The sequence below is a fragment of the Hibiscus syriacus genome, unplaced genomic scaffold (genome assembly GCF_006381635.1).
Source record: "Hibiscus syriacus cultivar Baekdansim isolate YM2019G1 unplaced genomic scaffold, ASM638163v2 tig00112407_pilon, whole genome shotgun sequence".
NCBI lineage: Eukaryota > Viridiplantae > Streptophyta > Magnoliopsida > Malvales > Malvaceae > Hibiscus > Hibiscus syriacus.
Window position 1 is genome coordinate 480,661 of NW_024063324.1, and position 72,089 is coordinate 552,749.

The 72,089-nt window shown below is 33.3% G+C and overlaps 2 pseudogenes; one reads left to right on the plus strand and one right to left on the minus strand.

Annotated features, from left to right (window-relative positions):
* Positions 1–13,175: 13,175 nt before the first annotated feature.
* On the plus strand, positions 13,176–14,386 carry LOC120179167 (annotated as a pseudogene).
* Positions 14,387–15,383: 997 nt separating this feature from the next.
* On the minus strand, positions 15,384–42,811 carry LOC120179169 (annotated as a pseudogene).
* Positions 42,812–72,089: the final 29,278 nt, after the last annotated feature.

Here is a 72,089-nt window from a genome sequence, read left to right on the forward strand (position 1 = left end):
ATTAAAATTAAAATTAAAATTAAAATTAAAATTAAAATTAAAATTAAAATTAAAATTAAAATTAAAATTAAATTAAATTAAAATTAAAATTAAAATTAAAATTAAAATTAAAATTAAAATTAAAATTAAAATTAAAATTAAAATTAAAATTAAAATTAAAATTAAAATTAAAATTAAAATTAAAATTAAAATTAAAATTAAAATTAAAATTAAAATTAAATTAAAATTAAAATTAAAATTAAAATTAAAATTAAAATTAAAATTAAAATTAAAATTAAAATTAAAATTAAAATTAAAATTAAAATTAAAATTAAAATTAAAATTAAAATTAAAATTAAAATTAAAATTAAAATTAAAATGAAAAAGTGGCTCAAATGCATTTTAATATTGGGACATCCGGTAAATAAACACTCTCAAAAGGCTAGTAGTTCGTGAAGGACTTCACATCTGCAAACAACTACATCGCCTTGAGATCTCCCAGACAAAGGATCACCTTGAGATGTCGAATTAACTGATTCATGAACACTTGTGCTAGAATTCATTATGACATATTCTTTTTGCTTCCAGAATCTCTGTTCAATTCTTTCGATTGCCATGACTTTGTGTAAAACTCATATTTCATTAATGAATTTCATGATTATCATCTCAATCTTTGAATCATTTGTTTCTGTGTTTCATGAACAACCTAGCATAATCCAAATTCCAAATGAGTAATTTATCAGTATTAATTTTTAATTAACCTATAAAATAGTGGGAATCAAATACAGTCCATCAGGTCGATATTTACACTCATTGAAGTAAGATATTAACAAAAGGAAGAGACAATAGATTACAGTGGCCCGAATAGCTTAGTAAATGATGAAAATACGACAACATTATTCATTCTAAGGCATATCTCCGGCCGCTCCCTGGTAGAGACTCATAGACTTTTGAGATCAGTTTTTCAATCAGATAAGGAGTCCGTGAAGACAAAGACTCGACAAGGATAAAATAGGGAAAATAAAGGCTTACGAGACCTTAGAACCCAAAAACACAAAAATCACATCATGCATATTCAACCATTTATTGAATAGGAGCATACACATTCATTTTACATCAAGTTTTGAATGTTTTACAGGAATCCAACGAGTCAACAAATATTCATTTCCAGACTTCAACAAAGAATCAGTCTATGTTTTTCATGGATCTCAACAAAATTCGAGGACCTTTGGGTCAGTACCTTCGGGTACTCCAAACATAAATCACTGACACATGATAATCTTTTGTAGGTTTTAAAAATATTCAAAGAGAAGATAAACCAATCAACATTTCCAATGGAGAGTTCATAATGAGAAGAACTCATCCGACAGAGGGAGAATAAGTTCATAATGAGAAGAACTTGTTCGACTATGTCTCAATTCACAATATTTCGAATCAGTAACGCCTCACTTGAGGGATTAACATTTCAATGGAGAGTTCATAATGAGAAGAACGTATCCGACAGAGGGAGAAGAAGTTCATAATGAGAAGAACTTGTTCGAGTTATTTCTTAATTCATGGCATTTCAAATCACCAATACCTCGATTGAGGGATTAACATTTCTAATGGAGAGTTCATAATGAGAAGAGCTCATCTGGCAGAGGGAGAAGAAGTTCATATTGAGAAGAACTTGTTCAACCTATTTCTTAATTCACAACATTTTGAATCAACAACACCTCGCTTGAGGGATTAATACTTCCAATAGAGAGTTCATAATGAGAAAAGCTCAACCGACAGAGGGAGAATAAGTTTATAATGAGAATAACTTTTTCGACCCATTGCTTGATTCACGATATTTCGAATCAACAACACCTCACTTAAGGGATTAACATTTCTAATGAAGAATTCATAATGAGAAAAACTCATCCAACAGAGGGAGAATCAGTTCATAATGAGAAGAACTTGTTCGATCTATTTCTCGATTCATGTCATTTTAAATCAACAAAACCTCGTTTGAGGGATTAACATTTACAATGGAGAGTTCATAATGATAAGAACGCACCCGAAAAAGGAAGAAGAAGCTCATAATGAGAAGAACTTGTTCGACCTATTGCTCGATTCACGACACTTCAAATCAGCAATGCCTCACTTGAGGGATAAACATTTTCAGTAAGCAGATCATGATGCGAAGAACCCGTAGCTTGAAGAGAAGAGATTGAGCCAAAAATGACACTTTATTATCTTTTCTTCATTCCAGTTTCACAGCAATGAGCAAAAAGGGGAAACTAAAATCGCCATTTATTCTTTTTCTAATTTTACAATCGGGCCTCAAGCCCAAACCACCCCTAAAATAAAACTCAAACCCTTTACAAAAGATAATTGGGCCTTAAACCCCATACCCAAAACCTGACCAGAACATAAAACCCAACTAGAACCCAACACTTGACCCAAATACCTAAAGACCAAACCCGAACCAGGCCCAAACTAGACCTGACCCAGGTCTAACCCTAGACCTAGGGTAGCCGCCCAATCCCCCTAACCAGTGGCCACCTTCCTCTGTCCCAATGTCAACAAAGCCACCCACGCACGCTGGAAGCCCCAACACTCCACGCAACCCTGCATCATAAACAACCAAGAAGAAAGAAAAAGCAATCATTTGTATTTCCATTGTAAATGGGTATAAAACCCAAGCATTAAAGACTGAAAAAGGGTCTGAAAAAATATATTGTAACTTTGGTTCTTTCAAAGTAATAAACTGCATTCATGGTTACTATTTTCCTTTTTTTAATTTTGAGTAGCTTTTTTTTGTGTTTTTCTCTGTTATTAGTTTCAAACCTCTGCAAATAAAAAAGGTTTTTTTAGTTTTTGAATGAAAAAATGTTTTCTTAGTTTCGTTTTAAAGAAATGGGTAACAAAGTAGTGAAAGCTCTTTTTATTTTCGAATAACAGTTAAAAAATAAAATCTTTTTAGGTTAATAACCACAACCAACCATTTTACAGTAAAAGCACTAAAATAAAAAGAAAATAATAGATCAGAGTATTACCTGAGTCAGAGAGGTGTCGTCGGAGTCTAGGGAAGCCGAGGAGTTTAGGTCAGTTTTAGGTAGTTTAGGGGTATTTTCCGTGGGTTTAAGCCCTAAGCTAGGTCCTAGGTGGGTAGATCTACTCTTTTGGAGTGTTTTTGGGTGTTCTGGGTTTTTCGATCGCCATATACGGCGACTGGACGACGACCGGTAATAGGATGACCGAGGGAAAGAGGATAGTATTTTAGGTTTTTTTGTTTTGGTATTAAAATGAAATAAGAAAAAGAAAATTGATATATAGGATAAATTTAGGGTGTAATCACTCTTAGGTCCCCCTAGGTTTAGCGTCTTTTTTCAGTTTGGTCACCTGTAGGGACCAAAACTGCTATTTTCCCTTTCCTTACATGCCTTTAATTTTTGGGTTATTCATGTTTTTTTCTCTCTAACTTGAGCGTGCTTTTGCATTATGGTCACCTGTAGGATTTAAAATTATAATTTTCCCTTTTCTTGTATGTTTTTATTTTTATTTTTTTGGTTATTCTCTTTTTGGTCTTGTAAGTTATGCGTGTTTTACACTTTTGTCATGTGTAGTGACCTTTTTTAGTTTAACATGTTATTTTAGGCTTAAATTAAGTGGATAATTAGTTTTAGGTCCCTGCAGTTTCTGCGTGTTTTTGCATTTTAGTCCCTAAACTATTTTTTTATTTTGTTTAGATTTAGCCATTTAATTTCAATTTGGTTTAATTTAGCCCATATTATATGTCTAATTCATTCTTTTTAACTTAGTAATTTGATATTCATTCAATTTGGTCCTTGTATTTATTTTTATTTTTATTTTTATTTTTATTTTTATTTTTATGTTGTGTTGTGTTTCCTGTTTTTTATTTATTTTAATTAGGTTTATTAAACGTTTCGATACTTCATAGTTTTAAGTTTTAGATTTCGCTCTTAGATTAGGTTAACACTCAAATCGGACTTAGAAATTAGGACGACGCCCTTATTTTTAATTAGGGAACAATTTGAGTATTGTTTTTGCAAAAGATGATCGATTATTCGAATCGATTGTTTGACCTTTTTAAATTTATTAATCATCAATATTTTCTAAGAAAACACTTTAGGCTTAGTTCCTTTTAATAGGTTAATTTAGATAATACTTAGAATTTTAGTTTATTAATTAGTCTACAAACTTTAGAAATTATTGATTTAGGTCCTTAAACTTCTAGTCTCTTAGTACCCAATAGTTTAGATCTTTGACCTTTTAGTCCCTGAACTTCGATTAGACCTTTAAGATTGACATAATCAAATAGGTTAAATAGAGCCTCCACTTTTAGCTAGATTTCAATATAGTCCTCTTAATTTAGGTAATAATTCGAGTCAGCTCTCGCTTAAATGCTCAAGGGACAATCTCAGTTATTCGATTCAATAATTAGTTTAAAAATCAAATATGGTTAATATTAGAACCTACACTTCTAGGTTTGTGCCTTTAGGTTCTTTAATTTTCATATTCCGACACTTTAAGCTAGAAAAAGCCTTAATTTACCCTTAGCTTAATTAGGATGAATAAAAACTTGTTTGATTGTATTTTATTTTTAAATTTAAGGTAATTTTCATTTATTAGGGAATTAATGGTATATATCCCGTAAGTATGCTTAGGGGGTGACTAAGGGTAATTCCCGAAATAGGTCAACATTATTTTCAAAACAATATCATGATTTGTAAAATATCGAGGCAATATTCAGTTATTAGGCACAATAATTGATCTCCCTCATTTATGCTAGGGGAAGAATGTTATCGGCCTTAATAAATGAATACCCTTTTTAACTTTGCATACGTAATGATTTTTTATTTAAATAAAGTTCGAACTCAAAATTTTTGATTCTAAATATAGGGTAATCAAATAGGTACCCATTTTTGGGCACTTGTGGGGATGCTAATCCATCCCCACATGTAACTGACTCTCGAACCTGATTTATGGATTTTCGCATACCTTAAAACTTGGTATTTTGATAAAAATAAAATAAAATGATTTATTAAAATCAAATGGTTTTTATGGTGTCCCAATCTCACCTTAAATGATTGGTGGTGACTCCTCACATTTTAAAATTCTTTTCAAAGAAAACCCCCAAGTCGGTACTAGTCTCACCCCACCCGGGCAAAAAGCAATTTGACACAATCCTATTGGATTTGGGATGAAGTCAAGAGAGTTTCATGCTAATAATGAGGTCCCTGATCTAAATGATTTAGCTAAGATGGAAAACAACACTCATCAAGTTCATCTTAACTAGTGTTGGGATTAATATTTGAAGGAGAGGATAAAACTTAGGGAAATGGCTGAGTCATTTTATGGGATTGACGCCAAAGAGTTGAGTATGGTCCCCGACATAGTCCTTTCACCAAAGTTCCAAGATCCTAACTTCGAGAAGTATGATGAGACCACTTACCCTTCATCCCACCTCACCATGTTTTGCAGGAGAATGGCTAGTCACATAGAGAATGAGAAGCTATTGATCCACTTTTTTAAGACAGACAGATTCGTTTCTAAGTGGCATAACCATCTTAATCATGCTCAAATTCTTTATTGGAAGGATTTAGCTCATGCCTTCTTAAGCCAATAAAAACACATGACTGATATGACCCCTGATCGAATAACGTTGCAAAATATGGAAATAAAGTACAATGAGAGATTCCGACAATATACATAACAATGAGAGACATTGCATCCCAAGTGCATCCACCAATGACTGAAATAGAGTTTACCATAACGTTCCTTAATACCTTAAAGTCCCCATGTATCGATCAAATGATAGGATCTGCCACTAAGAGTTTCTCTAACATCTTCATGTATGAATAAATGATCGAAAGAGCTATCAAGCATGGTAAGATAGGGGGCATTAGCAGTGCTGATATTGAGATAAGAGTTGAGGTCAACATAATGGGATCTTATTAAGCTAATTATGAGACCAAAGGTCGTAAGGTGAATCGAGAAAAAACTCATATTGATTTGATTTCAATTACATACGAACAATTGCTCCCAACACTATTTATGATGAACCTAGTGACTCTAGCACAATACAAGCCTAAGGAACCACCGTTTCTTGAAGACTATGATGTTAATATAGTGTGTAACTACCACATAGGAAGTTTAGGGTATACTACTGAGAATTATGGGGCATTGAGGCGTGAGGTTCAAAATTTGATCGATTATGGGGCATGGATCTTCGAAGAGTGATATGTCATTCTGATGCGAGTAAAGAAAAATTCATTACATCTACCATGAAGCTTTGTTGCACTTGCAAGAAAAAGCATTTTATCTTGTTTGAACTTGTATTTCATTCTTTATTTAAAAAAGTTTATAAGTCATTTGACGCTCGAACATATTAAATAAAATGTTATCTTTTAAGGTTATGAACAATGAGTAAAGTTCAATCTTGAAATTCTCTAGATATCAACTGAGTTAAAAGCTCTTTAAATAATTAAGGTTATAAATCTATAGCAAGTGACATGATTAAACCTGGTAAAACAAGGACCCTTGATCTTACTTTAAAAGGTACAACAGAACACCATATCCTTCTCTTGCAGGGACCAAGATAGCCTTCTCCTATCATAAAGAGATAATCAAATGGCTTGGTATTCAAGTATGTATATGAGCGGAAAAAATGGGGCACCTTGCATATGAGGTTGTAAAGCTGATTGGTTTTTACTTCTGTTGACGATGTTCGATGATGACCATAGTCATTTCATATGGAATGGTAGAGTAGATGAATTTAGTTTAGCTCAGTTGTTTGGAAATTGAGCTTTAAGGATGAAATTTTATGACTTTCACTAACACCCAGACTATAACATATTCTTCTTGACGAGCTTAGAAATCTTAAAATAAAAAGGGAAATAATGAAAGACAATTTTTACTTTGTTGGGGGACTCATCTGAAAGTATTAAGTTATTAATCTTTGGAGGTAATGCTTGAAGCAACTGTGGAGGTAATGTATGAGCTTTATGAGTGAGTTCCATTTGAGTTGTCAAGTCGAAGACTTTTTGACAATTGAATCCTCTAATTAGGGGCATTTCGCTAAAGTAATGTGCTTCTCAAAAGCCCTAACTTTATGAATAGGTTACATTTAGATCATGACATTAGTCTCTATGTGTCGAGATGAATCTCCCAGCAAAATCAAAGTGAACAAAAGAACACCAAACTTAACGAATTATAATTTAAAGAAAGACGATAAGGCCTAAAGTAAATGTGAATTAAGAAGAGTTTCAATTAAGTGGACTAAGGGAGTTGAGAAACCCTTTTTATAGTCAACTTCACACAATCACTCAAGAATTTTCTTTAGACCGATATTTCCGCACTACCTCTACTGAAAAAGTCTATGAAGCTTGAAAGAATGAAAGATTTCAAAGAACTAAAATAAAAGTGTTCTAAAAGGTCTAGTAATTGAATATGCTAGTTGCAACATTTTGTCCACATTCAATTAAATTCCAAGCCATAAATGAGCGACATGTACAACGTTCCCAATGATAGAGAAAAGAACAAGGACTCTACGATTGAAACCTTAGAAAAATATAAAGTAGACCTAAAACTAACCCATCAATCCCAATACTTATTAAAAGATTATAACTTTGAAAATTTAAAGAGTAGATGATTTTGTTAAATATTAAGTGAAATCATGTTTTGTTATTTGCTTCAATTGTCAGCCGAAGAAGGTGCATTATTTTTTTTCTTCACTAAACTTTTCAAATGAAGGAAAATATCTTTCGAACAAGATAACTTCCTTGGAATGGTATCGTAGTAACCTAGAAAAGGTCGCTCAGAACTAGAAACGAGGGAAAAGAAATTGAATGTTGAAGGCCAATATTGTTAGAGGAATAAGGAAAAACTTGTTACGAGATGAAGACTCATCAGAGACAAATACTCAACAAAGAATCAAAGTTTCACATGAAAGTGGAGCTCACAATACTAAAATGACATCATGCATACATATTTAGTCATTTGTAAAAATATGAGCATACACATTCAATTTTCATAAAGTCTTGAATGTTTGACAGGAATTCAAGAAGTCAATAAAGATTTCATTTCATGCAAAAGAAGAGGATCTCAGCAAAAAATCAGTCTAGCTCGTCACCGTCGAAAGAAGTGGATCTTAGAAAAGAATTAAAGACCTTCAGGTACTTTAAATACATATCAATGACACATGATGATAGACCAAACATCTCCAATTTCAAAGTTCATAATGAGAAGAACTCATTCGATGAGGGAGAAGAAGTTCCTAATGAGAATAACTTGTTTAACCTTGGTTCGTCCATCACATAATGAGTTAGATTAACATTTCTAATAAAAGGGTTCATAATGAGAAGAGCTCGTCCAGTGAAAGAAAACAAGTTCATAAAGAGAAAAACTTGTTGATAAGGAAGAAAAATTTGTTCGACCTTTATTCGATTTCATCACATAAGGAGTTGGATCAACATCACCACTTCACTTGATTCCATCACATAATGAGTTGGATCAGCATCTTCTCGCTCGAGATAGTTTCCCTTGAAAATCAAACTTCAATATCATTTCACTTGAGGTTTAAATCCATCATATAAGGAATTGGATCAATATCAACTTTCAGCTCGATTTAATTACATAAGGAGTTGTATCAGTATCAACTTGCTCGAGATAGTTTCCCTTGTAACTCAAACTTCAGATCATTTCACTTGAGGTTTGAATCCATCACATAAGGAGTTAGATCAGTATCACTTTGCTCGATTCCATCATATAAATAGTTGGATCAACATCATCTCGCTCGAGATAGTTTCCCTTGAAACTCAAACTTTAGTATCAGTTCACTTGAGGTTTAAATCCATCACATAAGGAATTGGATCAGTATCACCTTTTGGCTCGATTCAATCATAGAAGGAGCTAGATCAGTATCACCTTTTGGCTCGATTCAATCACAGAAGGAGCTGGATCAGCATTCCAAGAAAAGACATTCATAATAAGAATAACTTGTTCAATCTTTGCTCGATCCCATCACAGAAGGGGTTGGATCAAATTTTTTTTGAAGGATTCATAATGAGAAGAACTTGTAGCTCAAGAGGCTCAATGATCATGAAAAAATGGCGCTTTAAGTCTGCTCCATTATAGTTTCACTGTAACGAGCAAAAAAGGCAACCTATAGTCACCATTTTTTGTATGATTATTATAATTAATATTATTATCATGTAAATAAAATACAAAGATGCCCAAATACATGCCCAAACATTTTTCAACATACTCCGAACAGTGCAAAATATCAAACCAAGTCAGTAGCCAACGCTGCTACCGACAACCACCAAACACCCAATCGGTGAGTGCACCCCACCTGGAGCCTTCTTAGCCGCGTGAGCCGCCACCATCGTCAACAACATACTCCGAACAGTGTAAAATTTCAACCAAGTCAATCCTAATCTAATAAAATCAAGAACCCATTTAAAAATCATTTAGATCCCAATTTTTTTGGGATTTAACCTACCCTACCCCATAGATCTCATCATTCAGCAACCAAAACATACCATAAATCAAAGGGAAGCATTCGGTGAGAAAAGAAAAAAAAGAAGAAACAGAGAAGAAAAACCAAGAGAGAAAAACCAAAAAAATCGAGTCATCTACGAACCAAAAGAAAAAATACCTTTGAGAGAAGATCTGGCCATTGATTGCTTCACCGGAATAGAGAACCTTGTCATCAAAGGTAAACTTTTAGAGGCTTGGGATAATTTTTGGATAAAAGTTATTTTTAGGGTTAGGTTTTAGGTACTTGGTAGGGGAGGTTTCGATTGGGAAGACCATTTTGTTTGTCTTGTATCCCGTGGCCACCGATTCACGGTGGTCGGGACTTTGGGTCGCCTCATACGGCGAAGAGGCTAAGGAGAATCCTCCCCTGAGGGTTTTGGGGGATTACTGTGAGAGAGAAGAAATAAAATGAGTTTTAGGGTTTCTTTAACCTTATAAAGATGATTTTATATCATCTTCAGAACGGTGTCGTTTTGGAGCTAGGGTTTCATGTGTTTAGCGCATGGGTTAATCGCGTATGAGGGGTCCCTGCTTTGTAACATTTGTGTTTTGGTCACGTAATGAAAATTTAAACTTTCCTTTTCAGGTTGTCTATTTATATTATATTTCATTTTAGTTCCATATGTCTGTTATCCTATTTGTTCAAATATTTAGAGATTTGATTGATGATTTTGTGTAGTATTCGTTTTAGTCCCTCATATTGTTCAATATTTAAAATTGGGTAATTCATGCTTTAAGTCCTATTTTTAGCCCTGTATTAATTTTGATCAGTATCTGTGAATTAGTGTTTAAAGTTTGGGGTATATTACTTGTTTAATCCTTATTGATTTGTCTCATTTATGATTTAATCCCTATTGATTATTAATTTGTTTTTTTTTGTCACTTTCTTATTCACAATGTATATATATGGATATGTTTATGTATATGTATATATTAGTATTCATCTATTCACGCATATTTTATATACAAATTTTTATGTCTCAAATGATTTTCTTATTATTTTATTATACCATAGAAGTAAAGATTACATTATATTACCATATGTATGTTTCTGGTTGATGTTTGTATTTATGTATGTATTTTATTCTTTTAGAATCAATGTTATGAAGGATGGTGAAATACTTATTTTACTCGTTAATATTTTATATGTTATTCGAATATTTTCAAGAACCTTTATTTGTAGAATGAACGTGGAAAGCATCACTTGGTCGAAGTGATGCGATCCGATATAACATTTTAATGAAATGAAAACTTGAAATAAATCTAGTTTATTTTACTAATTAAATTAATTTTTTATCAAATAATGCAATGCATTTTTCTTTAAATGGCAATTTATGTTATTTTGTGCAAATGTCGATTTTTAGTTTATATTCGATATGCATTTTTATCAAGGAGGGAATATACTTTACAGATAAGAAATAGGTAAGATAGCTTTCCCGATGAAGGATTGTTAATCTCGAGATTTCTCAAGTTAAAGAATTTTCTCTAACTAATCAATTTGGAAAAAATTAATCAATGTTCAATAAATGGATCATATTTTAACTCTATCTTCGATCTATGATTCCACTATTACGACAACGTGTAAGCGATTAAGTACCAATTTTTGGGCACTATGGGGTGCTAATCCTTCTCCACGTGTAATCGACTCCCGGACCCGTTAAATCGATTTTTTGGTAAACGTAGACCAATTTTTATCTTAGAAAACGATTTTTCTTAAAATTATTTTAAAAGACGTTTTTAGGTATTCGACCTACCTAACCCAAAGGTCGATGATGACTCTTTTCAATTTAGTACAAATTAATTCAAAACCGCCAATTTTTCAAATAATAGTCATAATTGTTTTTTAATAATATTTAATTGTTTTTCAAAAAAATGGTTATGACAATACATTACTCTTTTTTTCTGTAATCAAGTGAATAATGGCGAATGCACCTATATTTTAGGGTAGACATGGAATTCGAGTTTCTTTCGATTAGTTATTTATTTGTATTCATCTCATAAAAATTATGTTATTAATATATATGCGTTAACCTTAAAAAAAAAGTATTTGTAGGTCCTTCAATGGAAGAGAATGTGCAGAAAACGAGGAAAAGGGGGAGGATTAGGTTTCCGAAAACATATAGTCAACAAAGCGTTGCTAAGTAAGAAAACGTGGAAACTCATCAATGAGTCTAGTCCACTGCTTCACAAACCCTAGTAGCCAAGTATTGTCGGGAAGAGAATGTAATGAACGTGAATTACAAAAGATCAGATTCATGGATACGGAAATTAGGGTTACATCAAGGCAGGGATATTTGCAAGACAAAGCATCTCCCTTGGCTATTAATTTTATTTTTCCTGTGGAAATAAAGACGAAGTCTCTCCCTTGGGTTACCAATTGTGGAATCAAGGTTCAAAAGAAAAGATAAATAAATAAAAAATATAAAATTAGATCGTTGATTTCTTACGATATTCTTGTTTTTTGTTAAAGGTAATATAGTTGAATTTTCTTAGGTTACTAAAAAGAAGCAAAGCGACATGAAAATGGGTATATAGTCGGTAAAAGAACAAAGAAAGGAGGCGACTGGGTTTCTTTTCTACTCCCGCTATTGGCGCTATTATAATGCAAGTTGTTGTTGATGTTTCATGGCTGTATGCATGCATGCATGGTGCATGGTTCATGCATGGGTTAAGATAGGAACAACTGGTGTTTGATGTTGATGCATATTCATGGCAAGGTTTTTCAAAAATTAAAAGACTGAGTGAAGAGCAACCAAAATGCATGGCATTGGAAGAGAGATAGAATTGACCAAATTGGCTTCGTTTTGGCATCTTCTGCTTTTGTCCAACCAAAAAGAAAGAAACAAGAGAGCGAGTGAAAGAAACGCTCACAAAAATAGATAAATATTTTATAATTTGAATTATTAAAATAAATAATTTCACAAACATTGTAAGATTATGATAAGTGATATATATATATATATATATATATATATATATATATATATATTTTAATATAATTTTTTATTATTTTATAATATTAATTTAATCCAAATCATTAACATTATTTAAAACTTTGTTAGCCCATGTGAAATTTTAAAAAAAATACATTCAGTAACTGACCCCAAATTCCTATAATTTTAATTATCAAAATAGTTATTTTTTATTAAGAGTTTTAGGTTTTCAATATTTTATAAAAAATCATATTAGTAAATTAATGAAAATTTTAACAAATTTAGTAATTAGACTAAAGTACATTATTAATAATAGTATAATATTTTTTTAATAGTTTAAAGTAATTACAAGATAATATTTATTTATAATCTTTCTTATTCATTGACAACACACACCTCGCAAACGCACTTGTTCGAACGCATGTCTTTTAAGGGAAATAACACTCTTCTTTATCACTAAAATCACAATAATAGTAGAATAACTAAACTATGTCAGATTAAAATATATAAATTAAATTTATTAAGTTAAATATATTATTAATAGGAGGAGGAGGATCAAACTATGTCAAACCAAAATACATGGATTAAATTATAAAGTTGAATATAATATAATGACTAAACTATAATTTGCAAGAAAAAGTGGTTGCTGTTGCCATCCTATTTACCACCCCGATTCTTGTTTATAAGAAAGGGAAGAAACCACTCATAAACCCACCTTTTGTTTTTCCTCTGTTATTCTCTAATTCCAACACTCGAATAGGAAAATTCTCTTTCTTTTGAGTGTATTTAATTCGATAGCATGGATACTCAAAGAGGTTCCCTTCTTAGCTGGGCTTATCTTAGTCAAGGAAGGGTAATTTAATGGCCATTTCTTGTTTCTTCTCTGGGTTTTCTCATTACTGCTTAATGTGTTTTCAGTGTTAATTGGGTGTTTAAAATTATGCAGACAGTGGAAGAGCTTAAGCATTCTCTTTTGTATACCACTATGGAGCTGGAACAAACGAGATTGGTAGTTCAGGAGGAGCTTAGAAAGAGAGATGATCAGTTAGTTGAACTCAAAGAGTTGTTGAGCAAGGCCATGAAAGAGAGGGATGAAGCTCACGAGAAATGCCAAACACTTTTCCTCGACAAACTACTGCTTCACCAACAGCAAGTTGCTGCTGGTGCTGCTGCTCCTCTGTCTGGAGTTTCCAGCATCGAAGACGAACCCAGGAGAGGGATTGAGTCCAACAATGGCTTCTCATCATCTGATTGTGAGGAAAGCATTGTTTCATCCCCTCTTGTCGACCAACCGCAAGCTGCCATGGAGCTAGTAGTGCCTGTAAAGCCATTGCCTGAAAAGGGAAAGCTTTTACAGGCAGTGATGAAAGCAGGTCCACTTTTGCAAACCCTTCTTTTAGCTGGACCATTGCCTCAATGGAGACACCCACCACCACCACTGACTCCTTTGGGATCCCACCTGTCACCATTCCTTCACCACCACAACGCTTTCACCACGACTCCTTGATCAGCACTAAAGGTTGCAACAACAACTGTGCTAAAGTTGACAGAAAAAGGAGTCTTGTTGATGGCTCTGATTCTCCTACAGAGACCAAGTGCCAGAGATTAGTCCTCCAATGACTGCTAAATGCTAAAACAAACATCGTAGTCTACATAATAGTAATATTATATTAAGTATTTTACCATACTTAAACTTATTGTCAGGGTAGGGTTACAGATCTAGAATTTTTGTGCAAAGGTTTGCTTTAGAGAAGCAACCATCCAATTTCCTAATCATCCATTGAGAGATTTTATTTGCTTGGCATTTTGCCAATGATTTTCGGTGAAGATATTTGTCCTTATGCACTCCCATTTTTTCTTCATATTTTTGTATTTGCTCCTTGATGTGAAAGGGGGGCTTGATTTTTCTCCAAGACTGCTGTGGAATGTAAAAATTACTGGTATGCCTTTATAGCTTTCATGTTCTTACTAGGGGTTTGTGCTTTGTAAGTGTGTTGAGAAATGAGAGATTTGTTTAGATTAAAGCAGAGATATTGGGTGTGGAGTTGTTGAAATGGGCAACAACCAACCAAGAAGGGTTGCTTTGCTTGTCGGATTAGTGGATCCCACGAATCATAATCATAATCTTCTACTGTATGATTATATTACTCTTTTATGTTTCCCTCTTTCCCTGTTTAATGCTGTTATTACCCAGTTTTCATTCTTCGGGATCAGGGAAATTGGATTCTTTTCATTCATGAAAAAGAACCCCCAATGAAACTAAACCTGTAAATTGGAATTTTCTCCTCAGTCGAATTGATTGCCAGCCATTTGAGATTGAAGTTATTGCAGGTTCCAATTTTGTTTTAATTTATGACAATTTGTCAATCAAGCATTTGCCTTCAAGGGCTAAACTTTTAAATGGTTAACATGCTCTTAGTTTGGATGGAAACCTTTGGTTCCAATCAAAATGCCTCTTTGCATTATGATGTTTTGTCAACGCAGAAGCAGTTACAAAGTCAAGTTCACATTGAAAATCGTTTAGGATTTCATTGGTTAAAGCCAACTGAATTTGAAACCAACTTGGTTCTACTCTTCTCAACCATTATACCCTTAACTATGACATGGAATTTGAGGCAACACTGTATTATCCTTTGGGATCAATCATTCTAATCTTTTTTAAAAGAAAAAACAGTTTCCAATCTGCAAACCTACTTCAACGTGTCTTCAATCCAACCATCCAAATCTGAATTAAATAAATTACCTTCTAAATATCCAAATTTAGTATGTCCAAGAAAATAAAACAAAAATGGACAGATGATCCGGATATCCAAATTTATTATCAACAAAATTATAGCAAATTTCAATAATAGTTGGAATATCTAAATCTGTAATATCCAATACACTAAAGGAAACAGACTGAATTTCCACTAATATAAAAATCTTACACTAGTAGGCATCCCTAACCAGACGCCTTTTACCAGTTACATCAATGTTCGGCAAAGCCTAAAATGATCAAGCCCAATGTGCAAGTAAAGAGATACAGATAATGACACCTTTTCATTTTCTTTCTTTTTTTTTCATTCCTTCAAGTATGAACATGGTTTAAGATTTGTGGGCTACCTCGCTGTTCCAAGCTATGTCATGATTAAGCGCGAGGAAACTGGAAATATTGTAGTATTCAAGCAGTAAAACAAACAGGAGCGGCCATGAAATTTTCAATTTTCAAGGCAAATTCTAACAGAAAACCAAAGTGTGTTGCATCCAAGTTCAGTTCATGCAAGACTTAGATTGAAAAATTAGGCAGAAAATTCGAAAAAAAAAACCTGTTTTTTCTTTTTTTCAGTGAATTGTCCACTCCACAGGGCATGTTATAATTGACTGAAGACTCAATCCTACCTCCAATGAGTGGCACCGCGTTATGACTGAGTCTTTGTTACTAGGTCCTCTATTTGCAGAGTCTAGAACAATATTTAGTTCAAGACCTCTACCTTGTTAGTTTCTGGTCAAGACTGATGCCTAAAGACTTCTATAATTCCCATCAAAAAGGGTAATCATTCCAGGCTAGACCAAAAACATAGCAGACATTATCTACTCAGAAGAACTAGTACGTTCCCAGATAAACATTTCCCCCCAAAAGTTCTAGATTAGAAAGGAAGACCAAGGCTCTAATACAATGAACATGATAAAACAAAAATCAAAAGCAATACTTATCAACAATTCCAACATGATTTTTCAATATAGGCAGCAAATTGCATTAAAAAGTATTGAAAGCCTTTAGATTTCAAGACAATTGGTAAAGGAATTAGCCTATCCAGCAAGAGGAACCTTCTTGGATGCAGAAGGGTATATGTATTTACATTGCAAGGTTTAGAAACAGGAGACTACGAGTCCCTTCACACACGAAATTATTGCATTCACCAACCTGGGGAGGAAAAATATTGAGACACTTATCAGAATTGCTCAATCATCCTCAACATCATCTTCATTAGTAGTTTGATTGTGTTTTTGAGCATTATACATCTCAGTGACCTGAAAATGTTCAAGAAAAGTAATTAAGCAGAAAGAGAATAAGTGAAGCATGCACATAGACACATATTGTTGCTCTGCCATAAATCATACGAACAAATTGACGAACTTCTTCGTTCTTCACCTGCTCAGATGATGTAGCTTCCTCTGGTGTCTTATCTTCTCGAACGCGAACTAAACGGGGAAACCGGAGAGATATACCCTTTTAGCAATAATAACAAGGAATTAGATGAGCTCATTTTCTATTAACCGAGAAAACATTGATAAAAAAACAGTTGCAAGATCCAAAATAATGTTACCCAGCCCTAGAATTCAGTAATCAAATAATACACATAGGACATTGAGAAATAAACTAAAATAAAAAAAATTAATAAAACTAAAAGGCTTCAACTTGTGACAACTTTTATCCCACCTTAGCAGGATCCACAATCCCAATTGCAGCAGAATAGACAGGGCTAATGGTCAAGTCTGCCGCTTTTACCTCCCAAACCTGCAAGAAGTTCAAGAAACATTTCTTTCTTTCTTTCTTTTTAAAAAGGAACTACTGAAATGAATAGAAATAGCCTAAAAGCTTATATAATCAGATTTATTGAATGCAAAAGGGGGTTTCGCAGACCTAGGTCGTTATGACAATAGATTTAGGAACAAAAAATTCAGAACACAATTCTTAATTCATTTAGGATCTAAAAACTGTTATAAATTTTGTAGGGCACAACAATAATCATCTCAACTGATTCAACAGAAACCATTTAATTTTTGATGTGAGACGAAAACTGTTGATAAATTCTGTGGAGGAACATTCAGAAACACAGGTTTCAACAAATAGTAGTAAGTTCACAATGCGAATTGAGAAAATCATTTACTAAAGTTCCACAAATTCAGTATATAATTATCAAATGGAAACAAGAATTGAATCATTGAACAACAAAATCACACACTACAAAATCCCTACAGGTCACAGACATAGGCAGACAGGATGAACGGAGAACATGGAGTAGATTGTGATAACAAATACTGCAAGCATGCACCATGCAAAAGAATACTGTAATTGAGAAAGTTCACCACTCTGATCTAGAAAACTGTTGATAATTCATTGTCACTGTTTATGACGTATGACATGCATAGGAATGGTACTTTGCCCTATCAGATTAGAGAATAAAGGCACACTTCCCATCAACCCTACTATGGGATAGACTTGAGAGTCATCCTAACTACAGCTGTGGCAAGCTGCAACTTCCCAACCAATTGACCAAACCATTCCTTACTTGATTTGACGCATCTTGCAAGCATATTCCTTCCACTAAATAACAATTTTGTCCACTACAGGAACATAGTCATCATGGAACATACAATTAGCAAATTCTTTAACACGAAAAGATACTCAAAGAAGTGCAACTTTACCTCTGAAGTCTCAAACCATACATCTGGCTTTATATTGCAACGATAGTATGACTGTAACCAACAAAAAATAAGAATTTGTATGTTTATCAAAAAGATAAATTTGCTCACAAATTCTTTTCTTACAACACAATATCAGGAGACAAACCTTTGATTCAGGAATCACTTTAGAACGGAGACTTGAAGAACGTTCTTCAAGCTGTGCTTCAGAAAATCCAGTACCTATTGAGCATTAAAGAGAGAAGATAGAAGGAAGGTGGGACTATGGATTATCAGCTGGAAAAACAATCAATATGTTACTAACCAATTTTACAGATGCTCTGGAACTCTTCATTTGTTTCATCGTAACATGCCAAGAGGAAGGCACCATAGATGCCTAAGGATAAACATGTTTGCACCGTCAACACAAAAGAATCAATTAAACAAATGGCATAAGAAAACTATATACAAGCTCCATTCATCGGATATGATATATAAACAAAAATGATTACCAGTCCGTTTCCCGCGGCCGTGGAAAGCCGCAATAGGTACTAGATCTAATGTGTCTCCGACACTGCATGGAACAGAGAAACATCAATAGTTGCATACGCACAAAATAATACCTGATCGTATTTGCACCAATAACCAATCATTTCTAACACCTTACATTTCCATGTAGTCTTTCTTCAATTTTAGCCAGTTGAGTGACCGCTTCGATGGCTCATATGTAGCATCTCTATCCAATGTTTTGATAGTTAAATCCTCACAACTGAAAAATAAGACTGATTAGCATCATAGAAACCCAAAGTACTTGATGGGAAAAAATAAGATGATTTTCCTGATTTTCTTTTACAATATTTGTCAGGGCTCATTCCAGCATCCAGCTAAAAGTTTCTGGAAGAATCAAACAAACACCTTGAAAAAACAGCAGCATCAAGGAATTTTTTAATCTCCTCAAGATCATTTGATGTTAAGGCTGTTGCAAACTGAAAAAATCCAGCCTCTTCCTCAAATGAATTATAAAGCATCTGCAAAGGACAAAGTAGAAGACCCTAGTGAATTGAATAGGGCACCTGATATGCAGTGGACGAGATAAACACTTCCTCAACATAAATAACACTCCCAATCAATTACTCAAACTCAACCATGCGGCCCAACTTTGTCTCCTTGTTGCATAACACGAATCTTAATAGTGAATTCCTGTTAACACTAATACAACTGAAATTTTGGCATTTGAGATAAATATGATGGTATAAACACTTTAGAAAAGATATATGTTGTTGTAGTGATACAAGCACTTCGTAAATCCTAACAAAAATTACATTTATTACCAAAAATTCCAGAACCATAAATGTTGTAGCATAACACATACCTCTTTACGAACTTTAAGTTGTTCATGAAGTAGTTTTTGCCCGTTAAGATATAAGACATCAAAAGAAAATATGCACACATCCACTTTGATTTCGCTCTCTACCACATTTTTCCGTGCTCTTGAACTAAGGATCTGCATATCAGAAAACATAACGTCAACAATGTCGCCTTGAGAAACCATGCATATCAGACTAGTACAGCAAACATCTTTCATAACATCCAAAAGGAATTAATCAACGGTTAACAGTGACAAAACATGGCAAGTTTTACAATACAAGACTAATACAAGCATTTGAGAAATATGATAATAGTGAAATGTCACTATGTCAGATAGTAAGACGGTGTGTTTTGATTTTTTTTAATAAAAGTTGGAGGTCTCATTAAAAAAACTCTCTTCGTATTCATCCACATACTAAGAAGTATGTTAACGAATATTGGAAGGAAGAAAAAAGTACCTCATAGTTTATTAAATAGAATACCCAATACATTTGACCAAGGATTCAAACTGCGGCCGCGGCCGCGTTTTCGGTCGCATTGCGTTTATCACGATCGCGGACGTAACGGATGCTATCGCGGTCACTGAGGGTATCACGGACGTGAAATTTTTTAATTCGCACAACTTATTACAAAATATAATAAATTATAATTATAATTATAAAAAATCAATTTTAATGACATTTAGAGTGTTTTCTAACACTTATGAACTTCTAAAAACTTTTATTAATACATGAGCATAATTTTTACCATCATTAATTATTTTTATTTATAAATTCTTATAAATATTATACAAGAAACATAAAATTAAAATTAGAATTTATAAATATAAAACAATTCATTACTTCTATTATCAATAATATAATACAAAATATAATAAACATTTACTAACAGTGAAAAAAAGTAAGTTTATTGCATAAATTAATATATAATAAAAATAATTTAAGTGTATAAAATTTAAATTCAACATTCAATCTCTTAAAATAAATCATAATCATTTAAAAAATTAACCCATAAAATTATCTATTATTATTCACTTACCATAAACAACATATTAAAATTTAAAACTCACAAAACTAAAATAAACCCAACAAAAAAAACCCATAACATGTAACCCAAATCTTATTAATTTATTGGGATTTCTTTTGGTCCAAACCCAAAAAATTAAAAGTGAAAAAATATTTAAATCTAAAATATAAATAAAATAAAAATTATTAAATCCCCAAGCCCCTTCTTCTTCTATCTCTGCGTGAGATAAGGAAGCAGAGATACACAGCAAAATCAGAAAATTGGACTCCCATGTTTATTTTTTGTTTGTGATTTTCATCAAAAAGCTTCATTTTTTTCTTGTACATGTGTTGTTGAAAGCTTCCCTTGTTATTTCTTTGTTGAAAAATCATCAATTAGAACATCATGTTCGCATGTTTCCCCTCTTTGTTGTCCAAAAAACAGGTATGGGTCTGGTCATTTTCCTTCTTTTCTTCTTCCTTCCAAGCTCTATTCTTCCCTCTAAAACCCAAAAAATCTATGGCTTTCAGCAGTTGATTTGGAATAACGGGAAATAACGGAAATAGCGCTCTGCTATCATCGTGATCGACCGTTACACGTTAAGTTGCGGCCGCAATCAGCCGCTATCAGTGTGATTTCGCTTCACCGCTATTTTGGACAATAACGTATCGGACAATGACGCTAACGCGAAATAGCGGCCGCTATCACGTTTGCGCTCCGCTATTTGAAACCTCGCATTTGACAACACGAAATACCCTCATATGGGGGTATACACCATTACAACAAACCAAAATCACCTAAAACTCTCACATCCTCAATCACAAAACCCCATCATCAATCACCCTATTTCTAAGTTACACCTCCAGCAAAAGGAAAAAAACAACATAAAAGGATATAACTCAAAAGAAAACCAACACATACAACCATTTGAACTAAATCTAAGCCCCAATTGAAGAAACAAGATCTAATGAGTATCGACTTCGTCAGGGACCCAAGACTTTGGTTTGAAGGAAGGCTCAATTTCATGCACCATGATTTTGAAGGAGTTACCACCGACTTTTAGCTCCAACGACTCACGAATTCTCACATGAGCCTTTGTGAGGATTTGAATTTTTGCCCGATCAAAAGATGATGGAGACTGACAGCTTTCGTCGATTGCTAATAATTTGCCCCACTTATCTGCAATGTTTTTGAAAGTATCCCAATTCCAAGCGTGAAAAGGAACCCCCTCGAAAATTAACCATACTCGACGACACTCTACCATCAGACTCTCTGACCAAGTTTTAACTCTGGAGAACCACTTTGCAAGAGTCTCTGATTTATCGTTCTTCACACTTCTCAATGAAGCAGAGTCTTCAAAAATCATTAGAACTACATTTCCAGTAGCTCTCATTAACGAGAAACCAACGAGGCCTTTGGCTTGCATTTGACTCGCAAGATTACCGATTTTGATAAAGTCCTTGCACCACCCCACTAGATAATTACTCAACAGGTGAAGTTTATCTTCGTCCACAACACCTTCAACTTCACAGTGATTATTCCTCAAAACTTCCATCCCAGACTTACGGTGAATATATGTCAAGGTCTTTCTCCAAAAAGACTGTTGAGGTTTCAATTTAGTCAAAGATATACTAATTTTGCTGTCGTCAATATGAGAACCATTCATTTCTAAGATCACTTTTCTTACTTCTTCGATTGTTGAAAAACGAATGAAACCAAAACGAGCCCCTTTTGAATTTCTTTTTTTTGGAATAAAAACATCAATAACCCGACCATGGGTGCAAAATAAAGATCTAAACCTCTTCCAATGGATCTTCTCTGGTAAGTTTTCGATAAATAACGTGTAGTATCCAATTCTATACCTATTACTGTTTTTTGGGTGGCCTTCCTTCCACCAATTATGAAACCCGATTCTCCTCCTTCTTACTACTTCAGTAGACTTGTCATCGGAACACCCCTTAGTGGTAAACTCCTTTGTTCCATCGTGGTCAACATATGTGGTAGATTGAGTTGGTGATGCCGCTACTTAAGATATCTTCCCAATCCCATATTTCCCTCCTTGTCAAGGAAGCAAACCATCAGGCCTAGATTCATTATCCGACATTTCTCTTTCCTCATTCGCTGACAAAGCCTCCAATTGGGATCTCAAATGCATTTCCTCACTCAATTTCGACTTCACCTGTCCCCGACTACCTCCACCGCTCAATGGCTGTTTTCGATTCCCACCAGACCTACCATTGACAGTTTCCTTCGCAACATCGTAGGAAACCGAAGCCCACTGAGGATTCTTTTGGTTACAATCGACGCAAGTTTTGTTATCCAATTGTGATTGGAGAACCCGTAGTCGCCTCCTAGCTGCCATCTTTTAGTCAGATCTCTCAGGGAGAGCCATTAACCGAAGTCTGTCCTCTCCGTTGGCTAATCCCAAAGGTGAGAAGGCATTGTATAACCCTAGGAGCAACCTACCTCGGATCCGAGACGATCCAGCGGCTACCGAAGGAGATCGATACATTCCAAGTCGAACTAATCTCGATCGATTTTGTGGAGAAGGGACCCAAGCTCAGGTCTGGATTACTGGAGCCGGAGCGAATCAACCAAGGTTGTTTATACCTCAAAAGCCACCAGCAATGGCGACCGATGTGAAGAAACTCGACGTAGATTCACTGTGATGTAGACTGTCCCACAAGAAACGAAGCCTATATCCTTGTTGCTGGCGTGGAGGCGAGCTGACCTTGAACTTTCGGTGGTTAACGACTATCGGAGGTGGTAACCGACACGGCGTCTGAAGACTGTATGTAGGCGTTGAGATCTTAATCTCTGATCACCAGGTGAAGAGTTTTCCATTTTCGTTTTTGGTGCCTACGAATTACGTGCAGACAAAAAATGAACTCCAGGATCCTCAAAGATTACATTAACAGTTTGATGTACAGCTTCCTTCGCGACCTCCCAAAAACCTTTGCATGCGTCTTTAAAATTTACCTGTAGAAATTTTGTTTTTTCAGTCAGGAAATGGACTGGGGACTCGTAGTCGGTTGTTATAACGTTGTCGATTCGTCGAGGAGAGATTCTTCAGACAACGGGAGATGCGAAGTTCTTCTAGATCTACGCCGATCTATTTCGAGTTTGAAAAAACCATCGTCAGATCCATGTTCGAGGTGAATAGAGAGATCGAATGGTAACTTTATCTTCCTTTTCCGATTCCGGCGAGCGACGATCGAAACTTATAAATGGTGAATGGCGCGACTACGAAGCGGGGGCCAACTGATGGGTTGTGAAAATAGTGATACCGGGAACGTGGATGAGATTTTCAAAACATGAACTTTTTTTTAAATCACCTGGATTCTCCGCTTCTCTCACTAGCCTTTTTTTGAAATTAAACACCAATTTCAAACCATAAAAAATTATGGTGTGTTTTGATTGTTGAAGGATCACCAACTAATATATAGTATTATAGTATTTTGGAGACAAATGAAGTGGTACACAAAATAAACCAGCATTACACAATAATTCTAAAGACATTACCTGAAAGGCTAAAATTTTCTTCTAAACTCAATCATAAGCAACAAGCTCACAATCCAAAACAAATGATTTTACAGAGGACTTCTTGAATCTACAGAAGAAAGCAAATTTTAGCAACTAAACCAACATTGCCGAAGCAGTAGCATGCTAGAATTGTGTACAAGCACCCAAATGAGTTTGAGGGGATATAATTGTATAATAGAAGTGCGGTTATCTCGATTGCCAAGCTCCTTGTCAGGATTCGTAACATCTAATGCCAATATTGAATCTTCACATATAAGCCAATGCCAGCCATAAAGTTTTAATTAGGTATTCTTTAGATAATTCCAGCAAATCATATCTTTTTACAAAAGAGAAGTAAAGAAACTTGCAATAGTAGATACCACCTTAACAATAGCAGGAAAATACCTATAACTTAAGTTATGACCATTAGTACAATTTTTTACTACCAATATATTTTGGACAGTCAAACCACTATGCAATAGCTGGGCTTTGATTAAATAGAAACTTTTTTAACATGCATTGCAAGGAACCTCTAGAAGATAAGTTTTGGCCAGTATGCTTTCTTTGGTGCAGGGGAGGCAAAGAAACCTGTAATCAACAAACATAAGAAATAAGTAGCACAAATCAACTGAACAAGTTACCATAATACTAATAGAGGTCTACCTAGAAATTGCAGAAACAACATCAGGAAACTTTCCAGTGTTCCGCTCAGCATTTTGACTATATATCTCAACTGAACCGTTCTCCATGTAGTGAATCTACAAAAGGCATGAAGAATTTTTTTTGCCTCCACATGTTGTATCATGTATGGACACTAACAAAAACAAAGAAACAAGTAGCACTTCAAACCGTTACCTGTACACGTTCCCCATCATATTTATATTCACATACAAAGTCAATATCCTGGAATTTATTTCCAATCTCAGCAACACCTTTGGTGGGCTTTGCTAGCATAGGTCCAATAGGGACACCTAGTGTAAAGCTACAAGTCCTTGGAAGATCCCATACACCGCCACTCAAAAGTGCGGGGACTACTTTATCATACACTGGAAGGATGGAAAAAACTTTGACAATCTTAGCAGCCTACATGAGAGCCATCAAAGATAAATAGCAGTGCATTAGTTAAGATCAATATGGAAGAGCTAAATGTGAATCCTCAACATCCAGCTATGCCAAAAAAAAAAGCTAGCAAGCAGCAAATTAAGGTAAAAAGTGCAAATCCTTGATAGATGACAACTTGTTGCACTAGCCAATACCTGTTGCCCCTTCACCACTATCAGTCTACAAAGATCTTAATCAGCTTTAATCTCTAACCTACCTCCCAAGAATACTGATGAAATATCAGAACACATCAAGCAAAGTTTTCCTCACCTCTAAAATCGATGACATGTCATTTGATGTACATCTAAGCCTCGTGCTTTAATTAACTTTTTGGAATCTTATAATGCAATTCATACAAATGAACTACAAAACGCATGATGCATTGAGCTGATAGACTACATTGATGATTCAAGAAAAGTATAATGTTAAATTTCTGCATCTATAAAATTGATTTACCTCCTCTAATGGGGATTGAATGTTTGGAGGCGGTCTAGAATGTTGTTCATTATATACAGCAGCCTGTCCTAATGAAGCCTCGTGTTTCCAGTAACTTTTTGGAATGTTACAATGCAATTCATACAAATGAACTACAAAACACATGATGCATTGAGCTGATAGACTACACTAATGATTCAAGAAAAGTATAATGTTAAATTTCTGCATCTATAAAATTGAGTTACCTCCTCTAATGGGGATTGAATGTTTTGAGGCGGTCTAGAATGTTGTTCATTATATACAGCAGCCTGTCCTAATGTGGTATCGTGCTTTCAATAACTTTTTGGAATCTTATAATGCAATTCATACAAATGAACTACAAAACACATGATGCATTGAGCTGATAGCTACATTGATGATTCAAGAAAAGTATAATGTTAAATTTCTTCATCTATAAAATTGAGTTACCTCCTCTAATGGAGACTGAATGTTTGGAGGCGGTCTAGAATGTTGTTCATTATATACAGCAGCCTGTCCTAATGCAGCTAACAGAGTCTGCTCTGAAAATCCAATCCGCAACTTTGTCTGCAAGATGTCTGTGAGAAATCATAGAATCAAGGATCAAACTATAAACTAGTACTAAATTTATTTCCTAGTTACAACCAGAAGCAGACAAATCAAAAATAGAGGTTCACAGTCAGTTGCAGCAACAAGAAGTGCCTTGATACGATTCTTTTCCTTTTCCTGACTTATCCTTTCCAGATTCCTGTATAAGCAGGCCAAAAAAGGGGAAATCCATAACATTAAATGAATAAATATAAACCAACAAGAACCAATAATTAATGCATTCTCTTCCCTACATATTGGGCAAGGCTGTACTGCAGAAGGCCACAAGAATTATAAGTGCATTAGCAATAGTAACACTGGAAGTAGTTCACCTACTAATGCATGTATTGTGTATACCAAGTGAACAACATATGACAACAAAACGGTGTAAAATTTCAATTGTTATGTCAAAGTGGATTTCCACGTTCAAAGATGGGCGCATGCAGGGCATTCACCTAATGCAAGGCAACTAAACAGCCATTTGAACCACGGATGTCAAGATCAAAGATTAAGTTATAGAGTTTACTGGAACTGGATGAATCCTTCTATAGTAAACTAATTGCATTTGGGAAAGAACATGGTGAACCTTAGCAATTAGCCTAAAGGAATCAAATACTTTGACAACAGTTAATGGATCCGGCCAGGGTTTCAAAAAACGGTCCGCGACCGCGATTTTGTCCGCGATATAGTGATTTTGCCGCCGTCCGAGTTACCCGCGACGGCCGCAATAGCACCCGCGACGGCCGCAATCACAGTAAATCCGAAATAACCAAAAACGCGACTGCGACCACGATTTGAAACCCTGGATCAGGCTTGCGCATCATTGATTGAGATGAACGACTACCTTGTGCAACAAGGCCCAGGTCCCCTTTTTGCTGTCAAATAGTAAATCAACACAATTAAATGGCAAGTTCATATGTTAGCAAGCTTTAATCAAACCCCAAAAATAAAGAGGAAAGTAAAATTATACCTTGTACGCACTCTTGATCTGTGGTTCAGTCCTCCCACGGGCCTCGACCATGGCCTTGATAATGGAGGCATCTCCGATGCCCAGCTCTAACCCCCTCATGCGCCGGAACAATCTTATTTGCTGCCAAGTAAACCGTCGCCACCAAATCATCCGGTGTGATATCAATAACAGCCCTCAACATATTAGAAACAAAAACGGCACCTGTCGTAACCGGTTTTTGTCCGGGTACGAAAATTTTACTTAGCAGGAAAAGTGATGTAAATAAATGATTTTTAAAATATTTAAGAAGTCTCCATCGGTCTTTTGGGTCAAGTAGGTCGAATACTTAAAAATTATCTTTTAAAAGAGTTTTTAAGAAAATATTAGTTAAAAGATAAATTAGTCTGCGTTTTAACTAAAATTTCGTTCTTTTTAATAATAAAAAGGGATTTGTAATCAATTACGTTTGGTGAAGGATTAACACCCCACAACGCCTAAAATTAATATTCATTAATTATAAATTGTCTCTATTATTAGAAATTTAAAAATTTAAAAATATATTTAATTCATAATCATGTTATTTCAAATTTATTAATATAATTTTAAGAAAATATATTAATATATATATATATATATATATTTATTTTTATAAATAAGATATTTATTTACTTAGAAATTTCAGAAAAGGGCTTCTAGGTGTTTTAAACAGCTACTTTCTTAATATTAAAAAATAAATAAATATTAATAAAATATTTCTATAAAAATAATTAAAATAAATTAGGATATATAATTTATAAAAATAGGATATTTGTTTATTTAAGAATATCAGAAAAGGACTTCTAGTTACTTTAAGACAACTCATTTCTTAATATTAAATATATATAAATATTAAAATATGATTATTTTTCTAAGAAAATAATTTAAATAGAACAATATGTATTTTCTGGTTTTTATAAGTAGATATTTATTTATTTAAAATACCAGAATAGAACATCTAGTTGCTTTAAGACTGTCATTTTCTTTACTATTAAAAATAAATAAATATTATTATTAAAACAAATATATATGTATATTTATATGACTAATATAAAAATAATAATAAAATAATAATTAAAGCAATAATTAAAGTATAAAAGTAATAATAAAATAATATTGCAAATAAATAATGATTAAAATAAAAGAAATTAAAAATATAGTGTTAAAATGTAAAATATTAAAAATTCATAGTCAAAAATGAAAATTAATGATTAAAATGTAAAATTATAAAACTAGAGTCCTAATTCGAAATATATAAAACATGGGCATTAAAAGTATAATTTAACCATAATTAATAATACGAGACTAAAACAAAAATATTAAAATTATAGAGGACTAAATATATTATTTATCCTAATTATATATGCAGTTAATGACTAAAATAAAACTAAATAAAGTTAGAAGACTAAATTAAAATAATCAAAAATTAATTTCAGTGACTAAATTACAAAGTACATAAATTTGGAGCACTTCAGACGGGGTTTGCCCTTTTACCCAAAACGCACAGTACTACTCATGAAACGGCGTCGTTTCATATTGGGTATAAATACCCTTAAATGGTGAGCCTTAAGGCCATTGCTTTCATTTTTTCTTTTTTCTTCTCTCTCTAATTGAGAGAGAAATTTTTTTTCTTTGCATTCTCTCTAAAATATCTCCGGTCGGCAGCCATGCTTTAACCGGTTACCACCGTCGCCCACCGTGAACAGTGGCCATAATTTACAAAATACCCCAAAAGCGTAGATCTAAACATCCTAAGGCCCGATCTAAGGCTATTTTAACCCCATAATATATTATAAATCTACGATTTTCACCTTTGGCGTTTCGGTTCTCTAGCGACGTTTGGGGCTCTCCGACGACAGAGTAAGTTCATCTCTTCTCTTCTCTTTTATTTTTGTTTCTGGTTGCTGTGTTGTGGGTTCGCTCTACTCTCTGTCGCTATTGGTTTGTGTTCCTCGTTACTGTCTGTCGCTCCTGTTGCTCGTCTCTGTTTTGGGTTTGCTGTTGGTTGCCCTCTTCCTTTTTTTTGCAGGTGGTCGATGGCTTTTATAGCCATCAACGGTGTGGCTCTCGAACCAGTCTGATGGGTAACTTTCGGTGTGTTACCATGGCTATGGTGGTGACTCACCATAGAGCAAAAGACGTGGAGGGGCAGTTGGCCTTCTAGAAAGCTCGGCGAGACTTGAGGTGTGGCAGCAGCAGCGTCGGCAAAGCGGCTGGACGTGGAGGCGATGCAGCGTGGTCCCTAGGGTTATCATAACCCTAGGGTTACTTCTGGAAGCATCAGGACCGTTGGATCATGGCCAGATCCAACAACTGTGAATTGATGGCGACTGGGAGCAGAGAGATGATACAAACCCTATATCATTAGGGTTAGGCTTGGGCCTGGACTGTTTTGGGCCATTCGGGTTTTGTAAAATGGGCCAGAGTTAGGCCTTGTAATATTTATTTAAATAATAATAATAATATATAATATATAATGATAATGATAATTTTAATAATAATAATAATAAAATGAAATGAAAAAATTAGTGTTTACAGCTGCCCCTCTTTGCTCATTCTTATGTTAACAAAAATAGAGCAAAGACGAAAAGACAATAATTTTTTCATTTGACTTCTATTGATTAGGATGAAAATGCTAAAAACATTTTGCCCAGAGGTCTTAAAAATGGCTCGAAGGCTTTAACATCTTGCACTGAAGGTCTTACAGATGACCCAAAGGCTTTTTTGAAAACATCCTGCATTGTAGGTCTTATGGATGACCCAAAGGTTTTGAAAACATCCTGTATTGTAGGTCTTATGGATGACCCAAAGGTTTTGAAAACATCATGCACTGTAGGTCTTACAGATGACCCGAAGGCTTTGAAAAATCATGCACTGAAGGGATTACAAATGACCCGAAGGTTTTTGAAAACATCATGCAGTGAAGGGCTTACAGATGACCCAAAGGTTTTTGAAAACATCATGCACTGAAAGGCTTACAGATGGCCCGAAGGTTTTTGAAAACATCATGCACTGAAGGGCTTACAGATGACCCGAAGGTTTTGAAAACATCATGCACTGAAGGGCTTACAGATGACCCGAAGGTTTTGAAAACATCATGCACTGAAGGGCTTACAGATGTGGGAAATAGTTTACTAAGTAAGAAACTTTGAAAATCGTTTTCTTACTATTCAACAATTTCATTTTCATAAAAGATTAAATGAGAAACTTTGGAAATCATTTTCTCATTGAAATAATTTTTTGATTGGGTAACATGCCCCATTTCAAAATAATGCTTCTTCTATGGATTGCGTCCATCTATTCTTCAGATGTTTGCGTCTTTTGATGTGATTTGAATTCTACCTTCTTCTTCTAAGGTATTTTTCATCGTGAATCTTCTTGTTTATACGAAGATCTGTAAAGTTTCATGTTTGAATGCAATCAGATGTATCAATATAATGCATTGTCTATTGTGTAAATGATGTTCTTATGAATGCATGAATGTTGATGCAATCTTCATTTGACTTCAAAGTGGTTAACTTGGTCTTCCTTCACTTGATCTTTTATTGCCAGGGTTACCTTTGGATATCAGTGTAGCAACCTATGCCATATTTATGAAGAATCATCTGATCAATCTGTATATTTTTGTGGCTTCTTCATTTGTTTCATGAAAATCTTAGAAGAAATGTTTCGTCTATGGAACTCTTGCCGTAGTTAGAATTATGACCTTGATGCCCCATTTTGTCTTTGATAACATCAACTTTCTTAGTCGGGACTTGTGTAGAAATCCAATAAATCTTATCTTTGAAAAGAAAATCTATCATCTTTAAAGAGAAAATCTATCATCTTTGAAGAATGTAGATGTAGATATGTCTGACTCAACAGAAATTAATTAGGATAACAACGTCTGTTCTGATTTGACTCTTGAAACACATCATAAGAAGGATTTATCCTAATTTATTTCATGTCTCCAAATCTAATGGGATCTCGAACAAGGCAACTTGGACCATATCATGTCGAGATGTTTAACAACAACCTATCGTTCAATCATTAGTTGGCTCCACTAGTTTCTTGTTGTTAAAATTTCTGCTTCCCTTCTGTGGAAAGAAATCTTTATCATATCTCTCTTTTGACTTTGGGGTTGAAGAAGTCAAACTTTATTTTAGATCAATAAATGAAAACACCATATGATAGCAACATTGGTTCAGCACCATAATCACTGGTTCGTAAAACATGTGATAATACATTCACCCTTTCTCGTGGTTTCTGCACAGATGTTCGTAAAACATTTGATAACACATTCATCATTTCTTGTGGCTTCTGGCCAGATGTTCGTAAAGCATTTGACAACACATTTATCATTTTCTGTGGTTTTTACATAGATTTCTGATCAATGAAGTTCTTTGCACAGTATTCAAAGCTTTTATATGATGTCAGAAGACCATTTGAGAACAAAACTCAGGGGGAATACAAGTGAGATGTTGGTGCATTTCATGACCAAAACGTTGGTCAAATTCACAAAATATGCTAGTGCTGAATTGAATAAGAGATACCAACTGATCTTGATATCATCTCGGGCAAGGGCAAGTGTGATATCAATTACGTTTTCTTCCGTAATGAGTTGTAGATGAAACACACATGATAAACCAAATAGATGAAAACTCAGTTCATCTTGACTGGCAATGATAACCCCAATAACAATGGGAATAAGGGTAATGTACGTAAGCCGAGCCTCTCTCTTCAATGTCATCAAGTAAGCAAAACTGATGTGAAAAACGATTTTGTAGCCTCAACAGCATGATTGAAACTAATTGTCAGGAATCTCAAAGAAATATTTCTAATCATCACCGACACACAGAATATAAAATTCAAAGTTGAGATTTTGAGGAACTGAACCCTGGATGAAGTAGTCTACCTGGGGACAATCTTTATTTATGTAATCGTGATGTCGCTTAACAAAGAACATGTTGTCATGTGACACATGGTTAAGAAGATTGGGTATTTGAAACCATACTCGCTGAGTAGATATTTGTTCAACAACAGGACCTTAATGTAACTGCCTGATGAATGAAGCAATTATGTATAGTCAGCTCGACTGTCACTGTTTCACCATTTTCATTCTTCATATATTTCTGTCTCATTGGAAATATTTACTCAAATCAATGATCTTTAACACATGATGATGTGGGCCTTCAGCATGCCCCAGCATTTACTGATATGAACGTTCAAAATACATCAATATTCCTGATTATGTTTGAAATAGGCTTTCAGCATGCCCCAGCATTTGCTTCTTGTTGATGTGAGCTTTCAAAAAGGCCCAAATATTCATGCTGACGTGGGCCTTCAGAATGCCCCACATGAATCAATTATGTTTGAAATGGGCTTTCGAGATGACCCAATATTTTACTTCTGATTCACTCTCAATGTTTGTTTGATTTGAATATTACGATCCCCACGAGGTCCAATTTTGACAATACACTGTTGTGGGTACTTGCGACTTTATCCGTGCCTCAAATCTGTTTATCTTGAATACTCTCATTCTGATGTCACTAAATAACGGTTATCAAGTAACTTGAGGAATTCTCTTCATGTTGTCAAAAACTTAAGAAGTAATCAATCATTCTGACTGAAATGTCTGAGATATGTATCTCTTCTGAATGAGGTGCCCATTTTTTGGATCTGGAGAGATCTAGTCGGACAGAGTGGTATAAATTGCTTGGTGATTCATTCCAGGTCGGCATAGTGAACCTTGTTTTCAGTAAAGGCTATTTCTGGAATATACTTTTCCATGCAACATGTTGATTCTGATAACTACTCATCTGATTATAAAGCGATCTTTTAGGATATTTCACAGATATTGATAGTTCTTCTGATATCAAGGAAATCCTGAATTCTGATTCTGATGAGGAGAATAAACTGTTATACTTGATGAAAATGGGGTACTCAGAGGCTGAGACTTCAATAGCCATGGAGAGATGTGGTCCAGATTTATCAATTGTAGAGTTGATAGATTTTATATGTGCTGCTCAAATGGCTAAAGCTGCTGAGGCCCTTCTTCCGGTAGAAGATATAAATCCATTATGCAATGACCTAATTACAAGAAAAGGCGAAACTCGAGCTATGATTTTTGAAAAAGGAAGAAGCAGAGGAAGCTTGAAAAGAAGCTTCATAATGAAGACGATCATGTAGGTCATCTTTTAAATCCAACGATTGGTTTTGGGGTTTCTACGAACCAGATCAGATAACTCAAAGAACACTTCTAGAAGATATTATTGGGACTTCTTATTTCTACTACGAGAATGTGTTACTTGCTCCAGTTGGTGTTTGGACCGAAATATCATGGTACTTATACGATTTAGAGCCAGAATTTGTATATTCGAAGTATTCTTGTGCTGTTGCACGGAAAAGGGGCTATATTCATAATCTGCCAATTGAGAACAAATTTCCTCCTATATCGATTCCTCCACACACCATACATGATGTTTTTCCATTGACAAAAAATGGTTTCATTCTTGGGATCCAAGAACAAAATTGAACTGTTTACAAACATGTACATGAAGGGCCAAATTGACAGAAAGGATTCGTAAGGCTCTTGAAGCTTATGACGATGAGCCACCTTCGAGTGTCCAGAAGTATATTCTTGATAAGTGCCAAAAATGGAATCTGATATGGGTTGGAAGGAATAAATATGTTCCATTTAAACCTGATGAGGTGGAAATGCTTTTAGGTTTCCCTAAAAACCATATATGAGGAAGAGGATCTGCTATAAACATGTTCCCCGGTGGTATTAATGTCCTGTCTCTTTTCTCTAGGATCAGTTATGCAAAGGTTGCCTTCTACTGTCTTGGCATATATTTGAAAACAGATGCACAATAACTGAATGGTGATCGGTTGGAGCAATTGATGAGTAGATTTGGCCAATTCGACCTTGTTTTTGGTGGCATCTAGTGTAACGACCTTACTGGAATAAATAAACATCATCAGGATGAACTAGAAGATTTTTGTTGGTGCATTTTCTTGCAATGAATGTTATAGTGATTGTATCTTCTGCTGTTCCCAGATACTCACTGTTATATCCGACTCTTCCCGAACCATAGAAAAGTTTAGTTGATAGTAAAACTTGTTATCTTTACTTTTTGAATCTTGTAACCAATGTTACCCAATATGAAAGGCATACAAGTGTAGAATCTGTTCCAATATCAAATTTAAGTTCAACAATCTTCTGGAGGACATAATGAATATAATCCTGACAAGGAAAATAATCAACATGGAAGAGGCAACAATGATGCATCAAGATCTGAACTAGTATCACAGTATAACCAGAGTGCAGATGGTGGACTTGTTCATTCCCATAATACACCTTTATGGGATTTATAGCTCTGTGATGTAATCTTCTAGAGAACATGGATTGATGGCTGGGGAAAATAATTTGTCTGGTGATGCTTACCCTCTGCATGAGATAAGTGATAATATTTCTTGATGAATTACTAATAATGTCACAGGAGAGCATCATAAGTTCAATTCTCCAGACTTTCTGGCTTCTTGGACCATTTACTTTCAAGAAAGTGAAGTGCTTCATCTTTTTGGCATCATTTTCTTTTTTTACAATAAAGGTAGAACATGCAACTTGCTTCAAGGACCTTCCTCATTTGAGAATGTCCTGTTTGAAAATGTTTTTTCTCCTTTCTTTATCGAAGAATGAAAGAATTTTGTAAAATATTGCCTATTATAGGTTCACAATAGAATCAAATCATAAGACATGAAATTAATGAATATTAAATAAATCAACTACTCTTTTAAATCATTCAAAAATCATAGTCCTATGGCAAGTGTCAAAATTATTGATTGATTTAAGGTGTAGGTTGATTCTGGTGAAGTAGGGTTTCTCAGGTTAGTCCAGCATATATGTCTCTTTGGGCTTTCATTAACTTGAAGAAATGATTGTTATGTTAATCTTGTAGAGATACTTTTCATCGTTATGCTCATCTCGTAGAGATACTTCTTGTTTCTAGACTCTCTGGAACATCTTTGGGATGTGTGGTGCTTCATTTAAGAGCTTAAAATCGTCTCTCATGTCGTTGTTGCACCATTTAATATTCGAGCCACCTTTTCAGGTTTTAACTTGAATCCTCCTTTGGTTTCAAGATGTTATTCAAAATTTACATCTTGAACCCCCCCTTTTATCATTTTTTTTATCATGCATTAAAGAGTTTAAAAACCAATTTTTGCAAATAAAAATCAATTTTGAGAGACGGAATGAATTCTGAAGATATTCTCTTTTAATTAGATGCCTTTAATCTTGTTTTGCTTGACTTGGGTCTGCTTTGCTGGGGATTTTTCCATAAGATTCATTCATCTCCAGTATTTCTTGCGCTTCTTATTGAATATGAATCTTTGAACTAATTGTACTTGATCAATCTTGTAACTTGAGGCTCCATGAGTCACTCATCTTGGTTCAATTTTTTCTTTTTTTCCTTTTTTTCCCCTTTTTCCTTTTTTTATTTAAGTATAATATTTCTTGACAGAATCTGAGTTTGTTTGGTTTCTCAGAACTTTCCCATCTATTTCTGGCAAAATCAATGCTTCTCCGGAAAATGCCCCTTTTTTACAACATATGACCCTTCCTAATTATGCATCCATTTCCCATGGAAATATTTATGTATAGGCAAGATCTTTAAAACTGGATCACCCTATTGGAACTCTCTCGGATGTACTTTCTTGTTGTGATCTTTCATCATCCTTTTCTGATGCATCTACCCATGGTAAATAGCTTTCAATCTCTTCTTATCAATAAGGTTTAATTGATCAAATCGAGCTTGGATCCCTTCAACCTCCTCCAATTTTACCTCCTTCAAGATACAAAGTGGTGGGATCTCAACTTAAATTGGTAAAACTGAACAATAAGGTATTGCCCCAGTGATGTTCGAACAATATTTCGATATGCGTATAAGACAAAATGTAGCTTCTCGTGCCAATCCTTGTAATTTTCAGTGGTCTTTGTAATGATCCTCTTAACATTCTTATTTTCTCCTTCAACTGCCTCATTCATCTTTGGGTGATATGTCAATGAGTTTGCATGCTTAAATTGTGCACAAAGTTCAGTCATCTCCTACATAGAAGTCTTTGTAGAAAGAGGTATGTCCAGGGGGATGAATATTCAAGATTAACTTTCATTTACATGAAAACAATGTAATTAATGCATGATATATTTATTTAAATCAATCCCTTTTTTGTTCTTTGAGTATGCCCAAATCACTCAAAATTATCTTCAATAAATTGATCCATGATGCCTCATCTCGTATGTTATTGCAGGAAGATTCACGGATAATTGAAAGTTTGGTTCTTTTGAAATCTTTTGGTTTTACCAGTATGATGGTTTTGTATTTGGAAGGACAAAAGTGTGACTTATGAAGTCATGTATATGGTGGAAGGTAATATCATAAACCAGTAAACATCTGGAGTTGGTCTCTCAAAAATAGGTAGAGACATTTCTTCAGAGTCTCAGATAATTGTAGTGTCTGGTTTGGTTTTGGTAATGGTTAAGTAATTGGCATTGGATGAGATATGGAAGATATAATTTTACCACTTGCCAAAGATCTATAACTATTGAAAAATTAAAAGAATATTTAATCTATTTGATACCCAAGAATTTCAAGATTAAAACTTAATTCCTTGCTCATAACCATAAAAGCAACACAAAATTATTTATTGTACAAAAGGAGGAGAAAAGGAACAAAAAACAAGTTCAAACAAGATGCTGAAAATGAAAGGTACTGCAATGGTAAATATCAACTTCCACTTGTTTATCTATCATGCCTCATTATAATGTTGGGTGTGTAATAGGACTAAGGTTTTTGTCCTCATTTGCCCCCCATTTCTTGATCATCTTTTGTGTCAACTTCTTTGGATAAACCCTCAAATGAACAAGTCTTTGCTTCTTCCTGATCAGTCTCTATCATCATCTTTTTCTTCCCCGAGTAGAAATTGGGCTCAATTTTATATTCATAACAGCTTCCTTTGGTGATGACAGTTTTGTTCTGATTCTGAATGCATATTGCAGCTGTGATTGGAGTAGTATTCACCAAACTCTTTATATTCCCCACTGCTTCACTTGTCCTCAGAAAATCTGATACAAATGTTTGAGGTTTCTTCAGAGTTACATTTTTCCCATTCATTCTTAATCCTGTGGGCCAGTCTCGAATTACCTCTCTTTTCATTTCTTTCTCATTTTTTAGCATCAGAGAAGTATCAGGAGTTAAATCTGTCATACATACTTCATATTCCTCAATTTTGTCCTTTTTCTTTTCAATATCTTCTATTGTATGATCTTTATTTACCTTGACCTTATTAACTTCATTTTGGGGTTTGAATCCCAATTGTTTGATCAAAATGGATTGACTGTTAACATCCACTCTTATGATTTTATGAACCAAAAGGTCTTGAACTTGTCATTTGAAGTTACCACAATTCTCTATGGAGTGTCCTCGGATTCCAGCATGATATTCACAAAAGACTTTCTCATTATACCATCTCGGGTAAGGAGGCAACAAAGGCTTAGCCTGGCAACAAAGGCTTAGCCTGACATGGGCCAGTAAGATGGGCTTTGAGTAACTCATGATATAACTTGTTGCATGAAACTGAAGGAAACTTGGGTAGAATTTCCCCTGACATCACTGTCACATTACAATTGTTTACTTTGCTTTCTTGAAGACCTTGTGACTGATGATCTAGATGTTTGCTTTGTTTAGCTTTCTTCAATGACACTGAAATTTATTCCATGCTTCTCTTCAACTTGATCTTTGTCGCATTTTCTGGGGTCATACCCGATTTTTGGAGATTTATCGAATTTCCACATCTCTTGACAAGTTCTTGGTCATTTGTTTCTATTGCATCAGCTATATCATTCATAATCCTATTCAAATCTTTTTCAACAGGATCCTCTCTCTGTGGATTACAATATTCACCAGGTCCATCAATTTGGTTAGTTGTTCCTTTGAATCATCGTGGAACTTTTTTACTTGATTAGTCATCTCTTGTTGTCTCAATAAATTCTCTTGTAGTTTCTCGATTCTACCAACCCTTGTTAAAATCTCATTCATGGCTATTATCCTTCTTTAGGAAGACTAAGTTTAGCTCCACTTTGATTTCAAAAATTCTGTTATGGAATCCTCCCCGAATTATTCCCATGTTTTCATGATTAAATGCATGTAAAATAATTTGAAATAAAATGTAATTATGTAAATATGTAAATGCAAAAATGCAAAATATAAATACAAACGTAAAAATGAAAAATACAAAATACAAATGAAAATGTAAATATGTGAATGTAACAATAAAAATGCAAATTTGTGCAATACAAAAGCAAACATAAAAGTATAAATGAAAATGTAAAGATACAAAAAGCAAATGCATGTATGAAAAGGTGTTACTCAAGAGTGATCGTCTTAGAACAGATTTCATTGAGCACAAAAGTTTTTGTGCATCAAACAAAACTTTACATATAGGGGACAACTTTCAGTCCTATCTTCAACAAAACTTTACATATAGGGTATAACTTTCCCTCCTAACTTCTCTAAAGCCAAGTTAATTTCCATTCATGCTCAACAGTTGAATTATCGGTCTGCTTCAATTCCTTGTAAAGTCAGCTTGGTCTATCAGCTTATGGGCAATATTGCTTGTATGGACTGCAGCTTCTTCCCTGACATTCTCTTTTTCCTTCATCTTTTGTGTCAATTCTCGGAGTTGCTCATTTTCCCTTGAAAGAGAACCTTTATGTCCAAGAAGATCTTGGATAAGATCTTCATATATGTTGCAGTTCTTTTTCAGTTTGGTAACCCCTGTTATCCATTCTTCTGGAGTATTTCCTATGCCAGCTTTTTGAAAGGCTTGACTGATCTTTTGGAAATCTTCATACATGGTTTCTACTCATGTGCTCAATTTCTTGTTTTGGTCCTTCAAGTCCTTCAAATAGCATGCTTGAGCTTCATAAAAACCTCCTTTATTCTAAATGCCCCGACTGACGTTCTTACCGTAGACTGCTTTTGATATCAATCTGGAAGGATTTTTGTGTAATACTTTTGGTATTAATATAACAGGATCTCTGTGAGCATTACTCGCTTCCATCCTCGGAATTTCCTCATGATGTCTTTCCTTGGCTGCGTCATATTTTGTTTGAGCATAAAACTTTTTGTCCATTTACAATTTCTTTCCAATTTGATGAACAGTCTTTCAAGTCAACACCTTTTAATTATACTATGATCATGCAATGCAAGCACAATAAACCAATATAAAAAAATTAGAGCAAAACAAAATGTATGAAAAATAAAAACGAGAAAGGAAAAAACAAATTGGTTAGTACCAATTAAAAGAAAAAATCCTATCTATCAAGGTATAACTCCTAACCTCATGCTTTCTAGTTGCTTGCTTTGTTTGGAAAAATTAACATAACTGCATGATTTCTAGTTCGCATGCATTTATTCAGAAAATAAAATAAATTAAAAGCTAGAGTTTATTTCTCCTTTGTGTACACATACGGACATGGCTTCAGTATTGTCTTAAATTAGGAGGAATTTCTAGGGTTTATTATATGCAGGGTTTCAGTTCTAGGAGTAAAGGTACTCGAATTGTCCTTGTTGGTGCCCTCTTGGGCTACCAAACCCTCAATCCTAGTCCACCACAGACTTAAGCGGATCGAGTTCAATTCGAGGGGACACATTTCTTTATGCCTGACATGGAGAATAAATTCTCATGAAGACATAGAGCATATAAACCCCGAAAGCTACTAGCTAGGTCTGACATGGAGAATAAATTCTCACGAAGAAATCACTTTCACTCCCACTTAAAAGGGACAAGCTTGATTATAAAGCTTATGTTACGCAATGCACATGTTGTGTGTGAGGAGAAATGTTCAAACATCTGACAAACAAATAAATAATGAAATTTAATTCTTGAAAATAAAATAAAAATATTAATAAAATAGAATATAAAAATATTATGAAAACCATAAGTAATAAAAAAGTTTGAAAGAAAAGAATTATAAATTAAATACATATGAATTTTTAATTTCTAATTTATAGAGACAATTTATAATTAATTTCAAAGCTTGACTAGTCCCCACGGAGTCGCCAAGCTGTCGTAACCGGTTTTTGTCCGGGCACGAAAATTTTACTTGGAGGGAAAAGTGATATTAATAAATGGTTTTTAAAATATTTAAGGAGTTGCCATCGGCCTTTTGGGTCAGGTAAGTCGAATACCTAAAAATTATCTTTTAAAAGAGTTTTTAAGAAAATATCAGTTAAAAGATAAACTGGTCTACGTTTTAACCAAAAATTCGTTCTTTTTAATAATAAAAAGAGATTCGTGGTCGATTACGTTTGGAGAAGGATTAGCACCCCCACAACGCCCAAAATCAGTACTCATTAATTATAAATTGTCTCTATTATTGGAAATTTAAAAATTCAAAAATATATTTAATTCATAATCCTGTTATTTCAAATTTATTAATATAATTTTAAGAAAATATATTAATATATATATATATATATATATTTATAAATAAGATATTTATTTACTTAGAAATATCAGAAAAGAGCTTCTAGGTGCTTTAAGACAACTCTTTTCTTAATATTAAAAAATAAATAAATATTAATAAAATATTTCTATAAAATTAATTAAAATAAATTAGGATATATAATTTATAAAAATAGGATATTTATTTATTTAATAATATCAGAAAATGACTTCTAGGTGCTTTAAGATAACCAATTTCTTAATATTAAATATACAAATATTAAAATATGATTATTTTTCTAAGAAAATAATTTAAATAGAACAATATGTATTTTCTGGTATTTATAAGTAAGATATTTATTTATTTAAAATACCAGAATAGGACATCTAGTTGCTTTAAGACTGTCATTTTCTTTGCTATTAAAAATAAATAAATATTATTATTGAAACAAATATATATATATTTAGATGACTAAGATGAAAATAATAATAAAATAATAATTAAAGCAATAATTAAAATATAAAAGTAATAATAAAATAATATTGCAAATAAATAATAATTAAAATAAAAGAAATTAAAAATATAGTGTTAAAATGTAAAATATTAAAAATTCATAGTCAAAAATGAAAATTAATGATTAAAATGTAAAATTATAAAACTAGAGTCCTAATTCAAAATATATAAAATATGGGCATTAAAAGTATAATTTAACCATAATTAATAATACGGGACTAAAACAAAAATATTAAAATTATAGAGGACTAAATATATTATTTATCCTAATTATATATGTAGTTAATGACTAAAATAAAACTAAATAAAGTTAGAAGGCTAAATTAAAATAATACAAAATTAATTTCAGTGACTAAATTGCAAAGTACACAAATTTGGAGCACTGCAGACGGGGTTTACCCTTTTACCCAAAATGCACAGTACTACTCATGAAACGGCGTCGTTTCATATTGGGTATAAATACCCTTAAATGGTCGGCCTTAAGGCCATTGCTTTCATTTTTTCTTTTTTCTTCTCTCTCTAATTGAGAGAGAAAATTTTTTTCTCTGCCTTCTCTCTAAAATATCTCCGACCGGCAGCCATGCTCCAGCCGGTCACCACCGCCGGCCATCGTGAACAGTGGCCAGAATTTACAAAATACCCCCAAAGCATAGATCTAAACATCCTAAGGCCTGATCTGAGGCTATTTTAACCTAAACCCCATAATATATCGTAAATCTACGTTTTCACCTTCGGCGTTTCGGTTCTCCACCGATGTTTGGGGCTCTCCGACGATAGAGCAAGTTCCTCTCCTCTCTTCTCTTTTATTTTTATTTCTGGTTGCTGTGTTGTGGGTTCGCTCTGCTCTCTTCACTGTTGGTTTGTGTTCCTCGTTGTTGTCTGTCGCTCCTGTTGCTCGTCTCTATTTTGGGTTTGCTGTTGGTTGCCCTCTTCCTTTTTTTTTGCAGGTGGTCGATGGCTTTTATAGCAATCGACGGTGTGGCTCTCGGATCGGTCTGATGGGTAACTTTCGGTGAGTCACCATGGCTATAGTGGTGACTCACCATAGAGCAAGAGACGTGGAGGGGCAGCTGGCCTTTTTAGAAAGCTCGGCGAGACTTGAGGCGTGGCAGCAGCAGCGTCGGTAAAGCGACTGGACGTGGAGGCGGTGCCACGTGGTCCCTAGGGTTATCATAACCCTAGGGTTACTTTTGAAAGCACCAGGATCATTGGATCATGGCCAGATCTAACTGCTGTGAATTGATGGCGGCTGGGAGCAGATGAGATGATACAAACCCTGTATCATTAGGGTTAGGCTTGGGCCTGAACCGTTTTGGGCCATCCGGGTTTTATAAAATGGGCCAGAGTTGGGCCTTGTAATATTTATTTAAATAATAATAATAATGATAATTTTAATAATAATAATAATAAAATTAGATGAAAAAATTAGTGTTTACAGCACCCTCTCTCCTTTCTCCCAACACGCCATTATTTTCGAATCAAAATCCGTTGGCTTCTTCTTCAGTAACCCAAATTTCCCTTTCAACTCCGCATTTCTCTCGGAGACCTCGCCAGTTGCCTTTGTCTTCTTCGAATCCAGGAGTTTATCAGTCTCAACTAAATTGGGTTTGGGCGAATCTTTAATGGGTTTTTCAATTCTATCACTGGAGATTTCAGGTTCGGGTTTGACTTTAGTTGAGTCGTCCATGGTTTAGGATTAGGGTTTGATGTGGGTGACAGAGACTTGCGTTTCTTGGTGGGAGAAGAAGCAGAGGAAGGGTTCTTTTTACCCGCCAAACGGCAAGCACCGGACATGAGAGCGTCGAAGGCGGAGGAGCGAGAAGACATGTTGGAGTAGGGGTTTAAGAAGGAAAGAGAAAGGGGTTTGGGGCCAAAGAAATGTGACTTAGTAGGAACTGAAAGGGAGAAAATGGGAGGAATGAGATGGTTGAAGGGACGAGAAAGACAAGTAGAGCGAAAGAGATGAGATTAACGAAGCGAGCATTCAGTTCCAAGGAATTGAGAAAGAGAAAACAGAATCAAGATGAGTGCAGCGAAAACTCGAGAGATGAGTAGAGAAAATGGCGGGAAGTGAACTAAATCTTTTAGATGGAGCATGGATTTGAAAATCCCTCTCTCTTTTGCACTCTTTTGGGATTTCTTTTCCCTATATTTGTTTGCTGAGCTGAAGTGAAAAAAATTAGCACTTTTAGGCTATGCTGCATTTATGGGGAGTTAGGATAAAGGAAAAGATTATTATTAGGATAAATATTTTTCTAATAATTTTTTGAATCATATATTCATATTTTGGGTTAAGAACAATTTTTTAGGGGAAGTGAAACATTAATTACAATAGAATCAAAATAAAAAATGAAATAAATTTATATTAAAATAATAGTATTTTTACTTTATAATAATCAAAATCATATAATATCTTGCCTAAATCAACTTATTGAAGGAGAAAATAAATTATAAAACTAGAGATAATCATATGGTTTAAAGGAACAAATGAGAGGATAATTTTAAAATAATTCATTTGTTTAGAGATAATTTTGTCCCTCCTGACGGAAATTGACAAATACCTAATATAATTTGGTAAAACATACACTTTTCTTATCTTATATTCCTTCAACCAAACATTGTAATCATATATTATTGTCAAACAAACCAAACAAGATAATATGATATTCCTAGTAATGTATTAAATAATGTAACATTCTCGTAATCTCATTTTCAATGATTATCTTACATTACAAGAATAAAATTAACTTGTTTGGTTTGCAGAATGTAATATTACATTTGATAATAAAATTGTCAAGATATTGTATTACTTTGGGAATATTATATTTCCTTGTTTAGTTTGTTTAGTAGGAATGTAAGATTACAATGTTTGGTTTGAGGAATATATGATTATTTGGATGCATATTTTAATAAATTATCTCTATGATATATATTTTTTTCAACAAGTTAAACTTTGATATTAAATTATAAATATTTGATTGAAAATCTATAAAAATATTTTAATCGTCACACTATCTACCTTAAAGAAATACATTTAACATATAATTAATATAATTACTATATCAAATTTATATTTTAAATAATTTTAATAATTGTCAAATTTATTTATATAAAATATAATTTAAAATAAAAAATAATGTTGTCATCTTAAGTGGATAAAAATATTATTTTTCAATGTATAATATTCAAATTTTCAATAAATCATAATTATATATTACTTTAAATAATTACATTTTTACAACAATATTTTTTTTTTCATTTCATAAAACTAATTAATATATTAAATGTTAAAAATATAAAAATATAAAGTATTTTTAACTACCTAAATTTATTAATATTTTACTAAATTAAACTCGCTGTATACTATTATAATTATGTTTATAATTTTGAGTGAAATACGAAGACTAAAAATTGAGAAGGATTCACATAAAGAATTCATTATTCTAGGGATATTTTTATCTGAAGTGACGGGAATCGTGTAATAATTAAGAATTTGGAGGTAATGACATTCTCATCATTTTAATCATAAACTACTACTATTAGCAATAAGTTATTATTTGGTAATGATATTTTTGTGAACCAAGTGTGGGAATACAATCCAGAAAATTTTATTCCCATTAGTAATGATCCTTTCCACGAATCAAACGTTTCCTTCCTATTGTATTCTTTTCCCTATATTCATTTGCATTTAGATATATGTAATTTTAGTTTTGATAGTTAAAGTTAGTAAGGGAAAAATTTAAAAGAAAATGTAAGAAATTTTCATATTTCTCCCTTTTCAAAAAAATATTATATAAAATAAAAAGAGCTGTAATAATATTTCATATTTTTCAAAATTGTTTTAACATCTAATTTTTTCTCTCAATTATATATAAATTAAAAATTATAGATAACAACATTCGTGTTTGTTTTATAGGAACATTTGTTTAAAAACCCCCAAATATTAATTAATTAGGAAAATAACCAACATATAGAATTATTTGAAACAATAAACCAAAACTACACACGTATGATTATTTCGCGTTCTACAAAATGAGTATAACAAACTCGCGTTACACAACCTGCAAGATACGTCCTACATGGATGAACTTTTCAGAGCACCTAATTTAATATTTCTATAAATGACATCGCGTTCTACGTAACGAAAGGTCTCTTCAGTAATAATAAAAATATCAAACTATTTTATGAATTACGTTAAATTGATAATTATAATTTTATTTTATTGTAAAGTATATAATGAAATAAAAAATATATTGTAATAAATATACAATACTTATTAAAATTAAAAACGTTTTATTGTAACATGTTATAAAACAAAGTTGCCTCATGGTTCCAAAAACTAGAATCATAATAAGTACAAAGGTTGTTCCCTAGTTGCCAAACTTGGCCGATTGAAGTACATGGACAATTGTTATCAAAATTGCAGTCTTCGATTAGTTCTGGAAAGGCGAGGTTATTACGACTCCATGTCATTAAGCCTACAAACTCATTAATATCTGAACGAATAACTCCTAAATTTAATTTCTTAGAATTGGCGAGATCGAGGGCTTTCACGTTTCAAAGCCATTCATTTCTTAATACACCCCATAACAAATTAGAATAATGCTATAGACATATATGACCTTGATATTACCTTTATCGGTTGCTTTCTTCAAACAATGCAGACCAGACTCCAATTTTCTTCCACTAAAATAATCATACATGCCTTATCTACATAACACTTTGTGATTATTAGTAGCTTTGCATATTTTTTTGAAAACTTATCTCATTTTGAATCCACGAATGACGTTGATATTATTCATTGAAACATTTTTATAGATGTAATTGTGCTTCGAATCTTCACGAAAAGTCTTGCAACTCAATCGTGTATTGACGAAATCGAAAATATAATTAGACGCCACATGCATAAGAATTTTCGACAACACTTTTGGGAATAACTCCACAATATTACTACACATTTTTAGTCATGATTTTGAAATATGTTGAAAAATTACTTCACACCTATTTATTGCAGTCCTCACACCCTTTTCGAAGAGAGGAATCGAAGGACCTCACATTATACAGGACACGAGGTTCATTAAAAAGACATGACATTTAATTCGAATAGAATATAACGTGTTAGGATAAAACTCGCAGTCTGCAAAACGCGAGGCCCGTTCATTTCTAGGCAACAATTCACTTGTTTATATACATGTTTGATGCATTTTTTCCAGGTTGTAAATTGGAAATTTTTTGTAATTTATAAGACTAGTGACTTAGTATTCGAAATTATCTTTCATTGTGTATAATATCGACACATATAAGACATTATAAGTAGGGTAACAATCTCATTCAAAATGGTTCCAAAGCTTGGTTTCTACATGAAGAACAAGCTAAAATGGTTTGATAGACATGTTAGTGGAGTATTTATGGGAAGTTACTCAAAACATTTGTGTAATTTTTTAGCTTAGAGGAGTACTATTGCAACTTATCTTTCAATTAAGATTGATATTGACACATACGAGACATTGTAAACGGGGTAAAAACCACGTTCAAAATGGTTCCAAACCAAAAGAATTGAAAACTAACGAACATATTTTGTAAATAACTTGTAGAAATGTGGAGTAAACAACTCCAAAAATTATCTGGAGCTACTGATGCACTTATCATTGCATATCTTAGCACGATATTACTATCGAGGAGAATAAAGTTATGTCACTAAAATAGGATGCCTTTTATAAATGAATACTAACACGCAAGATAAACATAGAGGGCGTCTTCGTACAAAGTGACGAGTGAAATTGTGTTATTTGTCAAATCAACATCACAAATGAGAAAAACTTCAACATAGACAACTGAGAAAAACCTCATAGAGCTTTATTAATGATTGTCTTCACTTATGTGAGTAGATTTTCTTTTATCTTTGGATCATTACCCAAATGGGAAAAAAAGATTGTTCATCGTTTCATATAAGAAAATCCGTATGAAAGAGGTATCCCCAAGGGGATAGATGTTCATAGTTAATATTTTATTAAAAAAAGTCATTAATGCATGATGATTTTTTTATTTGTTTTCGATTTTTTTCTTTTTTTTTTGCCCAAGTACTCTAACGTGTCCACATAAGACTAGTGCGGGATACCCCAAATTGCTTTCTTTGTAGGAAGATTCACACATGAAAAACATTTTACTTTCAATATCTTTGGGTTTTATTGTGAACGAAAAATATTGGTTGTGTCTAAGAAGATGACGATGCGACTTTTAAGTCATGTTTGTGGTAAAAGGTAATGTTAGTACAAGGTTAACTGCACCTAAGAAGGTGAGGGTATGAATTCAATGCCTTTGACAAAGGAGAATGACATGTCGAGGATGTCTATTCTTGAAAAAGGGTAAGGATAATATTTTACTATCAAGGTTATGAGTTTTGATGTTTGCCATAAATGATTTCAAGATAAAAATAAAGGGATTATGCGTTTTGGCTAGGGATAATATACAAAAGATTTAATCTAATCATTTGTCAAAGGTTTATAACTTCAATTCTTAAAAGAACTTTCATTTCAGTTCATATTTAAAAATCTTTAAGACTAAAATTTATCCATTGCTCATAACCTAATAAGAGAGCATTTTATTTAATATGTTTGGATATCAAACTTACAAACTTTTAAGAAAGAAATAAAGAAACGAAAAAGTAATCTCAAACAAGATAGAATGCAAGTGGATAATGGTGAATGCATCAGAATGCCCTATTACTCCTCAAATGTCCATGCTCCTAAATCAACTAAATTTTGGACCTTGCGCTTTAGTGCCACGTAATTCTCCTGAACTCCCTATGTGGTAGTTGCATATAGCATTGACATCATAGCCTTTAGGATATAGGAGCTCTTTTGGCTTAGATTGGATAGGAATCAGAAGATTCTTTTTAAAAAGCATTGGGAGTAATTCCTCATATGTCATAGGAATTTGGCTAATGAGAGTCCTTTATGGAACATGTTTATGAGATTTGGTCTAACAATATTTTGAATGAGATTCCACCACATTGATGTGGACTCTATTCTTAGCATCAATTCCACTATTGTATTTTATCTTTTTTTATTTCTCTTTCAATCATTTCTCCGTAGATGATAATGTCAGAGGAACTCTTGGTACCAACGCCTAACATGTAGTCAATGTAAGGATACTTTAGTGTATCAATGAATAAAGTAATGATCTCTCTTTCGATCATTGGTGAATACACTTGGATTGTAATATCTTTCCATCATTGTGCATATTGTCTAAAGCTCTCATTATATTTCATCTTCATGCTTTGAAGAGTCACTCGATCATGTCCTATATCACCCACATATTTATATTGCTACAAGAAAGACTTAGCAAGATCCTTCTATGACCTGATATGAATCTGATTCAACTGATTGTACCAACGGATCGTCGAATCCGTCAGACTTATTGGAAGCAGTGGATCGAAAACTGATCATTTTTGGCATAACATGTCATCATTCGACAGAACATAGTGATGTGAGTTGAGGTGAAACTATTTTTATCAAAATTTTCAAAGTGTAGGGCTTTGAATTTAGGGGGAAGAATCAAGTCTAGGACCAAACTTAACTCCAATGCATCAACCCTGTAGGGACTACCCTCTTCCTTCATGATTCTCATTTGTTCTTCCAGATGTTTAATCTTGTCTTTCATCTTCTTTTCCTTGTCCTCTTCATCAAATTTTAGAAGGTGGTAATCATCGATATTTATTGAAACCTTCACTATTATGGCAGAAGAATCCCCTAGGTACTCTTGTAGATTCCCAGGTGTGATTACTAATATCGAGTGGGTTATATCACTACTCCTTTAGAAATCCCTGCCCTAGGGATGTTTACCATATTTAGTCCAGTCAACCTCTCTGTTATTTGGTCGACCAAAGAAGCTTGGCTTTTTGCAATGTAATCCATAGTGGTTTTGTGATTATGGCATAGTTTATTTTCCAACTATTTTTGTAACTTCAACAAGTCATCCTCTAACTTAGCTAGTCCCGCTTCCATAATAAGTATTGTACAAGTAACGTCGCTTGTTTACTAGAATAAAATTTCCCACAAATTAATTTCACGTTATGAAAAAATGCTTAAATGTCATGTGAAATGTAAATATGAAAATAAAAAGATGCTTAAATGTCATGTGAAATGCATAGATGAAAATACAAAGATGCAAATGCAAATATGCAGATAAAAAAGATGTTAACTCAAAAAAGTGACCACCATAGAACAACTTTCATTAAAATACAAAAGCTTCATTAAACCAGACATTCAAATTTCATCTCATTATGCCAGTTTCTTTCTTTGGTATTATGCTAAACTCGAAACCAATCTTGCTTCAATCTTGATGTCGAGCCCTTTAAATTGGATGTTGTGACTTTTCTTCTTCTTAGATCATCTACATAATTGTCAAAATTCTTATATCTCCACTTCCATGAGGTTTTCAAGATGAAAGGTCTTCATGTATTCGTGAAGAGTCTTCTCGATTTCAACTCTTCTCTGTGGATCCTCAAAGTATCATCAATTATCTTAAATTTGACTATCTGGTTGAGAAACGCTTGCGTCATTGTGAAAACCTTCTAATTTGGTCAATAAATTGAGTTAACACCTTTTGTATCATGTGATAAAGATGTAAAATTCAAATAAGAAAGAATACCAAAAGAATACCAAAAAAATGACCAGTACCAATAAAAAATAGCCATAATTGTTATTGAAAAATAAATCATACTCAAGAGGATGCACATCCTTATGCCTAACACGAAGAAACATATCCCATGAAGGTATAAGGTGTGGACCCCAAAGCTTAATTGCTAGGCCTGACACGAGGAAACATTTCGTACGAAGGCGTTGCTTTCACCTCCACTTAAAAGGGATAGCCCGGGTACAGGGTTCATATCAGGTAAATATGGTGAGTGTGTGTGGAGAAATCTACCAAAATTTACCAAACACTAACCTATAATCTTTAAACAAAATAACACACTTAACTTAATAATATGAAAGTTCATGAATACACACATCAGTATGAACAATCACAAGTATGCATATGCCATTAGGGATTAAAATGAATGCAAACAAACAAGCACAACCAAGGAATAAAAAATTAAATTAATTGGAATCTATAATTTTCATTTCCAAGACAATAATTAATCGAATAACGGCTTAACTCTCAAAAAGTTTTCAGTGGAGTCTCCAAGCTGTCGTAAAATCTCAAAAAAATCAAGAAATTAATTTTAAGGGGGTTCGTTTTGACTAAAATCGGGCTTTGCTTATAAAATAAAAGAATGGTTCGAGGAAGTCACCACCAATCTTTGTTTAGGGTGTGATTGGATCACAAAAAATAGTTTCATTTTAATAAAATTTAATTTTAAAAATTATTAAAATAATTTTTAGGTCTACGCTCTAGAAGAATATGTTTGGGATTCGATTACGTGTGGGGAAGGATTAGCACCCCACAAAGCCTGAAAATCGGTACCTAGTCAATTACTTATTGTCTTTACAATGGAATTTATGAATTCGAATTTTAATTTAATTAACGATTCCCTTTTTATTTAAGTAAAGACAATGTTATTTAACATTATTATAATTTAAGAGAAAAATTAACGATTCGTGCATTTAACTAGAGAAAGTTAACCACCTAATATAAGGTAAAGTGGAATCCCTCTCATTTCCAACTGAGAAATGAAGCTTCCCATTGGTCGGATTAAGGAACAAAGACTTCGACCACGAAACACGTTGTGACAGAGAAGGAAGGGTTCTCCATTTTTAGTTTCTTATCTCAATTTTTCTTCTCTTGAACCGAAAACTTTCTGGTGTACTCGCTATCTCCCCATTTTATTGTGATGTAGTTTGGGGTTTTATATTTCCCAAGAAGACTTCATTTTTGGTATTCTTAATCAAGGTCATTTTTGAATCCCTCTAAATCTAGCTTTAATAATAAAAAATATTACAAATCTCTTTTTCTTATCAAAATGGGTCGAAGTAGTGGCTACACCGAGAAATGACTCTAAGACTATAATGAAGTTTCATCACAAGAACATATTCACAAAATTTGGAGCCCCAAGATCCATTATAACTGATGAAGAAACCCACTTCAATAACAATTTAATTGCTAAAACACTTTAGAGATATAGGGTAAGGCACAAGATTGCCACAATATATCATCCCAAGACAAATGGCTAAGTTGAGTTATACAATCATGAAATTAAACAAATACTGAAGAAGGTGGTCAACCCTAAGAGGAAAGATTGGTCACCAAGGCTAGACGAAGCTTTATGGGAATATAGGATAGCTTTTAAGACACCCATTGGAATGTCACATATCAAGCTTTTTTATGAAAAGGCGTGTCTCTTCCAAGTCGAGCTCGAACACAAGGCATATTGGGCCACGAAAAAGTTCAACATGGATACTCAACTAGCTGGAGAGAGAAGGTTGTTAGAACTAAACGAGATGAAAGAATTCAGTGCTCAAGCTTTTGAGATTATGAGGTTATACAATGAGAAAACAAAGAGGTGACATGACAAACATCTTTTTCCACAACATTTTCAAGAATACCAACAAGTCCTCCTTTACAACTCAAGGCTCAAGTTGTTCCCAGGAAAGCTCATATAATGGTGGTTTGGCCCTTTCCAAGTGCACAAAGTTTACCCCATTAAATTGTGGACATCAAGAATATTAACGATGGAACAATTTTCAAGGTCCATGGCCAGAGACTGAAAGCTTACACTGGTGCCCTGATCATTCGATACAAGTCATCAATGCTTCTTCAAGATGCATAAGAGTTTGAATCTATTCACTTTAGTTTATTTTTTGCTATATAATTTTTATGTTTTACTGTATAAAAATAATTATATATTTTTATTTTTTTTATTCTTTTATTTTATGAGCTCGTGTTCAATTCTTTCCTTATTTTATTTTTATTTTTATTTATCTCATGTTATTTTTATGTATAGCAGTAGGCATCACATGAAACATTATCCAAGGGAGGAAGACATTCTATTTTAGTATTAGGGTTTTGTCCTTATTTGAATTAAGGGAGAGGAAAAGGTACCCCACAAATCCCAAGGTTTTGGGAGGCATAGAAAAGCTAAAAAAGGGCTTTTAAATTTCAATCCTTGTATAATCTTGACACTTTCAAACTTTCTTCTTTTTTCTCTTTTGCATGAACTCCCATTATATCCCAATACTCCCCAAAAACCCCATAACTGTCACCCATTAATTAGTCTATTTACTTTTCGTTTTTTTCCATAAATTTATGTACTTTATTCACATTTAATCCTAAAACCCTTTTTATCTCCCTTTTTGTTTTATTATCATTAAACATCCATCATTTTCTTCTTCCACCTTTCACGAGAAACCCTATCAACAAATAAAGAAAACCTAAACAACCTTTGTTTTTTTCCTATCAACCATACAACACTGTAGGAATGTTATCGGCGCTACTAGCTCGTCACAAAAGCCCTAACAAATCCAAATCAAAAAGTTATAGAATGAGGCGGTAAAGGAGTGGCTCCAACACATTAAAGGTCGATGAGTCTATGTAGAGCGAGGCCTTATATTTCCCTTTGATGATGAATATTGTTTTAACTAAGATGTTAAGGATGTGGTAAACAAGCAACAATGGATAAAGTTTGTGGAGCAACCTGAACCAGTTGTTGTGACATTGGTAAGGGATTTTTATTCCCATCTTACAAGACCTACGTAGTCTGGAGTTTTTGTATGAGGAGAACAAATAAATTTTGTAACACCCTATACCTGGTCACGAGGAAATATTCGGGTACCTGAGCATACATTAGATTTTGATCTTGTCATATAGAATAGAAAATCTAAATCATGCATATTAAACGGAAGCATACAAATTTAAATTATACATTATACAACTCGTGGCGGTGAATATCAACAAATAATCTGAAGTCTAAAACAATGCATGATAATCGTAACCAATAAATTAAGGGAAAATTGGTCATTTACATAACCAAATAATTACAAGGTGAAATCCCAAATTAAGTTTTTCAATTTTAGTTATTAATCTTTAATTAGTGACATGAAAATTTCTAGATTAATCAGACGTCAAACAAGACTTAATTGAACATGCCATTCTAGGGACCAAAACATAAACAACTCAAAAGTCACATACAAGCAATAAACATGCAATTGACATATTCATTATGTAATTAAGTATATCTAAGAGTGACAACTCAAGTCTCATCAAATTGCAATTTAAGGTCAAATATTAAATAGAAAATCAAATTGTAGATCATTTTGAACTTATATAAACATCCTGGGGTCAAACTAAGAGTTAAGGATACTTAGGGACTTTAAGAATATCTAAGAGTAACAACTCAAGTCTCATCAAATTCCAATTTCTGGACTATTTTTGATCAAGAACAAAGAGAAGGATCGATCATGTTTCACGAGAGATTGATCCTGTTTCACGGGAGATCGATCCTTTATAAAATAATGAGTTTGGGATCGATCATTCTAGCTAAGGGATCGATCCTTTTTGAAAATGTATCAAACCTTTTTCTGAAAAAGTGAAGAATTCTCAAGAACATGCATAAAAGAGTTACCAAACTTTCATATAATCGATCCTAGGGTTTAGATATATGTTTGTACACTTTCATACCGCATCATACATGTCAAAATACACTTGAAGCATGCTTCATAACACAAGTCACAACATCATATTAGAATCTAGCATCAAAACGCAAACATTGCATAATAGTTCACTTTGAACACAAGAAAACACAAGCACAGGCATCATATTTAAGTAGTAAAATGGATACACAAAGTGTATCGGATATCAACCCACAGAGAGCGTATGTCACAAAAGAGTTGTTATTGGCAAAAATAAAAGATAAGTAATGTGTATTTTAAAAAGGTAACATAAAGAAAGCAAAGTAATAAAATCAGAATGATAAAAGTAGGGGAATGTTATAGTGAGCAGTAAAGCAATCAGACCGATGGACTAAAGAATGTTGTTGTTATTTGGTAGCTAACAATACAATTATGTTGTGGTAATACGATTACAAGTCAGTCAACAATTAACACATTAATCCTCACTTAAAAATTAATCACTTAACCAATTGGAATTAATTCTCACTAAAACAATTGATCAAACAGTTAATAAAGCAAGAAAATTGGCATCATACATCTCTATATGCTTAAGTTTACTCTCACAAACACCGATGCTGAAACTAAAGTAGCACGCAGTCTTAATGATTTCTATTTCTAAAAAAAATTAATATCGACGTACATAAGAATGAATCCATCTCTAAAAACATCCATTAAAAAGAACTTAGCTTATAAAAATATTATTTTAAGCAAAATCATAAGGTAGGTTTTTCATCAAAAACCTTATGTTCAAATATGAATAACAACATAAAAATAAAGAATTCGAACTTAGAAAAGTGTCTCCCTTTCTCAAGGAAAGAATACTAAGGAAATCTTGAATCTCGATCGGTCGCTACTGTTATATGGTTGTTCCATGCTGTTGGTGCACTCCCCGATAAATGTCATAGTCAGCCATGGTGATGGTAGGAGAGAAAAATTAAAGGCGGGTAGGGTTTTTGATGATGAGAAAAAGTGTGTAGAAAATATTATATTTATATCCCATCACAGTTAAACTTTCCACCAATTAGGAAAATTATTTTTTAATGATAATTCCTTTTTAAAATTCAGATTCCAACCCTTATCCTGTAGTAGCTGTGAACAACTGTCAATTCCTAAAATTTCTCAAGTTGTCTGTTGACTCAGAAATGTTGCAGCATCGTCTCGATCAACTACAACATTAACAATGTCACATCATCATTTTTGCAACAAAAACAATAAAATCAACCTAATAACCAATAATTCACTCCCAATATACAAATGATGTAAAATATATTAAAATAAATCTAAATATGATCCTAAAAATGCTAGAATGCAAACTTAACCTAAGTAAAAAGGATCTAAAATACAACTATTTTGGAGAGTTGTCACACATCAAAACCTAAGTGTTTGCTTGTCCATAAGCAACTGCAATGCAAGGAATAACTATGCTAAATAATAATATTGTCATACCAACTCCGATTTTTAACTCAACTTTTCAATTCTCATAATTTTTCATTGCTGCCACAAATGTAATAGAATTAGCTTATCTCAAATTAAGGAATGTATTGTCAACTTACCAAAGTCATAATCCATAGAGTGATGTAGCGTGCAAGCAAGATGTATCCAATCAATACTTAGTTAAATTAGAAAAAATCGATCACATTCACTTGCTTGAATTTTCAATGCTCTAGCAATATCATTCTCACTTTATTTCATTGTTGGAGCCAGTGTTAGGCACCTCCAAGATTTTCTTTTATTACCATTTCATTACCAGAGCCAGTTTTAGGCACAGCTAGTAAATTGAATATTTAAAAAGTATTTTTTCCTTTTTTCACTAGAGCCAATTTCGGGCACCTCTAGTATCATTTTGTACAAATCAATGCTAGAGTCAATGTTAGGAACCTCTAGCATTTTTTAAAAGTTTGAATGTTTACTACAATACCTACTAATGCTGTGAGATTTGTTGGGTTCAACAGTTTGTAATGTCTCTAAGTATTGAAAGCATACACCCATTGTGTTAAAGGTTTTCCACAAAATTCTAACCTTAGTAAGAATCTAATGCATTCCTCATACATTTCACTACTAAAAAATTCATCAAAAAGAGTTTAAAATTTTTCTCCAACTATTGCAACATCCTAATCCTTAATGTATTAACAACAATTGCAACATGAACATGAGAAATACAAATGCAACGTAAAAAAATTGAGAACAAACCCCCCAAACATGAGATTTACATTTTCCCTCAATGCACACTAAAGAAATAAAATAAAATAAAACATAGGAGAAGGGACAATACTACTCCCCTCATGTTGTCGAATATGTTGTGTAGCAATCATTGTGTGGATATACTACTAATGCATTATAAAGGATAGTTTGGAATGCAATAAGATGTTGGGCAACAAAGGTTATTTGTAACTCCAACTGATGATATGAAGCAAATACAATATATGATGACTGATAGTGCAACAAATGTTGTGGGAACCTGACCTTAAAAGAAAAAAGAAATAAAAATATCAAAAGAAAATTATTAAATAAAACTAATCTAAAGTTATAATGACTTATTGAAAGAATGTAGGAAAATGATTGGTAACTTGTCCTAGGTCCCAATAAAACGATTCTCCTTTAAGTTTGTATATGGTTGTTGTGGCATCATCACAATTCTCTAGGTCTTTTTTGCTTGTGGGATATAATCATTGTTCAAAGTAAAACTCTTGCTTGTTAGAATAAGTTATGAAGCACTCTTCTTCATTATCATCATAAAATGTATGGGCTTGACAGTTTGAATCTCCAGAGAAGGGCTTTCATTGTAAGAGCCTTGTGATACATTCCTCAATGCCTTGGTTGTTATTATGCTTTTCTATACCATGGTAACAATTGCAATTTTCCTCAGGTGCTCATGTTGCAGTATTGTAGTCGACATTACAGGTGTAGAGCTGCAATTGATGCCAAGATCAATGTGGAAGCTTTGGTTTCCCTCTGGGTTGTCCAAGTCTTCATTTTTCACAACAATATTAAAGAGTTCTTCAATGCTCCCACATTCATCTAATTTTTCTTGTACTATTGCCTCAAAAATGTTAACAACATGACATTCTTCTTCTTCCTCAAATTGAAGAGGGTCAAACACATTAAATATAATTTGTTGGCCATTGAGATGCAATGTGAGTTCTCTCTTTTCAACATCAATCAATGTTCACCCAATAGCAAAGAATGGTCTTCCTAGTACTATATGCACATTTTTGTTGACATCACATTCTAAGACAATGAAGTCCGTTGGATAGATAAATTTATCCAATCGTACTAGCACATTGTCAATCTTGCCTTTGGGATGGATAATGGATCAGTCGACAAGTTGAAGTGTAACCATTGTGCTTTACCAATCCCTTGTTTCTTGAACATAGATAAGGGCATTAAGTTAATTTTGGAGACCAAGTTACATAAAGCTCTACCTATATATTGATTACCAATAGTACAATAAATAGTAAAACTCTCTGGATCCTTTAACTTTTAGGGCAATTTGCTCCTAAAATTGACGCTACACCCTTTAGTGAGTGTAACAGTCTCAAAATCACCAATTATACGTTTCTTGGAAAACACCTTTTTCATAAATTTAACATAGTTTGACGCTTTTTCTAAAGCTTCCAACAATGGAATATTAATGCACAATTGATGTAGCACATCAATGAATTTTCTAAATTGTTGGTCCTCGTTTTTCTAGAATCATTGAGGAAATAAAGGTAGAGGTCTTTGATTCTGTTGATTTGGCATCAGTGGCGGTATTACAGGAGGCAATGTAGTTGGCATTAATACTGGCATTGACCTAGAATTACTACACTATCCTCTCTCCATTGTTGTAACATCAACAGTCGGTTTAAGGCTTACTTCCATTTCTTTGCCTTTATCTTACTGTCCAAGCCCATCAACATTCTTCTTTTTAGGCTCGTCAGTATGCTTTCCAATATGGATACATCTTTGAGTTCTGATGGCTTTTTAATGCTCGTAGCAATGATATTTTCTTTGTTACTTTAGGTTCTTAGTATCACTGGACAATGTTCCTTATAATCGATTGCTCAAAGCATTCACCATTTGGCCTACTTGTTTCACTAAAGCTCTTAGTTATACTGATTAACTTGTCATATACTCCATTAAGGCTTCAAAAGTTGAAACATTGGTGGTTTGTGTTGAATATTATTACTCATAATTTTGCCTTTGTTATGACATCAATAGTCAGTTGAAGGCTCACTTTTGTTTATTTGCCTTTATCATATTGTCCAAACCCATTAACATCTTTCTTCATAGGTTCCTTAGTAGGCTTTCCATTATGGAGAGTGCTTCAAGTTGTGATGGTTTTGCAATGCTCATAGCAATAAGATTTTTCTTGCTGCATTGGGTTCTCAATATCGCTGGACAGCACTATTTGTAATCGATTACTCAAAGCATTCGCCACTTGGCTTAATTGATTCTCTAAAGCTCTTAGTGATGTTGATTGACTTGCCATGTAATCCTTCATTAAGGCTGCAAGATATGAAATGTTATTGGTTTGTGTAGAATAACATCCTTGATAATTTTGCCTTTGTTGTGGCTGTGTAACATGTTGTTGTGTCAGATGTTGAGACATCGACTGATGCTAATTGTATTGTTACGACTGATTGTAATACTGTTGTTATGGATTTGTAATGTTTTAGATCCTCCAAGACAAATTGGGATGGTTACGGTAGTTAGGATTATAAGTGTTTCCATAGGGATCATCGTTCATATTGTAGTTCCTCACATAATAGACTGATTCAAGATTTTAGGGGCATTTATCATAGTTATGATCATCTCCATAATAAACACATGAGAGACGGGATGATGTCTTTACTTCATACGTACCCCTCAACTTTTGTAATTTCTTCACCATATTTGTCAGTGTTGTTATTTGGGAGGATATGGAATTGAAAGTATCAGAATCCACTGATGTAGTATTGTGTCTGCCAAACATGTTCCTCATGTTGGGTATTGATAATCATTGTTTGATATTCTTTCCAAAATATCATATGCCTCATTATATGTCTTGTCCAACATTGCTCCATTTGCTGAAGCATCAACCACCATTCGATTATGCATGTTCAAGCCATTGTAGAACATTTCCATTACGTCCAATGTGGAAATCTATAAATTGGACTTTTTCACAACAAATCTTTGAATCTCTAACATGCCTCATACAAACTTTTATCTTCTATTCGCTTGAAATATTTCAAGCCATTTCACGGCTTCATGTTCATATTTGGTGGATTTGCTAAACAAATTAATCACAAACTTCCATAAATGCTCAGAGATGTTCTCTATGATCTTCATTGAATGAACCACTATATTGCCCTATGAACTGCAACATTTGAAACACCACCAATTTTAAGTCAAAATTGGCAGCATGAATTGTTGGTCGCACAATGCCAGAATGTAAATCATCTAAAGTAGCACAATGTGTTCATGAATAGGCTGATTGCATCATCAATATTGTAATAATGTTGCCAGTTAACTCCATTGTCAGACAGTAATCCATACTCACCATTTGGCACTGGTGGTAAAACATTGTTACCATCACCATGTTGGGCCATGTTTACTCAATTACGAGTTGTTTATTTACGATGTTCACGTAATATATGTTCAATTTTGGGGTCTAAAGGCTCTAGATCTTGATTGTTGGTGCGAGTCATACACTAGAAACACTATGCTAAAAAGTACCTACAAAAAATAAACAAATTTAATAAACAAATAAACAACTCTAAAGTAAAACAATTGCTTCCCGAAAGCGACGCCAAAAAATTGATGCTATGATAAATGATATGCAATCACGTAAGTATATATATTGTATTCAAGTAGTAAATTGGATACACAAAGTGTATCGGATGTCGAACCCACAAATAGTGTATGTCACAAAAGAGTAGTTTTTGACAAAAAGAAAAGATAAGTAATGTGAATTTTAAGAAGCTAACAGAAAGACAACAAAGTAATAAAATAAAAATGATAAAAGTAAAGGAATGCTATAGCGAGCAGTGAAGTAGTCAAACCAATTGACCAAAGAATGTTGTTGTTATTTGATAGCTAACAGTACAATTATGCTATGGTAATACGATTACAGGTCATGCAGTAATCAACACATTAATCCTCACTCAACAATTAATCACTTAACCAATTGGAATTAATTTTCACTAAAACAATCGATAAAACAGTTAATAAAGCAAGAAAATTGGCATCATACATCTCTATATACTTAAGTTTACTCTCATAAACACCGATGCTGAAACTAAAGTAGCATGTAATCTCAATAATTTCTATTTCTAAAAATAATTAATATTGACATACATAAGGATGAATCCATCTCTAAAAACATCCATTAAAAAGAACTTAGCTCATAAAAATATTGTTTTAAGAAAAATCATAAGGTAGGTTTTTCATCGAAAACCTTATGTTCAAATATGAATAACAACATAAAAATAAAGAATTCAAACATAGAAAAGTGTCTTCCTTTCTCAAGGAAAGAATACTAAGGAAAGATTGAATCTCGGTCGGTTGCTACTGCTACATGGATGCTCCACGCTGTTGGTACACTCCCTGGTAAATGGCTTAGCTAGCCATGGTGATGGTAAGAGAGAAAAATTAAAGGCGGCTAGGGTTTTTGATGATGAGAAAAAGTGTGTAGAAAATATTATATTTATATCCCATCAAAGTTAAACTTTCCACCAATTAGGAAAATCATTTTTTTAATGATAATTCCTTTTTAAAAATCAAATTCCAGCCCTTATCTCACATCAGCATGACTAGCTGTTATTCCCAAAATTTCTCAAACTGTCTGGTGACTCAAACATGCTGCAACATTGTCTCGACTAACTACAACATTAACAATGTCACAACATCAGTTTTGCAACAAAAATTTAAAATCAACCTAAGAACCAACAATTCACTCCCAATATGAAAATGTTGTAAAATATGCTAAAATAAATATAAAAATGATAGATTACAAACTTAACCTAAGTAAAAAGAATTTAAAATATAACTCTTTTGGAGAGTTATCAGTCACCTAGTCCAATAATTCATTTTGGGTCATTTCATGCATCTTGAGAGTCTAATACATTTAGTACACTTAATGTCACTGTCTAAACACGCCAATCACTTCTTTAAGACACCAACCACTTCTTTAAGGCACCAATCAATATTTAGTAAATTTGATATTTAATTCAACTAACAACATGAGTTTAACATTCCAAATCAATAAATTAAACCAATTAAAAAAATCCAACACAAAATCAATGGTCCATATTCCATGCCACACTTATTACAACCCAACATATCAATAATATTCTAGGTGCTAAAATGATTCCTACATTGCCACTATATGGATTCAACCACATACACTTTATTTAGCAATGCCTTGCTTGACCACTTTAGATCCTTGCTTCTCTCCTTCGACTCAGCTACTAATCCTATAAAAAGTGTTCAACATCGGGCGTAAGCTGAAAAGCCCAGTGAACAACTAACATTATAAGCAATGCATATTCCAAAGCGAAAGAAAAAACCCTACATACAATCACTCCTCACTTTTTTTACCTCAACATTCAAACCATCATGTCATGCTTTTATGTTCACATATTGCCTAAAAAATGCACAGAAAATCCAGAATATATACATGTCGTTTATCATCATATGTCCAACAACAAAGACATATACCCATGTACAGTTAGCTCTTGGAAAGTCACATGAAATGTACACATTATTTCAATTAAATATCAATGACCTTTTATTCGAAACACAACTCACCCATTGGATAAACGGACTCCATAAAACTCCCATTTATTAGTGGACTCATTTAGGTAAAAAACCATGACTTTCAGATTAAACTCAACGAACTAACCTCACCCCATGATCTTCTCAGAGCATTGCTCAATGTACCAACTTTACCTATATATTCCCTTGTTCTCATATATATAGAAAACCATAGAGTACTCTTTCCTAGGCATGCCTCCATTAATAACAAATAGCAAATTAATCCAAGTTCATCAAGAGTGGTTACCAAATGATACATAGTTTACACATATACACTTTGAAACACTTATCGAAAATGTTTGCCATGATCAACTTTATATAGACATCGAGACGCTCACTCATCCATGCACACTTTCACTTATATATACAATTTCAAATTCACTTTTAAAACCACTATTCATAATATATATTTATATTTCGTATCATATTTCATATCAATCATGTGCATCAATAAAGATTCATATATACTAGTTTTCAAGCTAAGATAACATCTAAAATACAACTTTTTTAATCATTGAACATGTTTATTCACAAATAATGAAAGTCATTCACCTTTGTTGTCCACTAACCAAAATAGCTTCCAAACACTTAGCAAACACTTATCAAAACAAGATTCACCAATTTCCCTTAATAATAAACACATCAAACACCTTGGAAAGTGAAATAACACATCAAGAAAACATCCAAACCATAGTAGAATTTTTTGTTTCCAAAACATAGCTAAAAGATCGAAATTACCAAAAACCTTACTGAAACGACTCTCCAAGCCTCTGATCCAATCAACACTCCTCCTTCTCCTCAACAAGATATGATCAAGAACAATTAATAAAAATAACTAAACTCAAATAAAACCTCATAATTAACCTCAATTAATCCAAATTCCCTGATTTTTGAAAAACAAAAATCAAGCTTGTTTTAAAGAAACCGATATCCAAATCAAGTGAGATTGCAAAACTGATTTAGTATGATAATAATATAATAAAAAAATATTAATAAACACAAGAAAACCTTGAAAAGTGATCAATAAAAATAACACATTAAATACCTCCAAAAATCAAGTTTAATTCACAACATTTTTCTTTAAAAGAATTGCTTGATAAAACTCGTTAATCACATTGGATCATTAATCATTGAAGCACAGAAGGAAAGAAGGAAAAGAGAATTACCTTGTTGGAAAAGAAGATGAAGATCAATAATGGAAACACCAAAAGGATCAAGAAAAATCGACAAAGAGAAAAAGAGAATAAACAATCTTGGTTGAAGAGAGAAAAAAAATAAGAAAGGAAAAAGAATCAATAAAAAAGGAATAAAAAATGAAGAATAAAAATTTCAACCATGAGAGAGCTTGAGAGAATTTTGGGAAAGAAAATGATACGATAGTGTTTGGATAAGAGAAAATGAAAGAAACGAGTAGATGAGAATTGGGAATGAAAATGAGAAAGGATTAAGAGAATAAATCTAGATGGAAAATTAGCAAGAATGAGATTAAAGATACATTTAAACTTGGAGGAAAAACAATAAGCACAAGCATTGGTAAAACTAGCTTAATAGATTTTGATTTGTGATCTCCTTACAAATTAGTCACTAAAATCATAATGTCCAATTCATTTAATTTAGTCACTTTCTAAAATTAATTATAAATTCCCAAAAATATAATTTAATAGTTCAAAACTATTTAAATCATTTTAGAAAATATTTATGAATAAAAAATTCCAATATTAATAGTTTTACTGAAAATCCAAAAACCAACCTGACTACTAACCCAGAATTTGGGACGTTACAAAGTTCACTGCTATGACTGTCAACAAATTCATTGGTTTGAAGAACATTTTTGATCAACACACCTCCTATGCTATAAGTGCGGATGCCCAAACCTACTAAAAAATCCTCCAGGATCTTTGCTTCAAGGGTTCCAAGTGGGACAACCCCACCATTATTAGGATGACCATGAAAAAAGTGTCTTAAACCCAAAGCCAAGATATAAAACCACTTCCTAAAGATGATATTGATGTGCACTTCCAACCACACTACCGTCTCCCTTAATCATATATTGCTTATCTACTCCATAATAATGAGCAAACCAATAGATGTTGGGAAGATCACAGTTAATGAGGTCTATGCATGTCTAAAAAGGAAGTCAATCCCCTGATCTTCCCTAACTTGGTCACAACCCTTTGTCAAAAAAACAATATGAGGATATATTCGATAAAGTAATCTCAGTTAAAAGTAGTTTGACCAAGAAAAAAATCTCAAGTTTGATGGGTTTCAATGAAGATGCCCCCGAGGAAACGCTTGAAAGCAATGTAAAAACAATTGGTGCAACAAAGTTGGCCTATGTGGTCACCTCCTCCCGATGAATAAAGACACAACTTGAGGAGCTGAATAAAAAATTAAGTATCTTCTTGACATATGTGAAGGAGAGGGACGAGTTCTTAGCCTTTTTATTTTGGGAAATTTTACCCCAAAGATCGGGCAATTTTTCCTCATTTTTTGAGTCATTGTTTGTAACATCAAAGGACTCGACAACCACAAAGGAAGCTACAATATAAAAGGATACAGTTACAAAAAATGAGACAAACACTGCATAACCTCTCGCTAAACTTATTAATAGCCACCCTCCCTCGAAGCCTGCAATGGGAAAAACACCTATTAAAGCACCGCCAAGCGAATCACAAGAGCCAGAAACCATTGTTGTTGAGATCAAGGATGATGAGAATATTGATGATGTTCCTCTACCATTAAAAATGGCATAGTGAACTGCAACACTATCGACTAGGCGTCGCTTGAAGAGGACAGATGGTCGTATTTGGACTTCTCTGCCTGAGAAGTTCGATGACGAAACACCATTGCCCCCAAAACTGAGACTGGGCAGCCATTACTGTGTTAGCAAAGAAGCACATCAAGCATATGTCGTACAAGACAACTTTACCACCCCTAAAGTATATTTATCCAAGCTACCTTGCATTGAATTACATTGAATTCAGTTTAGTTTTTATTTTGTTTTCATGCATTGAAGACAATGCCTTCTCTAAGTTTAGGGGAGGTAGTGTTCATAGTTGTCATTTTCATTTGAAGTTGTTAACAAAATTTTGCTATGGCATTTGTTTTATTTAGAGACAATATTTTGTATAAGTTTATGATGTCCGATGATGAAATTTTTTATGGTTGTGATTTAATGTACATGACTATTGGGATTGGTAGAATTGAATTTAGGACCTAATTCTTTGCGAATAATTTATACACGATTTCATGTTCTCTATACTTAAGGATTTCAAAATATTTTAATTAAAGAACTCTTGCATGCCTTAGTATGAATTGATATTTAAACGTAAATGATAAATCAAAACATGAAATACTTAAATTAAACTCCCTTTTGTTTATTGAATATTTTAAATTGAGAAATAAATGATATGTCATAAATTGTATAGGGACATTTCGCTTTGCATTATTTACTCAGAAAACCCCTTGAATAAATGGCAACAATAGCATATGAGTGAATGAAAGTAGTCACGGGATGACTCTACTCAATAGGCTAGGGGATGTGATTTTTGATTCACTTCATTTTCAAGTATATGAAAATAGGTGTAATAGGTTGACTTCCCTCTTAGCAATGATTTTTTTAAGGAAATGAGAGTAAACTTGTTCTTAAAGATTAGAAAAATACTAAGGTATAATAGAGAACTTGAATAGAATTTTTCTAACTTTGTTAAGCACATATAGATATAATTACACATACACATGCAAAGAGCCTAGTCCTAGGGAAAATTTCTTAAAGTCTTGATATGTCTACCTTGTTGAAGCCAATTATTTCTGAGGATTGAAACTTTACCATAGCCTATCTCTATGTTGAAATTTGACATAGTATTTTTATTGTTAACTATTACTCATTACTTGAGGACAAGAAATAGCTTAAGTTTGAAGGTGTGTTAAGCTTGTAAGAAGGGTATATTTCATGCATTTTTTACTTAGGTTATTGATCATTTTCAAGTTCATTTAGATATATATTTCATGCATGTGGTGAATTTTTCTTGTTTATGCTTAATTTATTGAATTAATGGTTTTTATATGAGGGAAAATGGCATTTTAACGTTGGGTGTGCAGGATAAGGGAACTTGAGGAGAAATGGGAAAATGTTACATCATTCTAGACGACATTTTTTACGCAAAAAAAAAGACAAAACAAGATATTTTGTCCCATATGTCTATGTGAACCTACAAATCTTGTTGTTCCCCACACGTGAAGGGGATTTTCCCCTAGGTCACATGAGGAATTAGGGCACAAAACCCTAGTAGCCCGCACTATGTAAAGCTAAGGACACATTCATTAAAGGTAGAATGGAAAGTGTGAGATAAGAGAAAGGAAAGGGAAATGTGGACACTCATTCTACTTCATTATTCTCTCCTTCTTTGAGGTGTTTTCCATTTTTGAAGCTCTAAAAGGATAGCAAGATAAGCCTTTAAGAGAATCTAGTGAGCTTGAGGCGGTTCATGACAACACACGGCTTGGGAGTTTTCCTTCTCCTTTAGTTTCTCTTTAATTTTTATTCATATTTGTTGGGTTGTAATGTAAAGAATGATGTTGGATGATATTTTCCCAGCCAGGAACTTACTTTATTTAGCTTGGGTTTATTATGGACGGTGATGTTTTTATATAAATGAATAATTTATCATTTTCTAGTCTTAATATTTGCTTCGTTCACTGCTTTATTTCTTAGATTTGTAAGAGCTTTTGGGAGATAGACTTAATCATTGTATGATGCTTAATGGTCGAGAGAGTTAACCTTAGATCTACGTGGATAATGGGGTTGAGCTGAGAAGTAAAACCCTAACTCACCTTAGATATAAGGATATTGTTTTAATGACTAAAAGAAGCAGACCTTCATAGATAATAACTTGCTAGAGTTTATGCAGAGATGTATTACTTTAGCATTTCCACTATCAGTTTCTTACTAGAGATAGCCTATAAACACTTCAGTAAAATCTGTCGAGCAACGTATTATTGGAAGATGTTAGTCATTTGTTGAAGACAAGACACAGGAGTCCACAATAGACCTATCATTTTATCCTTCTTGAGAGTTTCACACATGTGAGGTTTCGTATCATTGTCTTATCTCATAACCTAGTTTTCAACATAATTTTGCTACAATATTCCTCTACTTTACCTTTTTGTTACATCATTTCAAACTCATCTTATTTTTTATAATATTCATCTCACCTTGTTCATACCAATTATATACATATTTGTTTTATAGATTTAGTGTGCATACTCTTTAATTAATTTCCCTCCAATCCTATAGAGACAATTTCATTCATCATTTTATTACTTGTTCGATGTGTATGCTTGCATAATTTGCATATCATAATATAGTTCACTCACACATGAAACAAAAGGAAAACAAAAAACATACCGAAGTGAAGACAAACAAATCATAGAAGGTAAGGAAAAAGGAAATGATCGACAACTATTTTAATCGTAAGTTTATATAACATTTCTTGATTATTACATAGTTTGAAGTCATTACAATTTAACTAATGTTTGTTCTTCTTGTTTTGTGACCACAGATACTTTCAAAATATGTCGAGAAGAGGAAGTATTACTACTTTGGTATACTATGATGGTGAAATGATCCTTGATGCATCTCTCGGCGTGGTATTTCAATATGTACATAATGCGACGATAACACCGACGAGGAAATTAATGTATAAGAATTTATGAAGGAAGTGAAGAAAAATGTTCCGCATGGTCGCATAATAAAACTTGAACTGTTTAAGTATTGGCTTCCAACTTCGTTAGAACCATTCACCTAATCAATATACAACGTTGAGGACGATGGTAATGTGGATATGATGCTCGATTCCCACTTACATTTTTCATTATGAGAGATTTTTTAGCTATATGCAATTTTTTATGATGATAATGATGCTACAAGTGTCCCAAATTAGAGACATATATATTTTGACTTCAATTATAATGTTCAAAGACCTATAGTTAATTTATGTAACGACTTCAACTTATTAAGTACACATAGTACAAAAAATGACTTGAGTGCATTATCGTCTTCGATGCCAAGATATTCTTGCATAGTTAGCTTTGACTTTGACCTGAACTTGCCACCAACACAATATTCAACGTACAATCCATACATTATTGGTGTGGTAGCATCATCTTCTCAGTAAGACATAAGGGCGCAAGACCATAAAGCATTTAACTCGTTCAATGATTTCTCATCTAGATGACATTCAATGTATATCGTTTGTGTGGATTACGTGTTAGCATCTATGGGGAGACATTATTGTGTTGGTACTGTCAAATTTGATCTTGGTAATACAGTTCTTGAGTTGTCTCGTGATCGAAGTGTAACTGCTACACCTATTATTCCTACATTCGATGATGTAGAACTATTCTGATTTGAAGGGGTTAATTATGACGAAAAAAGGCAAGAGAGACTGATCCTGGTGGTGATGAGGTAGATCCTTTCAATGAAGAACCAGAAGACTTTGATCTGTCGGTGGGAGCGAATAATGATGACATTCCACATACAACCATTCCTATTTATTATTATCATCCACCATCCCACTTCACAACAGTTGATATGGAAGTTTTTAACGCTCCAAAATTTTATTAATTATAATATTAAGCAATACAACCAATGTGTTGATCGTAAGCTCTATATTGGAATGACGTATAGAACAAATGAACTCGTTATGGCTTCCATTGACAACTACAATATATGACGCTCAATTACATCGACTATAAAAAAATAATCACTGACAAGTACATTACTAAATATGTCCACAAGAACTAGGGATGTAATTGGAGGCTTCATGTATCATGCTTGAAGATGATGTACAACCTATGTAAGCTGAGAAAATACGACCAACCTCATACATGAATCGTCAAAAGACTCATTTAGGATAATTGTAACTTCGATATCTATGTGCTTTATGATGCCTTCATTTCTCTAGTCAAAGCAAATCCACATATAACAATTGACACTTGTATTGTTGCAATTACATCTTACTATGACTACACAATTGACTACCATAAAGCATAGTATGCAAGGTCTCGAGCTCAACAAAAATTGTACGGCCAATGGGAGGAATTGTACAAAGATTTATGACCATAAATAAAATTGATGCTCAAACACATCTCAGGAACGGTTGGGAAACTGAAAATTATACCAGCGTACGAAAATGATTGTTTCTTACAAGGTATGTTCTAGTTCTACTAGCTACTTTGGATATTTCTGTAGTGCATTAATGCATTCCACCACTACAAGCCATTGGTTCATATCAAAGACACTTGGTTATAAGACATATACACATAAATAGTGTTAGTGGTGGTGGTATAAGATGACAATAGGAAAACTATTCTCATCACCTTCGCAATAGTCAAAAATAAAGATATAGGCTAGAATTCTTCCTTAATAACTTACGAAGATATGTCCTATCACATATTTTACATAATAGAGATAATGAGATATGTCTTATTTTTAAAAAAGGCACAGTGATTAAATATGCAATCTAACGTATAGGATCGTTTTGGCAACTTTCCTATATTTATCATTGTTACTGTTTACGCCACATTGCTGTGAATTATTTGCAAAAGTTCATGGCTGAAGATGAACGCGTAATGATGCTTGTACGTATTTCATTCTTTTAGGTTTAAGATATCTTTTCATTTATTATTTTTAATAGACTATTGCATTTTTAATGGATGTGCTACATGCATTTCCATACGTGAGGTTGAGGAGCTACTTCAAAAATTGAGAGATGAGAATCAATAAGACTATAACTACATTTGCTAAAATTTCGATGAAAAATGGCTTTGATCTTTTGATATGGTAGACAATATGGTCACATGATAATGAACTGGATTAAGGCAATCAATTCATCACTAAATGGAGTGTGACATTAGTCTACCACTTCCTTTGTCAAAGTGACATATCAGTTGGCAACCCTGTTTACAACCTTGGGAGAGCAAGTAGTTAACTGGATGGCAGGTGTTCACATAGTCAACCCAAATCTTCTCACAAAATTAAAAACATTTATGCAATATTCAAATAAGATGAATGTGAGATGTGTTTCTCGTGAACAAAATAAATTAAAAGTTTTGGAATATTCGAGACCATTAGAAAGCATACAACACAATGCATAAGTGGATAATCTAAGAGAAAGAACCTATGAGTATAGAGTATTACAAACATTCAAATACACTTGCTCGCACATCATTATTGCTTGTTCTTCTTTACAGGTTCACTACATACAATTTTTTGATTTGATATACTTACTAGAAATCGTATATAAGGCCTATCAATAAACCTACAATATTACCATATTTTGCACTATAACAAGTAAAAAAGGGGTTGTCTACGATCGACGCAAATTTAATGTGACGAGAATTTGGTCGAACGTCGATATAGAATTAGACAACCAAAACTATGCATTATCTACAGGAATCTCGGAAACATGAAGAACAAATGTCCTAATCGATTACGCCTTCGTATCGATTAATTGTGTTTTTTCTTTGTACTACTTTTTAATTAACAAAATATATTCGTTAGTTTTCGATTTATTTTAGTTCGAAACTTTTCGAGTGATATTTTTACCTATGTTAACTTAAAATTTTGATATAACAATAATTTGTAAAATTGATTTTGTACTTAATCGTAGTTGTAAAAAATTTATCAAAAATAATTCAAAGTCTAAATTTACTTGAAAAGTATGTTTTAAATGTCTTCTAACTTAGTCAAACCTTTTCAAAAACTTACTCGACCATTTTTTGCGCTTTAGAGTCAAGTTTCCAAGGATTTTGTTTTTCAAAGAATCGATCCCTTAGCAAAAGGATCAACCCCATTGACCAAATGATCAATCCCATTGAAAAATGATCGATCCCTTAGATTCTAGTAGGTTTGGGTTCGATCCCTTCACAAAAGGATAAATCCCTCAAGGAAAAGAATCGATCCCCTCAGCAAAAGGATCGAACCCTCGATGAAAATGATCAATCTATTCCCTTAAAGGATCGATCCATTTCTTGTAATGGTTAAATTATTTGAAAAATGATCAATCCCTTTCACCAAAAGATCGATCCCTTGTGCATTAAATGTTCTTTTTTTGTTGTAGGTAATGACTATAATGACCCCCAACGCCTCAAATGGCTAGAATTGATTAATAATGTATAAATTAAAGGTCAAAGCATCCCAAAGTCAACAAAACCATATTGAACCAACCTAACAATATCAAAGTATTCCTTTGTGCTTAATTTTTCATATTCTTTATTGTTAACACACTTTTGTGCTACATTATTTATTGTGCTCAAGTGTGTCTTGGGTGAGTCCTTAAATCGTGCAAACATATTTGTCTTGTGAGGTTTTCGTATTTGTTTGCTTTATTTGTATTTACTTTTTGGGAGAGTGTGTATTCAAAGTTCTGGGTATAAACCTTGAAGTGTTTATAAGGTTATGTCCCTAAAGGTAAGCAAATATAATGGATTTGAGAAATCCTTAGTATGGATTCTAAGGTAATGGATGTAGACATGGTTTTGAAGTCAAACCACTCTAAATCATTGTGCAAAAAGTTCTATTTTTTGGTTGCTTCCATAAAATTTTCAAAGGTCCAATTCACCATTCTCTTAGTATATTTCGGTTGTTCATAAAAGATAACAATTGGTCTTAGAGGGGTATTAATCACCGGTTTAAAAAACTTGAGAATGTTCTTGGAGAGCTCTATCAATTTCTATAATAAACCAATAAATATAGCTTTAACCTTCGGCTCTTACTACATTGAAGATTCACAACCGGTCAACAAGCCATCATATTTCAATGAAGTAAATTATGCATATTGGAATAGTAGGATTGTTCTCTTCATTCAAGAAAATGATCTAGGAGCTTAGAAATCTATAATGAAGGGTCACTCTACTCTAGCTAATGAGATGGAAGATTAGAGTGAAGAAAAAGAATTTCCAAAAACTGCCAAGGCCATGCATATTTTATTTTGTGCATTAGGCCCGGATGAATATGGAAGAGTCTCTTCTTGTTCACATGTCAAGGAGATTTGGTACAAGCTTCAAGTAACTCATAAAGGAATCGATGAAGTAAGGGAAACAAAAATTGGTCTTCTCAACCATAGTTATGAAAAATTTAAGATGAAAACAGATGAAGACATCAAAGCTATGACATATAACTTTTTTGTGATTTTCAAGGGTCTCAAGGGATATAGAGAAATCATTGATAATGAAAAGCTTGTGAGGAAGATGATTTACTCTCTTCCAAAGTATTAGCAATCGAAGAAAACGACGATCATCGAACATAAAGTCTCTCAATCTTGATGAGCTTATTGGCACTACAAGAAATTTCTACTATTGTGACAATTTTTATTTTGTCAAAATTAAATTAGTCACCATTATTAGCTTTTTGGTGACAAAATAAATAATCGTCACATTAGAGGTAAAAAAAGATATAAAATTATGACAGAAGTTAAAATCGTCATAATAGTTTGTCACAATTAGCGAACATGTGTAACATATGGTGACAAAATAAATTTTATTACGAATTTTTGTCACAAATGTTTCCCTCCAATTTTTTGGCACCAAATTAAAGGCATATAGTGACAACTTTTGTAACTAAAAATTTTAGTAACTATGACAGAAAAGTTTATCACAACAAATAATGAGATTTAGATTTGTTGTGACAAATTTTGTTTCTAATTATATATTTTAATTATATTGACAAAAGGTATAGTCACAAAGGATTATCTCCAATTTTTTGTACAAAAACAAAATCATATAGTGGCATGTTTTGTAACTATAAGTTATAATTATTATTATTATAAAAAAAGTTGTCACTACAAATAACG